The 71,816-nt window shown below is 44.9% G+C and overlaps 1 protein-coding gene across 9 annotated transcripts; it reads right to left on the bottom strand.

Moving 5' to 3' along the window:
- Positions 1–18,983: 18,983 nt before the first annotated feature.
- ONECUT1 (one cut homeobox 1) lies at positions 18,984–66,613 on the bottom strand. Of its 9 annotated transcripts, none has more exons than XR_008699368.1 (4): positions 66,434–66,613; positions 65,116–65,436; positions 64,813–64,901; positions 19,193–19,312 (listed from the first exon to the last, which is right to left on the bottom strand). XR_008699368.1 is itself a non-coding variant. In XM_055537916.1 (2 exons), exons 1-2 carry the CDS (start codon positions 50,743–50,745, stop codon positions 19,020–19,022), a joined length of 1,398 nt encoding a protein of 465 aa, XP_055393891.1. In that variant the 3' UTR covers positions 18,984–19,019. The 9 variants fall into 9 exon arrangements, 1 of the variants encoding a protein (XP_055393891.1); XR_008699366.1 differs by lacking the exon at positions 19,193–19,312 and adding an exon at positions 60,759–61,523; XR_008699370.1 differs by lacking the exon at positions 19,193–19,312 and adding an exon at positions 60,759–61,519.
- Between the last annotated feature and the right edge of the window lie 5,203 nt (positions 66,614–71,816).

Raw genomic sequence — 71,816 nt, 5'->3', positions numbered from 1 at the left:
GAAAGTGAAGAGGAACTAAAGAGCCTCTTGATGAAAATGAAAGAGGAGAGTGAAAAAGTTGGCTTAAAGCTCAACATTAAGAAAACAAAGATCATGGCATCTGGTCCCATCAGTTCATGGGAAATAGATGGGGAAACAGTGGAAACAGTGTCAAACTACTTTTGGGGGCTCCAAAATCACTGCAGATGGTGATTGCAGCCATAAAATTAAAAGATGCTTACTCCTAGGAAGAAAAGTTATGACCAACCTAGACAGCGTATTCAAAAGCAGAGACATTACTTTGCCAACAAAGGTCCGTCTAGTCAAGGCTATGGTTTTTCCAGTGGTCATGTATGGATGTGAGAGTTGGACTGTGAAGAAAGCTGAGTGCCGAAGAATTGATGCTTTTGAACTGTGGTGTTGGAGAAGACTCTTGAAAGTCTGTTGGACTGCAAGGAGATTCAACCAGTCCATTCTAAAGGAGATCAGTCCTGGGATTTCTTTGGAAGGAATGATGCTAAAGCTGAAACTCCAGTACTTTGGCCACCTCATGCGAAGAGTTGACTCATTGGAAAGGACTCTGATGCTGGGAGGGATTGGGGGCAGGAGGAGAAGGGGACGACAGAGGAAGAGACGGCTGGATGGCATCACCGACTCGATGGATGTGAGTCTGAGTGAACTCCGGGAGTTGGTGATGGACAGGGAGGCCTGGCGTGCTGCAATTCATGGGGTCGCAAAGAGTTAGACACGACTGAGCGACTGAACTGAACTGAACTGAACCAGGACATCTCACTGCTTCACCTACCTCCTTAAGCTCATCTCTCCTCTTGGGTTTCACTGATGAGAAACTAATCAAGTGCTGCCACCTGCTGGCGAAATGGTATATAACCATTGGTATATAAGGAGTTGTAGCCTGGGAAATGTTAAAACCTTGGATTCTCAACCACCAGGCCATTCAGGCATGACCTAAATCAAATCCCTTATGATTATACAGTGGTAGTGAGAAATAGATTCAAGGGATTAGGTCTGATAGGTTCATAACATTGTACAAGAGGCAGTGATCAAAACCATCTCCAAGAAAAAGAAATTAAAAAAAGGCAAAATGGTTGTCTGAGGACGCCTTAAAAATAGCTGAGAAAAGAAGTGAAAGGCAAAGGAGAAAAGGAAAGATATACTTACCTGAATGAAGAGTTCCAAAGAATAGCAAGGAGAGATAAGAAAGCCTTCCTCAGTGATCAATGCAAAGAAATAGAGGAAAACAACAGAATGGGAAAGACTAGAGATCTCTTCAAGAAAATTAGAGATACTAAGGGAACATTTCATGCAAAGATGGGCTCGATAAAGGACAGAAATGGTATGGACCTAACAGAAGCAGAAGATATTAAGAAGAGGTGGCAAGAATACACAGAAGAACTGTACAAAAAAGATCTTCACGACCAAGATAATCACGATGGTGTGATCACTGACCTAGAGCCAGACATCCTGGAATGTGAAGTCAAGTGGGCCTTAGGAAGCATTATTACAAATAAAGCTAGTGGAGGTGATGGAATTCCAGCTGAGCAATTTCAAATTCTAAAAGATGATACTGAAAGTGCTGCACTGAATATGCCAGTAAATTTGGAAAACTTAGCAGTGGCCACAGGACTGGGAAAGGTCAGTGTTCATTCCAATCTCAGAGGGAAATGCCAAAGAATGTTCAAACTACTGCACAGTTGCACTCATTTCACATACTAGTAATGTAATGCTCAAAATCCTTCAAGTTAGGCTTCAAAAGTAGGTTGAATGAGAATTTCCAAATGTACAAGCTGGATTTCGAAAAGGCAGCGAAACCAGAGATCGAATTGCCAGAATCTGTTGGATCAAAGAAAAAGCAAGGGAATTCCAGGAAAACATCTACTTCTGCTTCATTGAGTAAACTAAAGCCTTTGACTGTGTGGATCACAACAAATTGTGCAAATTCTTAAAGAGATGGAAATACCAGACCACCTTACCTGCCTCCTGAGAAACCTATATGCAGGTCAGGAAGCAACAGTTAGAACTGGACATTGAACAACAGACTGGTTCCAAATTGGGAAAGGAGTACATCAAGGCTGTATATTGTCACCCTGCTTATTTAACTTATATGAAGAGTACATCATGAGAAATGCTGGGCTGGAAGAAGCACAAGCTGGAATCAAGATTGCCAGGAGAAATATCAGCAACCTCATATATGCAGATGACACCACACTAATGGCAGAAAGTGAAGAGGAACTAAAGAGCCTCTTGATAAAGGTGAAAGAAGAGAGTGAAAAAGCTGGCTTAAAATTCAACATTCAAAAAAACTAAGATCATAGCATCTGGTCCCATCGTTGCATGGCAAATAGATGGGGAAAAAATGGAAGCAGTGACAAACTTTATTTTCTTGGGTTTCAAAATCACTGTAGATGGTGACAACAGCCATGAAATTAAGAGACACTTGCTCCTTGGAAGAAAAGCTATGACAAACCTAGACAGTGTATTCAAAAGCAGGAGACATCACGTTGCCAACAAAGGTCCCTCTAGTCAAAGCTGTGGTTTTTCCAGTAGTCGTATGAGAGTTGAACCATTAAAAAGGCTGAGCACTGAAGAATTGATGCTTTTAAATTGTGGTGCTGTAGAAGACTTTTGAGAGTCCCTTGAACAGTAAGGAGATCAAATCAGTCAATGCTAAAGGAAATCAACTCTGATTACTCTTTGGAAGGACTGATGTTGAAGCGGAAGCTCCAATACTCTGGCCACCTGATAAGAAGAGCTGACTCATTGGAAAAGACCTTGATGCCGGCAAAGATTGAAGGCAGGAGGAAAAGGGGGAAAAAGAGGATGAAATTGTTGGATGGCATCATCAACTCAATGGATATGAGTTTGAGCAGACTCTGGGAGATAGTGAAGGACCGTGAAGCCTGGTGTGCTATAGTCCATGAGGTCACAAAGTGTCAGACACAACTGAGTGATTGAATAAAACAACAAAGCTTCCAAGTCAAGGTGCTTCGCTGTAAGTGACTGGGCTGCTGCTTTTCACACTATTCTGTTAGCAACCTATAAAGCAAAGAAGGAACGCACAACTGGACTTTAAGAGAAAAATGAATTTGGACATAGTTGTTTAAATCAAATAGTTTAAACTTTTTACATTGAAATAATTTTAGACACATAGAAAAGTTGCACAAATAGTACAGGGAGTCCTGTTTACCCTTTATCCAGCTATGCCTAATATTCACATTTTACATAACCATAGTGCAATTATTGAATCCAGGAAATTAATGTAGACACAATACTTTTAGCTACTCTAAAGACTTAATTTGAACTTTGACTGTTTTCCTACTAATATCCTTTTTCTTGTCCAGAATTCAGTGCAAGAGCTCACATTGTCATGTCTCCTAGTCTCCTCCAATAGTGACAATTCTTCAGTCTTTCTTGACCTTAACACTTTTGAAGAGTACTAGTCAGTTAATTTTCTATAATGCTCCTCAGTTTGTCTGATACTTTCTCATGGTTAAATTGAAGAAATTTATTTTGGATAGTATACTGATGTTGATATGTGTTATTTATAGGTGACTCAGATGGTAAAGAATCTATCGGAAATGCAGGAGACCTGGGTTCAATCCCTACGTCAGGAAGATCCCCTGGAGAAGGAAATGACAACACATTCCAGTTTTCTTGCCTGGAGATTTTCATGGACAGAGGAACCTTGTGGGGTCCATGGGGTCGCAAAACAGTCTGACACGATTGAGCAACTAATGTTTCCATTTTTTCACTTTTCACTAATGCTAACTTTGATCTCTTGGTTAAGGAGCTATCAGGTTTCGCTGCACTAAAGTTACTATCTTTCCCCTCTGTAATTAGTAAGCATCTTCTATGGAGATACTTTGAGATTTTGCACATATCCGATTTCTTATCTTTTACCGATTTTAGCTTTCATCAATAGTTGTTACTCTTGCCTGGAGAATCCCAGGGACAGGGGAGCCTGGTGGGCTGCCGTCTGTGGGGTCACACAGAGTTGGACACAACTGAAGCGACTTAGCAGCAGCAGCAGCAGCACTTATTATGGTGATGTTTGCTTAGTGGTGATTAACTAATTCAGTCTCTCCTTTTACATTTTTTAAATTGAAATTTATTCACTTATATATTTATGTTAGTATGAACTGGTAAATATTTATTTTATTGTATGGGTTATAATCCAATACTCATTATTTTATTTTGCAGTTCAAATTGTTCAAACTGAAGCCTTTGGGAGTTCTTTTAAAGTCTTCTCCTATATCCTTCAACAGGTCTTATTGTTTAATAAGTAATAGCATAATTAATGGCAACCCACTCCAGTGTTCTTACCTGGAGAATCCCAGGGACGGGGGAGCCTCATGGGCTGCTGTCTATGGGGTCGCACAGAGTCGGACACGACTAAAGTGACTTAGCAGCAGCAGCAGCAGCATAATTAAGATATAATTCACATAAAATTTATCCTTTTATACTGTACAGTTCAGTGGCTTTTCGCATTTTAGCAAGATTGTGAAGCTATCACCACTGTCTAAGTCTAGAACATTTTAATCACCCCCCCCCCAAAAGAAAGCCCACAGCCATCATCAGTCATTTCACATTTGTCCGTTCCCTCAGGCCCTGGCAACCACTGATCCACTTTTTTCTTCTGTGGACTTGTCTATTCTGGACATTTCGTGTAAATGGGATCGTACAGTATTTGGCCTTTTATGTCTGTTTTCTTTCACTTAGCGAAGCATTTTTGAAATCCGTCCATGTCGTAGCATGCATCAGTTCTTTTTATAGCTGAATAACAGCTCAATATATGAACATAATACAAGCTGTTCATTCACTTAGCCAGGTAATGAACATTTGGGTTGCTTCCACTTTTTCGCTGTTATGATTAATGATGTTATGAGCATTTGTGTACAGCCTTTTGGGTGAACATATGTTTTCAGTTCTTCTGGTTATATACCTACTAGTAGAATTTCTGGATCAAATGGTAACTCTGTGACTTAACAGTTTGTAGAACTGCCAATTTGTTTTCTGAAGTAGCTGTACCGTAAATCCCCTCTGGTAATGTATGACCATTTCAATTTCTCTACATCCTTGCCAACACTTGGTATTATCTTTTTTAGTATAGCCACTCGAGTGGGCAGGAAGTAATAGTTCCTTGGTGGGTTGGATTTGCACTTCCTCAGTGATTAATGATGTAGCATGTGGGATCAGGTTCTCTAACTGAACCTGGGCCCCCTGCATTGGGAGCATGTAGTCCTACCCACTGGACTACTAGGGAAGTCCCTAGTTATTTCTAATACTTTTGTTTTTTAACCTCTATCCTAGAGGTAACTGGTTAACCTGCCACCATATTATATATTATAGTATTCTAAACTTGAATATATACTTACCTTTACTGGTGTGTTGTATTTTCATATGTTTTCACATTAACTAGCATTATGCAAACCGAGAACTGCTAGATGTCCAAGTTGGGTTTGGAAAAGGAAGAGGAATCAGAGATCAAATTGTCAACATCTGCTGAATCATAGAGAAAGGTAGAGAATTCCAGAAAAACATCTACCTTTTTTCATCGAATATGTCAAAGCCTCTGTGTTGATCATAATAAACTATGGAAAGAACTATGGAAAGAGACGGAAATACCAGACCATCTTACCTGTCTCCGGAGAAACCTGTATGCAGGTCAAGAAACAGCAGTTAGAACCCTGTATGGAACAACTGATTGGTTTAAGATAGAGCAAGGAGTTCAACAGAGCTGTCTGCTGTCACCCTGTTGGTTTAATCTGTACGCGGAGCACATCATGAGAGATGCCGGGCTGGATAAGTTACAAGCTAGAATCAAGATAGGAGGAAGAAACATCAACAACCTCAGATATGTGGATGATATCACTCTAATGGCAGAGAGCGAAAAGAGCCTCTTGATGAGGGTGAAGGAGGAGGGTGAAAGAGCCAGTTTAAAACTAAATATCAAAAAAACTAAGATCATGGCATCTGGTGCTATTATTTCATGGAAAATAGAGGGGGAAAAGGTGGAAGTAGTGACCGATTTCCTCTTAGGGCTCTAAAATCACTGTGGATGGTGGCTGCAGCCATGAAATCAGATGTTTTCTTCTTGGCAGAAAAGCTATGACAAACCTAGATAGTGTGTTGAAAAGCAGAGACATTACTCTGCCGACAAAGGTCCATATGGTCAAGACTATAGTCTTCCCAGTGGTCATGTACGATTTTGAGAGCTGGACCATAAAGAAGGCAGAGAGTGGAAGAATCGATGCCTTTGAACTGTGGTGCTGGAGAAGACTCCTGAGAGTCCCTTGGACACCAAGGAGATGAAACCAATCAATCTTAAAGGAAATCAACCCTGAATACTTGTTGGAAGTACTGATGCTGAAGCTGAAATTCCAGTATTTTGGTCATCTGATATGAACAGCTAACTCATTGGAAAAATCCCTGATGCTGGGAAAGATTGAGGGCAGAAGAAGAAGAGGGTGTCAGAGAATGAGATGGCTGGATGGTATCACCAATGCAATGGACATGAACTTGGGCAAACTTCAGGAGACAGTGAGGGACAGAGAGACATGCTGCAGTCCATGAGGTCACAAAGAGTTGGGCATGACTGGGTGACTGAACAACAACAGCATCTTTTCATTTCAGCTTAAAAAATGCCTTTCAGGATTTCTTATAAGGCAGGTGTAGAGGTAATGAACTCCTTTAGCTTTTGTATGTCTGGGAAAGTCTCTTTATCTCTCTACTTATGAAGGAATGTTTTTGCTGGATAATATGTTTTTGATTGACATTTTTTCTTTCAGCACTTTGGACTATATCACCCTATTCTCTCCTGATCTGTGAGGTTTCTGTGGAAAAATCTGCTGATAGCCTTATGAAGTCTCCCTTGTAAGTTACAAGCTTTTTTCTTCCTATTTTAAGATGTTCTCTTTGTCTTTGATTTTTGACAGTTTTATTATAGTGTGTCTAGAGAAAATAGATCTCTTTGAGTTTTTGAGGGTACCTAGGAGAAGGCAATGGCGCCCCACTCCAGTACTCTTGCTTGGAAAATCCCATGGACAGAGGAGCCTGGTGGGCTGCAGTCCATGGGGTCACTGAGGAGTCGGACATGACTGAGCAACTTCACTTTCACTTTTCACTTTCATGCATTGGAGAAGGAAATGGCAACCCACTCCAGTGTTCTTGCCTGGAGAAGCCCAGTGACGGGGTAGCCTGCTGGGCTGCCGTCTATGGGGTCGCACAGAGTCGGACACGACTGAAGCGACTTTGCAGCAGCAGCAGCATGAGCTTCATGAACTTGGATATCTAAACAGCTGGGAAAAGAGCAAGGTGCATTCTCTCCCATCACCTCCTTTGTGCCCATGCATACATACTGAGGGCATCATACTCTGCACAAGTGTAATCACTGGAAGTGAGGACCTGCCCAGGAGGGGAGAAATAGGAAAAACTGCTTTAGAAGGAATTGAAACCAATTAAAATTTATAAATTATGTTTGCCATCAGTGAGGAGTATGTACACACATTGTTTTCAGCACTTTAATGAAATAGAAGAGAAATACTGACCCCATCTGGAGGCTTCCATATTTCTTCTGGCTTCCTTCCCCTGGGCTTTATTTGTAACCCTTCCTCATGAGTGCATGCTCAGTTGCTCAGTCGTGTCTGACTCAGCGACCTCATGGACTGTAGCTTGCAAGGCTCCTCTGTCCATGGAATTCCCTAGGTAAGAATACTGGATTGGGTTGCCATTTCCTCCTCCAAGGGATCTTCCCAACCCAGGGATCAAATCCATGTCTCTTGCATCTCCTGCATTGTAGGTGGATTCTTTACCACTAACCATCCGGGAAGCCCCAAGGGGATCTTAATCCTCCCAGGTCCTCTCTGTGGAGCTTTCCAAGTCTCCCCAAATTAACTCCAGTCTCTTACAGAATCTACAGTTGAAGCCTTTAGGGAATGGTGTTTGAGATGCTTCCAGGAGTCTCCCCATCCTCTGTAAGGCTCAAAGTCAACTCACACCTCAAAAACTGCTACCCAGTGGATAATTCTTCTTTCCTTTCTGGTATCTTGGTAGTTAGATATTAAGATAGAGACCTATTTTCTTGGGGATGGTCTTGATCCCTGCTTCCTGTATGATGTCATGAACCTTCGTCCATAGTTCTTCAGTTACTCTATCAGATCTAATCCCTTGAATTTATTTCTCACTTCTACTGTATAATCATAAGGGATATGATTTAGGTCATACCTGAATGGTCTAGTGGTTTTTCCTACTTTCTTCAATTTAAGTCTGAATTTGGCAATAAGGAGTTCAGGATCTGAGCCATACAGTCAGCTCCTGGTCTTTTTTTTTCCTGACTGTATAGAGTTTCTTCATCTTTCGTTGCAAAGACGATAACCAATCTGATTTCGGTGTTGGCCATCTGGTGATGTCCATGTGTAATCTTCTCTTGTGTTGTTGGAAGAGGGTGTTTGCTGTGACCAGTGTGTTCTCTTGGCAAAACTCTGTTAGACTTTGCCCTTCTCCATTCTGTATTCCAAGGCCAAATTTGCCTGTTACTCCAGGCGTTTCTTGACTTTCTACCTTTGCATTCCAGTCCCCTGTAATGAAAAGGACATCTTTTTTTTGGTGTTAGTTCTAGAAGATCTTGTAGGTCTTCATAGAACCGTTCAACTTCAGCTTCTTCAGCATTACTGGTCAGGGCATAGACTTGGATTACTGGGATATTGAATGGTTTGCCTTGGAAATGAACAGAGATCATTCTGTCATTTTTGAGATTGCATCCATGTACTGCCATTTCGGACTTTTTCATTAACTATGATGGCTACTCCATTTCTTCTAAGGGATTCTTGCCCACAGTAGTAGATATAATGGTCATCTGAGTTAAATTCACCCATTCCAGTCCATTTTAGTTCGCTGATTCCTAAAATGTCGATGTTCACTCTTGCCATCTCCTGTTTGACCACTTCCAATTTGCCTTGACTCATGGACCTAACATTCCAGGTTCCTATGCAATATTGTTCTTTACAGCATCAGACCTTGCTTCCGTCCCCAGTCACATCCACAACTGGGTGGTGGTGTTGTTTTGGCTCCATCTCTTCATTCTTTCTGAAATTATTTCTCCACTGATCTCCAGTAGCATATTGGGCACCTACTGACCTGGGGAGTTCATATTTCAGTGTCCTATCTTTCTGCCTTTTTATACTGTTCATGGGGTTCTTAAGGCCGGGAGAAATACCAATAACTTCAGATATGCAGATGACACCACCTTTATGGCAGAAAGTGAAGAACTAAAGAGCCTCTTGATGAAAGTGCAAGAGGAAAGTGAAAAAGTTGGTTTAAAACTCAACATTCAGAAAACTAAGATCAGGACATCTGGTCCCATCACTTCATGGCAAATAGAAGGGAAAACAGTGGAAACAGTGAGAGACTTTATTTTGGGGGGCTCCAAAATCACTGAAGATGGTGACTGCAGCCATGAAATTAAAAGATGCTTGCTCTTTGGAAGAAAATTTATGACCAGCCTAGACAGCATATTAAAAAGCAGAGACATTACTTTGCCAGCAAAGGTCCGTCTAGTCAAAGCCATGGTTTTTCCCAGTAGTCATGTATGGATGTGAGAGTTGGACCATAAAGAAAGCTGAGCACCAAAGAATTGATGCTTTTTTTTTTTTTATATGAAACTTTTAGTATTTTATTCATTTTCATAGTTTTACAGTATTAGTAAAAATAATGACCATTATAAATAAGTATAAAATGGAAGTTGATGAAAAAATAATCCCAAGTCTTCCTTGACTCCCACCCTCCCACCAAAAAACTAGCTAGTATATGGCAAATATCCTTTTCACATATTATCTTTAGGCATATATTCACTTTGTAGTGGTGGATGGTTTAGTTGCTAAGTCGTGTCTGACTCTTGTGATCCCACGGACTGTAGCCTGCCAGGCTCCTCTGTCCATGGTGTTTTCCAGGCAAGATTACTGGAGTGGGTTGCCATTTCCTTCTCCAGAATTGATGCTTTTGAACTGTGGTGTTGGAGAAGACTTTTGAGAGTCCCTTGGTCTGCAAGGAGATCCAACCAGTCCATCTTAAAGGAAATCAGTACTATATATTCATTGGAAGGATTGATACTGAAGCTGAAACTCCACTACTTTGGCCACTTGATGCAAAGAACTGACTCATCTGAAAAGACCCTGATGCTGGAAAAGATTGAAGGCAGGAGGAGAAGGGGATGACAGAGGATGAGATGGTTGGTTGGCATTACTGACTCAATGGACATACGTTTGAGTAAACTCTGGGAGTTAGTAATGGACAGGGAGGCCTGGCGTGCTGCAATCCATGGGATCGCAAAGAGTCGGACACGACTGAGCGACTTCACTTACTCCTTGGAAAGAAAGTTATGACCAACCTAGATAGCATATTAAAAAGCAGAGACATTACTTTGTCAACAAAGGTCCGTCTAGTCAAGGCTATGGTTTTTCCAGTGGTCATGTATGGAGTGAGAGTTGGACTGTGAAGAAAGCTGAGCGCCGAAGAATTGACGCTTTTGAACTGTGGTGTTGGAGAAGACTCTTGAGAGTCCCTTGGACTGCAAAGAAATCCAACCAGTCCATCCTAAAGGAGATCAGTCCTGGGTGTTCATTGGAAGGTCTGATGTTGAGGCTGAAACTCCAATTCTTTGGCCACCTGATATGAAGAGCTGACTCATTGGAAAAGACCCTGATGCTGGGAAAGATTGAGGGCGGGAGGAGAAGGGGACAACAGAGGATGAGATGGTTGGATGGCATCATCGACTTGATGTACTATGCTAAGCTTTACTTACTTCAAATTTCTAGTCCTCACAGCAACATTGTAATATAGATATTTATTCCCATTTTACAGATGAGGAAGCTGAGATTTAGGGAAGTTAAATAATTAAATTATCTGCTCAAAGTCACATATCTAGTAATCAGTATAGCAGGAATTCACATTCAGTTTCTGTTTTTCCAGAGCCAGGCCTCTTAATCGATCAGCATATTCTATGATTCTATCATATCAGTATATTCTATCATATATCAGTATATTCTATCTTAAAATATAAGGATCTTAATTTCTCAGCCCTCCCCTAGCTCCACACATATATGACACACGCACATACACACACACACACACGTTATTTTATCGTGGAGGACTTTTAAAGGCCATGCTCTCTAATAATAATTTTCATTTCTTCTGAGGGTGAATTAGGTTAATATAAATGGCTAACATCTACAAATAAATTGTCCAGCTTCCATTTAAAAAATTCTTCTGCTCCAGTACAGAACACCTCTTTCTTTCTTTCTTTTTTTTCCCTTAATTTTTCTTTAGGTCATGGCACTGGCTTGAGTTTTCAAGCATGTTGTCCCCTTAAATTCACCCTTCCTCCAAAGAAAATCCGCAAGCTACTCACTGAGGATTGCAGAGAGAATAAAAACAAAAGAAGGCAAGAATTGTCTAAATTTAAAGTGCTGGAAAATCCAACATTTTATTTACTACATTTTGGTGACTACATAAATGCTGAAACATTTTAACACTGAAAAGCATGATGGCATCATCACTTGCTTTTTTTTCTTTTTTTCTTTTTTGCTTAGCAAACACAGCAGATGATATTGCACGGCATAAAGTGAGAACAGTAGCGAAGCTTAAAAAAAAAAATGAAAGAAACCTTAATGCAGTACAGGAGATACTCATAAACAAACCAGGAAATGCCTAATGCATTACACTTTTTGTTGCTACACACAAAAATACAGAAGAAGCATTGGACAGAGAGAAAGAGAGAGAGACAAAATATTAGCAAACAACCATAACTGGGTACAATAATCATTTAGTCTGAAATGTAGATGCAACGTAGAAACTACCACTGCTTTCTAATTGACAAAGAAAATGACAGCAACATTTGTCTTTTATCAAAAATCTTCTAAGCCCCTCATGGTTAGGTTTTATAATTAATTAATTATGTATTTACCTTTTTTTTTTTTTTCATTACTAAGGAAGAACTCCCTCTGCTCTTGGAAGATATTCTACTCTACTAATCTTTTTTTTTTTTTTTAATTTAATTTTTTTTTTTTTTTTTACCTGATGATTGTCTTAGGCACCCTCCTTACATAATAAACCATCAAGCTAACTTGAACAGGGAAACTGAGTCACACTCAAACATGAGCTAAGGTCAAAGTTACTGAAAATAGAAGAGGGAGAAGGGACAAGTCTACATGAGTGACAGATGGGCTGACTTTAGAAGGGACGAGAAACTCAGGGAGATATGAAGACAACTACCGAAGCAAGTGGAAGACAATGTTTTAAAGTTTATTTTGTTAAAAAATACTTGTCACTTGGTTCAGACGGCAAATGTCAAATGAGCCCACAATGATTATGTAATAAATGCAGAACATACCACAAAAAATTGAGACTAACACAGAAACAGAAAATACGACCTTATGAATACAACTCTGTTCAGTGTTTCATTGGTGATGGTGAAAGTCAACTCCCTCAACCATTTTCCTGGGCTTTCTGTAACTCACTACACAGCATTTGTATTAAAAACAAGTAATTAATCAATGCTTACCAATAGAGCACTGAATGATCCTGCAACTCAGAGCAGATTTATTGCCCTATTAAAATACATAACAAGTATAAAATGTTTCTAAGAAAATGTAACATTTGACCAAAAGTCTAAACCCTCCCTTTCCTTCCCCCTCCCCCAAACACCCCTGCAAAATAAAATTAGGTAAAATTCTTGTATTAGGAGAAAAAGTATTTACATCTATGGATTTATGTCATGTAGTTGAAGCAACTTACTTAGCAAAATTAAACAAAATAGTGGGCACCGGGTCTTCTGAGGACGCTCTGGTCAGCTGAGAATTCTGTGTGTGTGCTGATCTGAAGCAGGGCCAAGGGTCTGAACAGCCTTGATTAAGGGGGTTTGGGGCAGGGACCATCTTTAGTGTGGGCAAGAAAACTAGTGGGAATATGACCAGTGAGAAGAGACAAACAAGTCTGAAGTTCATTCTCCCCTGGGACTGTGGCATTTGAGAATTCTTCTAATTTTTGTTGGGGGTGATGGTTTGGGGAGGGAAAAGGGTAATTGTGGGTAGTAGATGCCAAGAATTAAAAAAAAAAAAAAAAACATGAGGTGGAATCTGTATCTTTGAAACTTTTTTCTTAAATTTGATTTCTGACTGGGATTCAGCAATTGTGTTTTGCTTCTTCTGCAGGTTGGCTGGACAGGCAGGGGCCAGGTCTGCTGCTACCTAGCCTGACTTTCTCTCTAAGGTCACAGACCTGTGATGATCTCTTAGGTCTGCGAAAGGAACTGTCTCCAAGCCCTGCCCGCTGCCTTGAAGCACTTCAGAAACTTGGTGACACTTAAGAGGATTTCCAAATTCAAGTTAGCTTGTCTCTTCGAGTTTTTACACTTTTTACTTCTCATACCTGGGCAAATGTTTTTCTTTTTTTTTAAAAAAGTGGCAAAATATCTCACAAATGCCGGTGCTTTGAAACATTAAATAAGTCTTAAATTCTTCGGAATTTCAGGTCTAACCTGCAAAGCAACCTTTTCTTAAAGAAAAAAAATAAAATATTGATAAATTAAAGGAAGAACATAAACAATGCCTTTCTTCTAAGTGACAGAAAAGACTACCTTGAAACACCCATTTTGGCATGTACAGATTTTTTGAGGGGGGAGCCTGGCAGTGTTCACAACACACATTGAAGTGCCTGCTAAGAAAAGCTGAAGATACACCCTGCAGTTAAGAGAAGTTCTTGCCTTCAGCTAATCTTAGCATAGAGAACAAAAAGATTGTAACATAAAGCTTTGGCCGTTTCCATTCTACTATATACATTTTAAAAACTACACAGTCATAAATTAACACAGTGATTAAATAAGCTCATATAAAATGTAATTTAAATTAAAAAAAAATCACAGCACATTATAGAGAAAAATAGGAACCAGTTTCACAAAAAAAGATTATATATACTTCTTTACCCTGTGGAAACAAATTTACTACGAAAACACAAAAACTTCATAAGTAACCGTCAGAATGAAAATCATTTCTTATTCCATTCTTGCATTTTTACACAACCCTTAACCCACCTGGGGAACATTTCCAGAAATTAAGTCTTCCTTGAGCAACAGAGCAGTTCTTCTGAGAAAATAAACCCCAAACCAAAGTGGGGGTGGGGTGGGGGACATCCCAAACATACAAACTACAAAATAAATAAGAATTATAAAGTTTTTTTTTTAAAAGTAACCTTAACAGTTATCAAACTAGTAAGTTCTGCCTTATCACATAGACTCTCTATACAACATAACCCTAAAACTTTATTACTATGAGGTATTTGGAGGAATTGGTAAAAGTGATGCACGGCCTGCCTGGGAAAGGGACTCGGTGAAGTTGGGGGGAGCTTTGAGAGGGAACCAGGAGGAGGAGCTTTGGTTTATCAGCAAGAAATTGGGGGGAAAAAGTCATCCTTTGGTATCAAAGAAAGTTTCATTGCATGGTTGCACGGAAAAAGCACCACGGTGATTAATTATTCCTTTTTTTTTTTTTTTTTTCATTAGTGGCCTTTCTAAGAGGCTGAGGTATTCAAAGAGTATAAGGTGAGAGAGGTCAACAGCGGTTTAACACTTTGGTTCAAGCAAGGCACTCGTCCTAGGAGTTTACAAAGTTTGCAACATGTTTGCCTAGAGATTTACAAGTAGAACTAGCAGTAGTAAGAGTAGTATTTCCTAATGTTGTTGTTGTCATTATCGTATCATTATTATTAAGAATGAAGACAAGTTTACACACTGAGTGAAGAGTGAGGCGGGGAGAGGAGGTGGGGGAGGGGGGAGGGGCGGAGTTCCCTCTGCAGACCAAGGCCGTGCAAGAAAATATCTTTGGTATTCTTTGGTATCATCAATGTGATTAAAATCACCAATGGAAATCGAGTGAGGTAGCGTCTTTGGTTCACACTATAAATAGTAGATCTTTACACATTTTTTTTTTTTTAAACACGTGGAAGTAGCTATTTCTTACCTTCTGCTTCTTTGTCCTTACTATTTAGTAAATAGTTACCAAATGTACTGTAAAGCTAACCACACCACAAGAATAATCCAGAAGGCCAATCGAGTCTCAAAACGGCCTCTGGTGTTTGAATGCACCCTAAACTAGATAGGAAAGGGAGAAGTGCTTTCTCTTTGTTTGCTAAATGCATAGTTTTCATCCTTTATGTACAAAGAAGGGAGGCCCTTTCTTAGGGAAAATGTCTTTATAGCTCGTGTGAAAATGTTCTAGGACTCTTTGGTATAGCAAAGTCTGCATTTAACCTGCAAAGACCGGTTGTTCACCTGGGGTAGCAATAGGAGTGGCATGAATCTGAAAGTAATATAGAGCTTTACCTTTTTTTTTTCCTGGAAAATTAATTATGCTTTTGGGGGGTAGAGTGAGTGACATGTTCAGTTGAAACTTCTAAATTTCCCCACACATTTTCTTTGGTTTTTTCTTTTGGGGTGTGGGGGGTCGTCTATTCCAGCTGTATCCAGGAACTAGAATACTCAGTGCTTGACAAAAAGAATTCTTTAACCTGAACATTTACTGATGTCTGGGCTCTTGGGGTGTCCAGACATCGTAATTCCCACTCTTTCTCTTGGCCCTTTTTCAGGGAAGCTTCTAGTCATGAGAAGACCCGAATGATTTATGGCCAAAAACAGTCTAACTTCCATTCCATCAAAAAAAAAAAAAAAAAAAAACACAACAACCCAAAACATGCTATTTGAAATACAGTTTTGGAATAAACATGCATACAAAGAAAAGAGTGTGGTACCTTTTTAGGTGATTTCACTAAAGGACTGAGAAACGATGGGTAAACAAACAGCACTGTTGAGTGTGGTAGGTGAAGACATTTGAGACATAAATTAACGCCAGACTAAACAGGAATGGAAGCATTTTCTATGTGCCAAGTCAGAAGCAAGAAGGAATCAGTCATACATGATGTAATACATGTATTGCTTGTGAGAAGCTGAGTTTGTCCATTAAGATTTCTAAAAAGCAAAGGTTGTGATTATGCCTAAATAGTCAAGTAAAAAAACTGCTTTTCAGGCTCTGATTTGTGCATCTGTTTATGAGAAAATATATCTCTAGGCCCTGAAATTGCATAATGGGTGCAAATTCAATGCTGGTATGAAAATTATCTTTGGTGTTAGCAAATAGGATCACTGGTTATTTAAAAAAAAAAAAAAAAAAACAAACTATGGGGAAATCCATGGCCATCCAGTGGTTAGTACTTCATGCTTTCACTGCTGGGGGCGTGGGCTCGATCCCTAGCTGAGGAACTAAGATCCCGAATGCCACAAGGCTTGGCCAAACAAAACAAAATATTGTGGTGGGAATATTGAAAGTGTAGCAATATTCCTTGAGACTGTGTCTACACAGTACCAAAATAATTGGTTGAAAATGTAAATCGCGTTGGTCAAAAATATAACCAACTAATCTGAGTGGGTAACATAGGGAAAATAAAGCAAAAGACACAGTTGTCTGAATTCAACTTTCGTTTTTCCTGGGGTACTGAATTTGGTAAGGTTGTGTGTAGACACAGCTTGAATTTCCCTGCATTTAAAATTCTCATGTTTTAAATAAAAAAGGCTTTCTTCCCTCCTAAGTGATAAATATATTGTATTGTATTATATTGCCCCCCTCTTTTTCTGGAGAGAGAAAAAAATGTTCATCAGTTTTTTTCTTTTTCACTTATGTCATTGACAAGATTATATTTTTAGCAAATCTGAGAAGATGGCCATTTAAATTGTTTCTTTTAATAGCTGAACTATAATTGTGCCATATTTAGAAGGGGAAATTTAAAGATGGAATTTGGGGTGAGATTGAAAAAAAGTCAAAGACAAAATGTGTCAAGGCAAATGCACAGTTTCATCCAAGGAAGAGTATGTCTTGGTTTCCTTTTCTCATCCCACAGCAGACATGAAGGAGACACAGATGGCTTGTGGGTTCATCTCTCCAGGTGCCTGCCTCTTCTAGACCTGGACAAGATGCTCATATTTGATCCTAAGGAGTTAGGTTTTGTGTCAAAATGGTTCAATTTTTAATTTAGCATTTAAATGAGTCTCAATAAATAGCTTATTATTGAGATATTTAATTTTATATTTCTAGTTAGGTGTGGTGATTAAGAGTACCCAATTCTTTAACCTACTAGTACAAAAGGTATCCACTTACATGGTTACAGTTCAACTGATCCCAAGAGAATTTTTCTGGGAACCAAGTGATTCACTTGGGTACTACTAGAACAACTGTATTACCTTGGGTGGTTTTTTTTTTTTTTTTTTTTTTTGCCTTGATTTCTATAGCCCTGGTTTAAGTGATTTGGAAAAATAGAAATTTAAAATTTTGTATCTGGAAAATTTTCAGGTCTAGTTTTTAACCTGTCCCTGTTAAGAGAGTGGAATCTATGTTATAAACTTTCCAGCTTAATGCGGTAGCAAGAAAGAATGTAGTATGTTTTGGAGGCTATGCTTAGTGAAATAGATAGCTTAATACCTATGGAACCCAAGGTCTTACCTTCCACTAGAATTCTTGCTTTCTCTATGCAGTTCCACAATTTCTTGGTTGCACATGTTATTTTTATTGGTGTCCAAGTCTGGGATTGGCAATCAAATCAGCTCGATTATATTCTCAGGATATAATGAACTAGATAGTTCATTTTAATAATAATGTTAGTCTGCTTATTTTGTGTGTTTGTAAAGTATTTTAAATAGGTATTTTGTGTAAAATGCATAAGGAAAATTTTAGTCAAATTTACCTACGTATGGGGTGCTTCATTCAGTGGCATTTTACCAAAAAGAATGACTTTGAACAAATTTTCTAGTTTAGCTACCTGTCCTGTTAAACTTAGTTTTCTAAGTTTACAAATGGGTCCTACTTTGGAAGAATCACCAGGTTTTCTCAGCTGTGAACAGAGCATGGAGTCATGTCTATATGTTTACTTAAGTGACATTTATAGATCCCGAAAGGGAATGTGCCATATGGATGTTCGTGTACACTGCACTGACCTCTCTGTTATGATATAAATTGCTTCCCTGAAGCTACATTCTTTCTTGCCAGTTCTGAAAACTAATATTTCAAATGCTTCAAGAGTCATAAATAATAGTCATGATTCTACGTGGTATGTGTATTACAGCTAGATCAGTTCATACGTATAACTTTACATAGTATCTTGTGTAAAAATAGCTTTGGTTATTAAAATCATTGCAATAAAATACCTGCACTATAATATTAAGTGTGTTCTTTGGTACCTAGGTGATTTTCTTTCTTTAATGGATGGACTCTTGTTTCATTTCTTAAAAAATATCTGAACATTCCTTAACAAACAAAGAGAATGCACTGGTTTAGGTGTCATTCAAATTTCTTTGCTGGGTTTGAATCTGCATTTAGGTTGTGGGCCTGGCAGGTTCAAACGCTAGGCTAGTTGAGCAAAATCAAGCTCCTAATCCCATGAACTCAGACAACCCCACACTATGTCGGTTGCACTCCTATAGCACAACCCTTCCTGAAGACCAGCCCTGCCTAAGTCCCTAACCACTGGTGGTGGTAGTGGTGGTGGTGGTGTGCATGTGTACGTGTGGGTGTATTCACGCACACACCCACACACAGTACTGAGACACCATACACCTTCATGGCGCGGTGGAGTGGATGAGGAAGTCTGATCTTAAAGGTGTCCACTCGATGGCTCAAAATCACTATGCTCCAAACCACAGGACAGCCAAGCACAGCGAGGATGATCACGGACTGAAGCTGTGAGATCCAGTGGTGCCTTCCCGCTCATAATTTTTCTTGCCAAGTTGTCACCCGGCTGAAGTATGTGTCTCCGAACAAAGTCAGAATGCAGGTGAGCTATGTCTTTGGTTTCTTTGGACTATAAATAACACTTTTTTTTTCTTCAAATATTTCTAAGTATAAACCTGCTATCTTGAGGTCCTGGTCTTTAAAAATTTTTTCTTTTTATTTAAAGCTTTTCCACCGAGGTTTCAGTTCGTGGTTATTCCTTCATGCTTTGGTACAAGTGCTTGATGAAGAAGATGAGTTGCCTGAATTGGAGCCGCCCTCGTCCTGCCACTTGTCCAGACTCCTCCTCCTCGCATTCATGAAGAAGTTGCTGACGGTGCTCAGCTCCAACCCCAGCTGCTGGGAAATGGTGATTTGCAATTCTTTGGATGGACGCTTATTTTCCTTGAATATTGCGTGTAGAGTTCGACGCTGGACATCTGTGAAGACCAACCTGGGCTTTTTGGGTGTGTTGCCTCTATCCTTCCCATGTTCTTGCTCTTTCCTTTTGCATGCTGCAAAGAGACACAGAGGCTGTTAGAACAGACCGGCTGGGAGACTTGAGAGTAGAAAGGCCCAGCCCATTCAATCTGTTAGGCATTCCTCACGGCCACTTTCTATCTGCTGACCTCTAGTTTTAGCACCATCGTGGGCTGGGAGGGAAGTGTAACAAAGGCATAGGGAATGAGGAGATAGAGTTTTGTGAGTAGTGGGCATGAGTCCTGGCTTTGACGAGTATCTGTGTTTTGTTGGTGGTAAATCAATTAACAGAGTGTGGACCTTGATTACTCATCTGTGGAATGTTGGGTTTTAGATAAATGAACTTACTATTGGAACCTTTTTTTTAATCACTATCTGTAAAGTAGATGTAAGAACATCTACCTTACTGGGTTGTGGTAAGAATATATGAAATAGTATGTAAAAGTTAACGTTAACTAGTGAAGTGAGTGAAGTCGCTCAGTTGTGTCTGACTCTTTGCGACCCCATGGACTGTAGCCTGCCAGGCTCCTCCATCCATGGGATTCTCCAGGCAAGAATACTGGAATGGGTTGCCATTTCCTTCTCCAGGAGATCTTCCCGACCCAGGGATTGAACCCGAGTCTCCTGCATTGTAGGCAGATGTTTTACCATCTGATCCACCAGGAAAGTCAGTAACATTAACTAAAGGGCTTCACAAACACAAAGTCTTTTCCCCTAGAAGTGGGTGTTGCCCTCAAAGGATTTATGGTCTGCTGCTAGTGGAACACTAAGAACCTAATTGAGGGTCTAAAAGCCAAATAAAAAAGGAATTGCATTTGTTCCCCTTCTGATTGTTTTTGTTTCCTAGGAAACAAACTAGGAAAGAGTTAGTATGTAAGAAAACTCCGTAAAGAGTGTCCTACCATGCCCATCAAACAGTTTTCCACTGATTCTTTGGTGGAATCAGGACTTGGGGAGCAGGGATGAAGTGTACTTCGTCACCACTGGGGCTAGACTGTGACATTAGCCATGTTCACCTTTGGGGTGTCCCTGTGCCTCCTTTTTGTTCTTCACGTGAGTCTTGCTGTTGGAGTTGCCCTCTTCCCTCGCCTCATCTCCCACTGAGAAGGCCCATTTCCTGCCCATGCCCACACAGGCAGTTCCTGTATCATGAAGCTGCCTCATGGCTGCTAAAGCTATTCTGGTGCATCATCCCAATGTGGTCCTCAGGTCCCCAGGGTTTGGTGGTGGATCAGGGTCTCCTCACCTCAGATGCCATACTCCTGTTTCTCAACTAACTTGGCTCAGTGGCTTCCACCTGCCAAAGGGGCACTGAATTGCTAACGATGCCCTCCCCTCCCTCTCCCGCCCACCTCCCCCATCAATGAATCCCCCGCAGCCATCCCCACATAACCATGCAACTGAAGTAAAAACAGTGCTTTCTGGCTATGCAAATTCACCTTTAAGATAAGGCTCCGGTGCTGTAATTCCAGTCAGTTTCCGGCCCCTTGCTGCACCTCCTCCCCCTTTCTGCCACCTCCCCCACCCCCACCCCCCAACCCCATGCTGCCCACCCAGTGTAGAGGTTCCGGAGCAGCCTCGGTTATCTTCACAGCTGGCTAGTACACACTAAGGTGTACACTCCCACCACAGCAAAAGGCAGACAGGGCATCTTCCCAGTGGAGATGGGGCCTGCCTCTCTTTCATGTCGCTGTAGCCGGCTGCCCTACCTACTGCTGTCTCTTGCTCCCTCTCCCGTCTTTCTGTATTCCAGGTTCCTAATCCCCTACTAGCTGGTTCACCACTTCTGGCTACGTGCAGCCTCTGTGCTCTCCCCAGTTAGCCCTGCCCTTCAGCTTGCCCCTACCTTTTGTACCCTGCTGTTCCACAAGGTGGATACCCCTAAAGCTTTAGGTGTCCATTTAGCACAAATCAGTTGAGCAATCAGAGCAGCTAAAAAGCTATTGGGTACAGGTTGAAAAAGCCTCCAGTCTTCAGAGTGCAATCTAGGAGTCTCCAAGTTTTTTTTTGTAATTATGTGCTGTTTAGTAAAGAATGCTTTGAGTATTACATTCCCTTGTATTATTTTTTTATACATGATATGCATGTGTTACTATACAATTGTGTTACAGACATTATAAAGCAAACACAAAATATAGAAAATTTTAAAAGGGTAAAATAACATAAATAGATATAGAAATTCTTTTCTACAGTTGCATCAGCTTACTCAGGCCCCAGAGTGCATTTGCCTCACTCCAGGGATCACAGGTCCATTATATTAGGAAATATAAGAACAAGAATTTCAGAATGGACATGAGGGATTGTTGTTTAGTTGCTAAGTCATGTCTGACTCTTTTGCGACCCCATGGACTGTAGCCCACCAAGCTCCTCTGTCCATGGGATTTCCCAGGCAAGAATACTAGGGCGGGTTGCCATTTCTTACTCCAGGGGATCTTCCATACCCAGGGACTGAACCCATGCCTCCTGCATTGGCAGGCAGAATCTTTACCACTGAGCCACCTGGGAAGCCTGGACATGATGGGAGGCCTCTCTTTTATGTCCTCGGTTATGAAAGAGAGATTTTAGAGCAGTCAGGTCTTCTGGTACCTTTTATAACACATTCCATAGATCACTGGCTATGTCCTTTGCCCACCATGACAGGAAGCATCTACATAATGGGAAAGATTTATTAAATATCCAACTCCCTCAGAGCATTGAGCTGTATATCCTGAACTAAGTGAGAGAGTCCCTGCCCCCACGGAACCCACAGCCTTCACTGGACAACCAGATTAAGTCCCTGAAAAAAATAAGCTGACTAGACTAAAGTCAAGTCTAGTTAGTTTGTGTCAACACAAGTAGACACAGCTTTACATAATACTGATGCATGGCTGGTTGATTCATTCACTTACATTCAAAAACGAATATAACACAAGCCTTTCTCTTAAGGAAGTCAATCTAATGGTTATGTAACTTAATAACTGCAGGAGTATGACAAGAGCCTACAGGATATTATCTCTGCTTGAGGATATTAAAGAAGGCATCATACAAGAAGGATACTTATGCTAGGCCCTAAAGGATGAATAGGAGTTTGCTAGTGAGAAAAGTGGGAAAAACTCATTCCCAACAGGGGTAGCAGCACTCGTGAAGGACTGATAAATGTTAGTAGATTGGTGGCGGAGCAAGAGTGCATGCAAGGAAGAAAGCTGTGGGGGACAAGGCTTCACAGGTAGACCGAGATCAGATATAAATTATCTTGTAGGTAAGGTTTTGAGTAAGGGTGCTGTGTGATTGAATTTTAGTTTAGAAAAACCCCTCTGGCAGTGTTGTGGCGGGTGAGGTGGAAAGCAGCAATTCAGGACATGTATGCTGACATGTGCTACTTTGACCTCCTTTAGGACACTCATTCTTGCACCTGTTGGAAGAAGCTGGTGACTCTCAGCTGAGATCCATGCTGGGAACTGCCCTTGGCCAAAGGTTATGCCATCCCAGAGAGAAGCTGGGGGGCTAGACATATCCAGCGGGGGATTGGGGGAGTAGGGGATGGGAGTATGAGGGTAGAGGTTGAAGACAGTGGAATGAATTGGTTTAAGGCTCACCCACACCAAACCCTTGCATCTAGTAGGGACAACTTTGAAGCATTATCCAGCTCCAGAGTACCCTGTAGGATGGGTTGAGGCTATTTTTGCAACTTTGTTAAAGTTCAACTCCATCTGCCTGGTCTTACTTCCTCCACGCCCTTCCCCACTTGAAAAGGGTTAATCTCCATAGCCCTCTTTCTGCATGCAAGTCTCAGAGTTTGTTTCTCAGAAAACCTGGCCTAAGACAGAAGCCAATTAGAAAACCAGCGTAATGAGGACCCCAAGATAGACAATGGCAGTTGAAGATGGAAAAGAGGAAGCAAATTTAAGAGCTTCTTGGAAGGGAGAACCAAGAGGAATTAGTAACAGCAACCCTGCTGGGAGGATGGAGTTCAGAACATCTCCCAGGCTTCTGATTGGATGGTAGTACGGGGGCCATGCGGAATGCAGATGGAGGAATGAGTTTTATGAGAGCAGTTGCCACTTCTATGAGGGACAAAGCCATCTGAAGTGCATGTTGGACATCCTGTTAAAGAGCTCCAATAGGTGGGTGTCCAGCAGATGGCAGAACACATGGGGCCTGGAGCTCAGGGGGAGAGATCTGTGTTAGGAATATAGACTGGGAGTCGTAAAGGCTCTAGACACTTCCCTGTGCAGAAGCTGGAGTGGCTGAGTAAGAAAGGAGAGAGCTCTGTAGAGTGAAGAGTGGACTAAATTACACAGAACACATACCTATGTAAAAATAAATAACTGAGCATTAGGTGGAGACTCTACTTATTTATCATTCAAAAGGCAGAACTAAGGGAAATCACAAAGAGATATCTATTTTCAACCTAACTAGGGTAACTGAGGGCTTTCCAGGTGGTGCTAGTGGTAGAGAACACACCTGCCAATGCAGGAGACATAAGAGACCTGGGTTTGATCCCTGGGTCTGGAAGATCCCCTGCAGGAGGGCATGGTAACCCACTCCAGAATTTTTGCCTGCAGAATTCCCATGGGCAGAGGAGCCTGGCGGGCTAGGTCCATAGGGTCACACAGAGTCGGACACGACTAAAGCGACTTAGCATGCACATACACAGGGTAACTGAATGACTTCACTGTGGTCCTTAGCACTTGCAGGACTTGGCTGAAGCTACTCCAGAGCACCCTTTCCCAAATGGCATCAGAGGCATGATATTGTCTCAAACACGAGTTACTTGAAAAGATGGTTTGCAGGCCAAGTACTTTCAGAAAAACCTACTATACATAGCCTCTTCCTCAAAATGCATTGTATGTGTTTAGCACATATAATTATGTTTCTCAAATTTATTTAATTCCAGAACTCTGTTTGGTAGAAACTGTCTATGTCTTATACAATACTAATTCTGGGGAAATGCAGTTTGGAAGTCCCTGCAATGAGCTTTCAAGCATTGCAAATGTCACTATGCCAGAACCTGGGAAGTGGGATTCTCCTGGGGCAAGGAGCCTGGCCAACTCATTCTGTCTCTCCAGGGCAGGCTGCCATAGTGCTTGGATATAAGGGGAGCCCAGTACTCATATGGGTACTGGATGGGGTGACTGTGATTAAATGTGTGTGGTTATATCTGGAAAGAGCTTTGTACAGAAGTTGGAGTGGCCGAATAAGAAAGTAGACATGTCTATAGAGTGAAGAGTGGACTAAAGCTTATTGAAGGTCAGTGTGTACCTTCAATGAGGTGCCCACAGAAACAAAATCATGCTTCTAGAAGCGTGTATAGAATTATAGTTGTGAGACCTGTTAAGAGAATATAAATGAGAGCAATGTTCTGGCATTTCCATGGAACTCATGTCAGGGTACATGTTGTTGTTTAGCAGCTCAGTTGTGTCTGACTCTTTTGCGACCCTATGGACTGTAGCCTGCCTGGCTCCTTTGTCTATGGGATTTCCTAGGCAAGAATACTGGAGTGGGTTGCGATTTTCTTCTCTAGGGTATCTTTCTGACCCAGGGATCAAACCCTCATCTCCTGCATTGGCAGTTGGATTCTTTACCACTGAGCCAGTGGGGAAGCCCCAGAGATCACCTAATATAAGGTTGAAAACCAGCAACTGGTCTATAAAAGTGTGCAGTGGACAAAGAGAGAGAATAAGAAAGTGGGAATAAAGTCTGACAACAGGAACCACTGCTTAGGGAACAGTATTGCATGTGTTTTATGGGAAAATTATATTTTTGTGTGGGTGTATAGTTTTCACTAAAAATAGAGTAGTTATCACAGAACTGGACTAAAGGGAAGAAGATTTCTATTACATGCAAAAGGCAATACTAAAGAGGAAGAAGACTCATCCCAAGTCACCTCCATGAAGGTGGGCAAGTAGATATGTTTGCAGGATGCAGTGGCCAAGTGTAATGGGGCTGTCTCAGGTGACTTTGATCTCTGGGAGCCAGGTCACCTACAGTCAGTACTGTATGGGAGAAAGAACCAGGTGTGGAAGATAGCAAAAGGCAGAGAATGATTTTGTGTATCACAAGAATAAAAGATGATAAAGAATTGTTTTTCTAAAAGGCAATGCATGACAACGTGGGCAAAGGACAAGCTTTCATCTCAGGCATGCCTGGGGCCTATGCTTTGCCCAGAGTGGCAGGAGAGAACCAAGGGTATTTCAAGAAATATGAATTCTGAAAGGTGTTGAAAGGCATTCCATGAACAGTGAGTTTTGAAGTCAGGCAGTTTGGGAAATGCTGAGTTAATGATTAAGCAAGCTTCTTTAATGCAGGACTTCTCAGAGCCTTTAACATGCTAATATGCACCGATGCTTTCTGGCTTATGGGGTCTCTCAAACTTATTTGATTAAGCAACTCTTTACTCAGAGATTCTCTCAGGAATGGTGTTGCTTAGAACCATGTCTCTCAAAATCTGGTTGCCAGACCCATGCTGGTCTGTAAACTGTTACTGACCTGTAGCAAGATCAGAAATTTGAGAATAAGCAATTAGAAAGTTTTATGGCAGTTTGACATTGCTCCAGCATTCTGTGATTATTGTTCTAGTAATACATTTTTTATTGTATTATCAAAACTATTGGTCCAGAACATATGGAAATCAGAGACAAACTTCACTACACAGAGTTGAAGAAGCCTTGTCTTAGAATATACTTTATAAAACATGGTATACAGTAACATCCTAGAATCAGCTGTCACCCAAGCATTTGTGTGTCAACATATCCATTTTCCTGATATAACGACACAAAGGACTTTACAATATCTAAACTGCTGACTGAGCTGTGCAAAAGTCTGCCAAGAATTTGTTTGGGAATAAGTAGGCAAATTGCTGTACACCTGAAAATAACACAACATTGTAAATCAACTATAGTTTAATTTAACAATTATAACAAAAAAAGATCTGCTGTGCCATATTCAAAAAAATACATAGGTACAGACATGTGGGCTTGAGAGACATTTATAAAGCCAGACAGAATTATAATACAACTTCTTAAATGAACCTGAGCTCACAGGACACAAGCTGAAGTCCCAGCTCTGTGGCCACTGATAGATGTGTGATCTTGGGCAAGTTACTTGTCTTCTAGAGCCTTAGTATACCCAGCTGCAAGGTAGAGAACAATGGCTTTCTTTCCTCTCAGGATTAGAATAAGCATGAGATAAGATAAGCTATGGGCTTCCCAGGCAGCACTAGTGGTAAAGAACCCACCTGCCAATGCATGAGACGTAAGACATGTGGGTCAAGGGTTTGATCCCTGGGTCAGGAAGATCCCTTGGAGGAGGGCATGTCAACTTGCTCCAGTATTCTTGCCTGGAGAATCCCATGGACAGAGGAGCCTAACAGGCTACAGTCTATGAGGCTTCAGAGAGTAGGACCTGACTGAAGCAACTTAGCATGCACACAAGATCTGATGGTTGAAATGACTGTTAAAATGACAAGTGCTTAGGAGATATTCACAAATTAATTCTCTGATCTTTTCTTCTCCGATCAAGATGCAGGTATAAACACTGAATTTACACAGCAGGTTTGGGTCTTCGCTCTGTCTCTAGCCTATGGTATAAACTTGGGCACATAACTTGATCTCTTTTTCTGCATCCTTTCAATGAGTAGGCAGTGTTCTAAGGCCCCTGCAGGCTTTAGAGCCCTGTGAGTCAATGAATAAACCCATGCAGTATCTCTTCTGGTGTCCAAAGTCTTATATTATCTGTAAAAAATTTCCAAAGTAACCTTACTCTGTCTCTTAGAATATATAGCCACTATGGTGACTCTTCCATTTTATCTTCTCCATCCTTTTGGCTTCTCAAAAAGAGAAGGTAATGGCTCTGCAGGGACACCATCCAGTTTTGCAAATAGTCTGGATCCATGTTTATTTGAATGAAGGTGATCTAATACAAACTCATATTCTTCACAGTGGCTTCAGACTTATGAGCTTTAGAGATGAAAACGATAACAACAGCAACAACCACAGACCCTGTGAACAGTTAAGCATTCTGAGCCCTTGAACAATAGGTACTTTATATTTTTGCCACTTTCTATTTTTCATTAAAATTATAGGAAAATTGTCTGAACTTGCTTCTTGAGGTTCTTGGTATATCTGTCCCAGAGTTGGCTGCTTCACATCGCACAGAATTGTGGATTAAAGAGGACCACCACTTCCTTGGTGGTCCAATGGCTAAGACTCTGGGCTCCCAAGGCAAGTGGCCCAGGTTCGATTGTGGTCAGGGAACTGGATCCTGCATGCCACAACTAAGAGTTCATACGCTGCCACTAAGACCCGGTGCAGCCAAATACATATTTATTTATTTAATAAATTCATTTATTTATCAATAGATAGAAGAGGCTGTCTTCTTGGGGGCACTAGCGGGTGTTTCAGTGTGAACTTATGGAAAGTACACCAAGGATCCAAGTAGACTGAGGGTGTCCATTATATTCTCAGTCTATAAGGGAGGAAGGTTCTGAAAGGAGCACCGCTCTAGCAGTTGAAAGTTTTAGGTTCTGGCTCTGTCATTAATTAGTTGAATGGCTGGGTTAAATCCCTTAACGAGGCTAGTCCACGTTCCTTAACTGTATAATAATGAAAGAATTTGACTAAAAACTTTACAGTTCCTCCTGGGTGCAGCCCTATGACTTGACATGTGTAAAGAGCTTTCAATATCACTCCAGGGAGAAGACATACAGTTCAGATTTCCATGTCCCAAGTGGGCACTTGGAGAAGTGAGAGGGTCGAACTGTTCACTCTAGCTGCCCCCCTCCCTGCCCCCTCCCCTCTATTCTCAGAATATCCCCGTGCCAGCACCATCTTCTCCCTCCTGGCAGGCGGTGGGGAGGGAAGACCTCTGGGCAGAGCACCTGCAGATGGAGTAGAAAATGGACTGAGATGTGTGTGCCCAGTGAACAGTATCACTAGGTGGGACCAGAAAGCTGAACTACGTAAGTTGTAACGACAATTTGAAAAGGTCTTCTAGAAAATTTTCACTTATCTTAGCTACCCTAAGGAGGAATATAGAGAACTGTGTGTGTTTGGTGGGGGTTGTAGATGTACAAACGGACAAGTGACCAAGAAGCCACAGTATCTGCTAGAATAAGATGAGGATGGAGTCAGATGAAGGATAAGCTGTGTGTCTCTCACTTTAGAGACATTATTTAATTTTAGCAATAGCTTGGTGAGGTATGACATTTAATAGGAAATTTGGGACTCAACTTGAGGAGAGAACAGTTTTGGCCTCAATGTTTGGATGGAGACCTCTAGAGAGACAGGATGAAAGGACTTGAGGGGTGCCAAGACAGAACCAGGCTTGGCTGATTCAAATCAGACTTATTTGGTGATCTGACTCCATGGGACTGAGGACGGAGACTGTATGCCTACAGCTTCCCCAGTCACACCTGGGTTTTACCCTGAGCATCCTTATACTATAGCCATGTACTTTCCGCCTCCATACAACTGCTCAAGAGTCTGCTGTCCTATCGTGATTGAGGGGAGGTGGGCCAGGGAGCAGAAAGGGGAAGGCCTGGAATTCCAGGGCACCATGAAAATGCACTGTCATCTCAAGACAGTGTGGTGCACTTTATCAGGGGCCTGTTAGAAACACAGTGTCTTCCCCCTGAAGGCTGCTGACAGAGCTGAAAACAGCAACCTGCAGAGCCAAGTGCTCTTGAACAGGTGAGCCTGCCATGTCCCACATCACTCAGGGAAGGCCTGGCCTGGAGCTGGAGGAGGGTCCGGGCAGCTGCTCCTCTCCTGCTCCAGGGTCTCCAGGACCAGTAGGGTACACGGGGAGGGCAAAAACACACACTGAAATTCCACCCAGATTCCTGACCGAGTCAGCAGGGATTTCCTTGCACATCCTGCTCAGGGGACTTCATGGGTAGGAAAAGGGATAAAAAAGCAGTGGGACCAGAATAGGCAAATCCATAGGGACTGAAGTAGTGGGTGGTTGCCTGTGGCTGAGTAGGTAGTGAGGGGTGTGGAATGCAAGGGTCTGCTAATGGGTACAGGCTTTCTTTTTGGGGAGGAGATAAAAAGGTTCTAAAATTGTGGTGAAGGTTGCACAGCTCTGTGAATATACTAAAAACCACTGACTTACACCCTTTAAATGGGTAAATTGTATAGCATGTAAATTATTTTTTAGTGCGTGCATGCTAAGTCACTTCAGTCGTGCCTGATTCTCTGCAACCCTGTGGACTGCAGTCCTCCAGGCTCCTCTGTCCATGGATTCTCCAGGCAAGAATACTGGAGTGGGTTTCCAGACCCTCCTCCAGGGGATCTTCCTGACCCAGGGATCGAACCCACGTCTTTTATGTCTCCTGCATTGGCAGGTGGGTTCTTTACCACTAGCGCCACCTGGGAAGCCCTTATTTCTTAGAAAAACTATTTAAGAAAGAAGTAGCTGGGCACACATACAGAGTGAGCCCTCTGCTCTCACTGCCCAGGAAACCTCTCCTGGACTAACAGGGATGGTGGCATTGCTGTTCATGTCTACTGAGCCCCCAAACACTGTCTCTTGACAGCTGAAGCTGCTTTTCAAAGTAAACTCTATAAGACAATACATGTTCGAGGAGGAAGCATGCAAATAGAACAAATTTCAGTAAGACAAGAATGGGTAACACACATGGTAAATCAACTATATTCCAATAAACATTCTTCAAAAAGACAAGAATGGGGGAACTATGGAGGTGAATATGGGAGGTTCTTGAGCTCATTTAACAGGCCGGCGTCTACCTTGTGGAGATCAGAGAGTCAGTGGGTGGGCCACACAACTTTAGGATTAGAGCTCAGATTGCAGGAGTGCTGGGTCATCATGTTATCTGCTTTGCTTTGTGTTATGTTACTGTCCTGTGCATATTTTTTATAAGCCAGGCCCCTTGCTGTTCTGGGGATGGGACAGCTCTTAAGCAGCAAATTTGCCCTTCCCACAGTACAAAGTACAATTTGAAAAGCAACTCCAGTGAGTTCTAACTGATACAGCCAAAGACAGCCGTTACACGGGAAGGGAACACCTGCATGGACTATTTGGTAACGATGATGCCCAGGAGAGGGAGGTGGGGCCAGTACAACCTGCTGGACACAGGTGAGCTTTGCTGGCGTCTATGACTTTGTGGGTAGCTCAAGCACCTATGGAAACTCTTCTGGGCATGTGTATGAAACACCTAATACAAACATGGAAAGAGCAGATGTTCCTGGTCAAGGATGATCGCTGTATCTTACCCTTGTACCATGCTTTACAGTGCTTAAAACACCTCCATTAAACCTTCCCATGTGATCCCACAAAACTCAGGGGAGGTAGAAATGGATAGTATGTCTTTTTCTGTAAGTGAAGAAACGCTGTTAAAGAGGTGAGGTAACTTACCTATGGGCACACAGCTGGTTAACCTGGGGACCTCCAACTCCACTGTGCCCCGGAAGCAGATGCAACACAGTGGATACATCATGAAATCTTTCCCCAGGATGGTTAAATAGGGAAGGAGCAGCTGGTGAGGGGAGCCTAGGGAACCCAGAGTCATGGTGAGTGGAGCAGAAGCAGGTGGCTAGCCAGGCAGCAGGCCTGTATTCAGCCAGACTGGTCTGGCGGAAAGGACTGCATTGGCCCACCCAAGAAAATGGGTTGCATTCAAATTGAGATGGAGGAAGCCCAGGCAGCGAAGGGGATGCAAGACCCACGCTGGCTTGGGAGAGGGGCCAGAGTGAGTTTAGTCTCAGTAAGGGCACAGAAGAACACTAGAGGCTGTCTCTGTGTGGATATCGGCTCTGAGAGGAAGCAGAAGAAACCTGAGCTGATCCAAAGCAAAGGAAAGATGGATAGCAGCTAAAGTCAAGAGAGGTCTGCTGCACCAAACTCAGGTTGGAAAAGTTGCTCAACCCTCTCACCTCTCCACCCTGTTTGCTTCTATAACTGAGCTTTTCAGGACACAGACCTGCCTTCCCACCCATATGCTGCCTGGAGTCCTCCAAAATACTTCCATCAATTTCTCTTCTCTAAAGAAGGCTCCAGAGCTGTAGCCCAAGAGGTTGGACTTTATGACCAAAGGAGGGCAGAGGCTGGCTGAGCCTGGGAGGGATGGAACAGAATCTACTGAAATGTACAGCTGCTGACAGTAACTGGTGGAGCCCCTCAACAGTTTGGGCCCCGATAATTGGAAATATGTGATATCAATGCCCTAGTTATGATGTTGATTCTGCAAAACAGTCACAACAAATGGCAGACCTGATGAATTACATGCTTATTATGCATTATTATCTCATGCAGGCCCATTGTGAATTGTAAGTCTTAGCTTATTGATCCCATTTCTTTAATTAATAGCCATATATAACACTTCACAATATTCACAGCAATTGAAAATTATAAAATGGAACTCCTTCAAAAATAGCCTACAATTTGACTTTTCACTTGGTCATCAGACATTTCTTAATTTTAAATTAGTGGTTTTCCTTGTTTTCATTTCTGGAAAGTCATCTGCAGAGTCAGTTGAAAATGCTATTCTTCCAATGACAGATGTATCATACAACTGGCCTCACAAGGGTCTCCAGAAAGCCTGAGAGAAAGCCCTTGGTGGCTGCTTCATCATGAGATTCAAGGACCTTGACGTTCTGATCCCAACCACTGTTCCCAGCTCACTTCCCACAGCTGCCCACCCACCATCCATACTAAGTCACATTACTCAGAAGTCAGTCCTAAATCTTCTATGAATGTTCACACTTCTATTCCTTTGCTCAAGCTGTTTCCTCACCCAGAATCTCCTTCTCTTTCTTTTCCCTAACTCAAAGCTTAGCTCAAGCATCTCACTTTCTATCAAGGCTTCTCCATCCCCTGTCTCATATAGGGAGAACTGTGGTCTCCTGTGCCCACAGAGCTCCCCAGAAAATTACTTTACCTACCCATCTCTCTCACTAGGAAACAATGAGTTCTGTCCGAGTAGACTTCAGATTATTAATTTGGCATACTCAGCATCCTTGTTGGATAAATAAGTTGGATGTGGCCCCATAGAAAATGGGGAGCCATGCAAGACACAATCCTTTTAAAGTCCCCAGGTGATTCTAACACGTAGCCAAGGCTGAGAACCACTATTCTAAATCAGTGCTTCTCAAACTTGAGTGCATAAACCTGAGTTGTTTGGACATCTTATTAAGATGAAAATTCTGATCTGGCTGGTCAGGGCAGAGTCTGAGATTCTGCACATTTAAAAGTTCCCAGTTGCTCACTACTCAGTCACTGGTCCAGGATGGTCCTCTGAGTGACCAGGGTCTAGAGTCCAGAGCAGAAATTGTAAGGTGTGGGTCAAATATATCAACATCACCTGGGACCATGAAGGGGAGGCTTGTTCAAAATGCACATTCCAGAACCCTATCCTAACCCTACTGAATTAGACTCTCTGAGAGAATGGGATTCACAAACATACATCTTCCCAGGTTTCCCAGGTATTTTGGAATAAAGTTAGAGGAGATTCTGTCATTAACTGATAGAACTTATTAATGCTGAAGGGCAGCAGGGCGGCAACTGTGGAGCTGAAGAGCACCCCCTCTGGAAAATGAGGGTACTTTACACCCATACTTTCCTCTTTCTCCTGATTATACACCAGGCTGGCAAAGGAGCAGAAACAAAGAACTGGGGGCTTATCTTCTTTTATATCACACTTCCACACACACGCTGACAAAAGGACCCTGATGAATCTTCACTGGACCTGTTTGTTACGTTTAGGGTATTTTTAAAGTATTATTGTACACAATAACATGTTGGTACAAAGGTACATAAACATATTATCAACCTGTTCCACATATTTCAGGCAGGGCTTCTCAGACTTTAACATGCTTTAGAATCACTTGGAGAGCTTGTAAGAGTTCAGATTACTGAGCTCTTTCCCAGTAGGATTTCTAACAAGTTCCCAGTGATGTTGGGGCATATGTATGGGAGAAGAACTGCAAATGAATACTACAGAAAAAAATTTTAGCGGGTTTATTTATTTTATGGGTATGGGTGAAGCAAGTGTGAAATGATTTTGGATGTATTACCGGATTGAGCAAATGAGTAACTGTGCATGTGGGTTGGTGGGGTGGATAAGTTATTGGGTAACAGGGTTCTCACTGTAGAGGAAGGGACATACAATTATGGAATGTGGGTAGGCAAGAAAAAACCCTATGGGGATATATTACAGTTAGATGGGGAGGTACTTGTGCAAATTCATGATTTTAAAAATATGTATGTAAGCATGTTTATGCGTATGCTTTCATGCTCAGTCACTCAGTTGTGTCTGACTCTGTGAGACCCAAGGACTGTAGCCTGCCAGGCTCCTCTGACCATGGGATTCCCCAGGCAAGAATACTGGAGTTGGTTGCCATTTCCTCATCCAAGGGATCTTCCTGACCCAGGGATCGAACCCACGTCTCTCGCATCTCCTGTACTAGCAGGTGGATTCTTTACCACTGTGCCATTTGAGTTTAGGTGCACATGTATATTATATATGTATGAGTGCATATGTATGTTTGTGTGGTGTGTGTGCATAAATATACATACATTTTTTTCCCTGGATTTTTCTGTGAGGGCTGGAAAACAAAATCACCCTGGTAGCCATGAGCACACTTAGTACCCAGGCCTTCTTGGTCTCTAACACCATTCCTCACCACAATAAACCATGGCTCACCAAAGAAGAGGTGGACTCTAGGACTTGGAACATCTTATAAGGAATGCCATAAAGTTTAAAGGGAAAAAAAAAAAAGATAGGGAGACGGAGGACGAGAAGGAGAAGGAAAAGACAGAAGCATGTCACAAGAACACATGAACCAAATTAAAGGGGTTCTCACTCTAGTGTTCTTGCCTGGAGAATCCCAGGGACGATGGGGGCTGGTGGGCTGCCGTCTATGGGGTCGCAGAGTCGGACACGACTGAAGTGACTTAGCAGCAGCAGCAGCACTGTCAAACCTGAGAAAGCCTGAGAGTACCAAAACAGGTATGTACAGAACTGAATTAGAAGCCACTGGGGAAGAAGGAATGTGTGAATCCACACCAATAACAAATGTGTAAGTAAATGAGAGAGAAGGGGCTCTTGCTCACAGAAGAAAGCCGAGAGCTGACTGTCAAACAAGGCAGGAAACCGGAGATGGAAAATCATTTTGAAGCTGTAGCGATGAAGAGTAGGTCAGGCAAGAATCAATAATTGCTAAATCTGGGGGGAATTTTGATGAGTAGTAGGATATTTGCATAATCTTATTAATGGACAAAAAAGTGAACTGTGGCTACAGAGGAAAGATCTGTACTCTTGGAAATACATTCCTAAGTACATAGGAGTGAGGGGCCATGATGTATGTAATATACTCTGGAATGGCTCATGAAAACATTGCTGTGTATATGAGAGAGTAAGAGAAAGAGAGACTGAGAGAAATTGGCAGAGAGAGAGCATAGGTGCACAAATGATAAAGCAAATGGGATAAAATGTTAACAATTAGTCAACTGGTGGGTAAATGGTATATGCTCTTTGTACTATTCTATTTTTGTATCGTTTGAAAAATTGGAAATGTTCAAATAAAATCTTAAATCATGCTTTTGATTAATATTTACATTGAGATAAGTTTTATTGTTAACTCTTTATGAGCTTAATTTTGTGAAAAATTAAAGTTTAAAATGTATTTAATTTATGTACTTTTAAAACCTAGAAGAAAACAAACCAAGACATAGACGGGTATCATTTCTGGGTTACAGAATTATGGATGACTTGATTCTGTTGTATTGTTTATAGTGTTTCATATTTTTCAAAGTTATTAGAGAAAAATTTTTTTTGAAAAAGGAAAATATTCACAAAATATTATATATAATATTGCTGACTGTTACGTCATTGATTTCTAATAGCACACACAAAATAAAATAAAAAACCTGAAATCATTGAAATGTCCAATGACAGGAAAGGTTGTTGGAGAGGTTGTATAAATTATGATACTTCTAAAATATTAGACATAAAATTTATGTTTGCCCAATCAATTTATGGAACCACCTAAGTATCCACAAATAGGGGGTTGGTTAAATTATAGCATAGCCATAAAACACAATGTGCAGAATGTTTTCTGACCCAAACTGCTCCAGGAGTAGGGGGAGGGCTTTGACTCTTTGCCGTCTTGCAAACTGTAAACATCCTAGCTATACAAATCTGCTAAATGAGTAAGTGCTCAGTTCAGTTCAGTTCAGTTGCTCAGTCGTGTCCAACTCTTTGCGACCCCATGAATTGCAGCACGCCAGGCATGAGGTATTTGGGAGAGGGCAGGGATGGCGGAATTACCAGGGTTTTTTTCTTGTCTCCATTATTCTTCCATGTATTTTCAAATGTTCTATCATAAATTTGGTAACAAGGGATTTTAATTAAAAAAATTGTAACATAGTATGTATGGATCATCCCACTGAGAAAAGATTGGAAGGATATTCACAAAAATGAGGATTACCTATGCTTATGGATGATTCTTGTCACCTTTTTTTCTTGATTAGTAGTAATACTTGTACAAAGAAGTTATGTTTTAAAAGCATTAGATGATCATTAAGAAGTCTATAAATACTATTGCTGGAGAGGGTGTGCAGGAAAAGGAATCCTCCTATACTGTTGGTTGGAATGTAAGTGGGTGCAGCCACTATAGAGAACAGTATGGGAGTTCCTTAAAAAACTAAAAATACAGTTACCATGTAATCCTGCAGTCCCACTCCTAGGCATATATGCAGAGGAAACTCTGTTTTGAAAAGATACTTGCACCCCTATGTTCATTGCAGTACTATTTACCAGAGCTAAGACACAGAAGCTGCCTAAGTGTCTAAAAACATGTAGTACATATATACAATGGAACATTACTCAGCCATAAAGAAGGAAATAATGCCATTCAGATGGACCTAGAGATATCATATTAAGTGAAATAAGTCAGAGAAAGACAAATATATAATATTGCTTATATGTAGAATCTAAAAAAAATGATACAAATGAACTTGTTTACAAAACAGAAATCGACTCACAGACATGGCAAATAAATTTATGGTTACCAAAGGGAATAACAGTATGGGGGGGAAAAATTAGGAGTTTGGGGTTAGTAGATACACAATACTATATATAAAATAGATAAACAGTAAAGACATGCTGTATAACATGGGGATCTATATTCAATGTCTTATAGTAACCTATAATGGAAAAAAACCTGAAAAGAAACATATATTTTCTCTTCCTCTGCTGACACCGGCATACAATCTGACCATCATCATCTATTGCCACCCCTCCTAGTTAGTCCCCTGCTGCTGCTGCTTCTCCTATTGGTTCACACTAGGATGGCTTTCAAAGCACAAGCCTGACAACTTCACACCAATAGAGGCCACAACTTCCTTCAGCTCCTGCTGTCACAAAGTCCAGTCCCTTGGACTGTACAGACATCCAACTATGTACTCCCTTTCCAGTCTTCTTTCCAGTGTCCTCCCTGCTCCCACATAACTGTACTCCTACCTATCCCAGCAATCATCAGGGACACTGTAAGTAATTCTTTACCCATACTCATCTTCCTGTGAGCTCCTATAGGATATGACTTTTGGGCCCCTGCACTTAGCCCAGCATCTTGCACATAGGAAAAGACCCTGATGCTGGGAAAGATTGAAGGCAGGGGGAGAAGGGGACGACAGACGATGAGATGGCTGGATGGCATCACCGACTCAATGGATGCAAGTTGGAGCAACCTCCGGGGAGTTGGTGATGGACAGGGAAGACTGCTGCAGTCCACGGGGTTGCAAAGAGTCGGACGTGACTGAGCAACTGAACTGAACTTGCACATAGGAGGCGCTCCAATAGCATGAGGGCTAATGAAGGAGAATGGACCTTCTGAATGATGTGATGTGACCCTTGGTGACTTGAATGTGCACATGAATCTTCTGGGGATCTTGTCAAGATGCAGGTTTAGATTCAGTAGGTCCGGGGGGAACCTGAGAGTCTGCATTTCTTACAAGTTCTGCTGTTGTGCCAAGAACCACACTGAGTAGTAAGGACCCAGTGAACAGTAAGAGTTTTTCAGATAGAGGAAAGTATGGACACAGCATTCCAATAGGAATATTGAATTTTTGAGTGAACTTTTGATCTCAAAAGAGATAAAATATCATAAAATGATATTAATATAATACACATTATATAATATTATGTCATTAAAATATATATAACTATAGAATTATATAGGTCATTCCAGAAAAAGGGTAAAATAAATAATAAAGGGGCAAAAATAAAGTCATTTACTCTTAAAGTCTCAATATCAATACTCTTTTTTTAAACTATAGTTGATTTACAATGTTGTGTTAGTTTCTGATGTACACCAAAGTGAATCAGTTAAATATATATATACACACACATACATACATATATATATATATTCTTTTTCAGATTCTTTTCCACTATAGGCTATTAGAAGATATTGAATATAGTTCCCTGTGCTATATACGTTAGATCCTTGTTTATTTTATATATAGTAATGCTCAATATCAATGTTCTAATGCTCAACTTGGAGTTATATTAGAATCACCTGAAAAACTTTTTAATCGGCATGTATTTTCTTCCCACTTCTCTGCCAAATGCCAACCTGATTTGAGGAATATGAAACCCTCCATCCACCCCTCCCCACTACAAAAAACTACAGCCTTGGAGAACACTTTTGTTATTGATAGAAAGGTACTGTGTCTCTCAGTTGTGCTGGGGGAGAAACAAGTCTCCAGTTATATAATAACTCACATCCGCTAAATCTTCTGCAAAAGGGTTCCAGCCAGGCTGTGCACAGATGTTGTTCCCTCTGCCTGAAAAACTCTTTCTCTATTTCTGATCAAGTCCAATTTTTCTTTTTCCTAGCTCTTCAAAACTATCCTTTCATCACATTCCAAACCTTTTGTTTTGGCACAAAAATGCAACCAGGAAACAGCTATTTGTCTTTCTTCCCCACTCGACTATGAATTTCAAAAATGTCTGCTGTACACACCATCCCCAGTATTGAGCACAGTGTTGTTATGCTGGTGCTCAAACGAATAAAGAAAGAATCACTCTCTCCAGATCTAGTGAAGCTTCCTCTTCCACATCTTATGCCCTGTCCATAACTGGCCAAACCTAATTCCTAAGAGGGCTGACATTTAGTACAGGGCTAAGAACTGTGTAAATAACAACTCAAATGTCCTGGGGTTGGTTTGGTCCAAGTTGTTTGGGTTGGGGAACCAGACAGAAATAATATTTTTCCTCCTAAAAGTTAAAATTACATAATATTTACCTCTTACAAATCATATATATTTAAGATAGGAAGCCCAGGAACAAAATGAACACAGGTGAAGGCAGACATGACAAAAGAACCAGAACAACTAGTGTTTGGGAAGCTACAACGGTGTTCTCTCCTTCCATCTTTGACCTTCTCCTATTGGAGGTAACCACTCAGGAACTTGAATTTATTATTAGTTTTTACCACATACTTATATATCTCTAAACAGTAAGTTGTTTAGCATTGCTTGCTTTTGAGCCTTGTAAAAACAGTATTGTTCTGGTGTGAACTTTTGTAGCTTTTTCTTTTTTTTTAATTTACATTGTTCCTAAGACTCAACTATGCTGTGGTGTATACCTGTGGCTCATTCATTTTCATCACAATATACTCCTGCATTAATATGAATATATCACAATTTATTCCTGCTTTCCTCATCAGTGGACTTTTGGGATGTTTCTGGTTGTTTGCTCTTAGAGATAGTGCTGTTACAAACCATCCTTGTACTCATCTTCAAGAGTATCTGTCAGCTTATCTAGGGTATACACCAAGGAGTAGACCTGGTCCAGGTATGGGTTCAGGTTTATAATCCAAATGATGTTTTGAAGCAATGGTGCCAGTTTACATCCCCACCAGCAGGGCATGAATTCCTGGTGATCTGTATCCTCACCAACCACTTGTATTGTTAGGACCCAGGAATTGTATCCTTAAGTGGCAGCATTTTTGCACCAGAATGCAGTGCCCTGACTGGACAGGTGTTTCCTCTTGGCCCTCTAATAGAAGAGCCTGATCTGAGACTCTGCCCAAGAGATGGGCGCCAGGGACTTACACCTTGTTGAATCCTGACTTTGGGACACAGCACTACATTGAGATAAGAGACACAGTCATCACAGAAGTCAATCAATCATAGAACATGGATCTTGAAGGACCCTAAGGCCAAATACTTCATTCTACATTTAAGGAGACTGAGGCCCAGAAAGGTTAAATGACTTGACAAGCTCTCAGAGCTAATTAGTATAAGAACCTGTCTCTGGGGCTCTCAATTCTTAATTTAGGCCTATTTTTTTTTTGTTGTTTTTAAATGTGTTTGGTTTAGTAATTTAAAATGGTGTAGAAATCTATTAAATTAAAAATGACTGTAAATACTTAAATAACTGCCAATTTACTTTTAAAAGGTAGTTTTTTGACGTAAGTGACTGATGAATTTGATATCTTCAGGTCCTTTCCTTGTGAACTAAACAGAAATAATACTGAATTTCAATGGGATAAATAGGGGAAAGATGCAATCTCCATAATAATGGTTTTCAATAGACAAATTTAACAGTTTTTAAAGACACCAATCAGAGAAGGCAATGGCACCCCACTCCAGTACTCTTGCCTGGAAAATCCCATGGATAGAGGAGCCTGGTAGGCTGCAGTCCATGGGGTCGCAAAGAGTCAGACACGACTGAGTGGCTTCACTTTCACTTTTCACTTTCATGCATTGGAGAAGGAAATGGCAACCCACTCCAGTGTTCTTGCCTGGAGAATCCCAGGGATGGGGGAGCCTGATGGGCTGCCATCTATGGGGTCGCACAGAGTCAGACACAATTGAAGTGACTTAGCATAGCATAAAGACACCAATCTCCCAGGGAAATTAATCTCCAATTTTGTGACTTGTCACTCTCATCCTTGGATCATCCCCCAGGCAAAATATAGGTTTGGGCTTAAGAAGCCATTTTGTGAGGAAGTGAAAAAGAGTGAAAAAGTGTTAGTTGCTCAGTCATGTCTGACTCTTCATGACCTCATGGACTGTAGCCCACCAGGATCCTCTGTTGATGGAAGTCTCCAGGCAAGAATACCGGAGTGGGTAGCCATTCCCTTCTCCAGGCAATCTTCCTGACCCAAGGATAGAACCCAGGTCTCCTGAATTGTAGGCAGATTGTTTATCATCTGAGCCACCAGGGAAGCCCCAGACAAACTTCAAATGCTGTGAAATTTCAATTCATCCTCCTCTTCTGAGTACTCAGAATTAAGCTGTTGTAGGAGGCTAGGACCTATTTATGGATATTACACATATCCATACAATGTAGTCCCAGTAAGCTGATGGTATATAATAATCTTAGATGCCTTTACATGCGAATGTAGAAAAACTGAAAAGAGATTAATTTGCAGCTGAAGCTGTTATGCAGCTGTTATGCTCTTCAGAGTGTGCATAACAAGCATGGTGTGTGTAAAGGAATCTGTCCTCACATAAGAGGTAGTCAAAAGCAACTGGGGAGGGGAGAAGGACTACTTGGTAGGAAAGGTGCTTGTGTAGTGGCTTCGAAAACCTGAAGTGGAAATTTTCATTCTGGAGTTGTTTACTTCAGAGATCCCCCCTCCCCCACCTCCCTTGCCTTGATCTTCTCTACCCCAAGAATCCATTTACCATTTGAAAATATCTTTTGGTTTAACAGTGTCTGCAGGCTGGCAATAAAAGCTTTCCAAGAAGCATCCCTCTTTTAATGTCAGGATAAAACTCAGGAGCTGCTTATTACTTTGGAGGGGGGGGAGGCTTGAAGGGAGAGGCCTTCAAGTAATTTTGCTAAGAATGCTGACCAAAGGGTACTTTGGTACTCCTGGACCAGGTTTTCCTCCCAGCAATCATTTTAATCAGCACTTCCCCTGTTTAATGAGCTTGTAGTGCCATTACATAATCACCCAGCTCACTGGATTAATGATGAAAAGAGGAACTGATTTTTCCAGTTGCATCATTTGAAGTAAATGTTAACTTTCTTTCTGAGTCCTTAGTTAACCGCATTAGTGTGACAAATATGTCTTTGTCTAGCATAAGTAATTAGAATTTAATCACTTTAACTGCATCTTAATTACCCCAAATGAATTGAAAGGACATTTAATAGCAAAGATTAAATTGCCTTAATGAACGATTTTTGTGACTCCATCAATACTTGAATCGCGCTAGCCACTCCTCTCACGCACTTCACCTGCAGTGAGCACAGGAGTCACTAGGTGGCGCGTTTCGCTCATTTATTTATTTAATTTCCCCATTGATCTGTTTTAGAAGACAACAGGAAAGAAAGTGAAAAGAATAGAGTTTATTATGTTCCTTTGATAACCTCTCTTTGGGACTATGAGGTCATCACCAGATGCAAAAACGAAAGCAGCGATTTCAGAAACTGTCGATTCTGAGGACTCTATGGCGAATGCAAAGGGAGATGAGAAACCCACGGATAACTGGAAGCTTGCAGTGGTTGAGGGAAACTGTAAGTTACCCTCTGGACGACTGCCAACACATATACAGAGTTTAAGTCAATTTATTATTTTTTAGTGCAGAGTCCTAAAACATGAGTAACAGGCAAGCTTTGGAACAGCAAGACAGGAACTGATGTGAAGCCAAGAAATATAATTGTTGTGCAAGTGCGGATCAGAACACCAATGCCAGAAAGTATGGGAGGTTTGGGCCTTTGGGCCCTCCTCCAGGCTGGGTCCCAGTGGACCAGTCCTACCCACAGAACACATCTAATGAGATGGGTCTTGCCCATCAATAATTGTTTAAGTGAACAAATGGATAAGAAGACTTGAGTTCCATGGCTAGCTCTGTTACTGCCTCACATTTCCTCTTTCTTCAAAGGAGCAATAAAAGATCTCTCTTATAAGTCTTAATAAAAAAAAGAAAGAAGTTTCCACAAGTATCTCTCTTTGAGCATCCCAGAGGGAAGACACACATTCTCTACTTTCAAGACCTTTATAATGCAGAGACTTTCCAGGTTGGTGTTTATGACAGGGGATCAGACATTTCCACATTCTTGGTCCACTGATCTGGTGAACTTGAGCCTGTAATTGAGGCACAGGGTGGAGGGTAAGGGGGTTCTGGGCTTTGAGCTGAGAAAGTTGAGCACAGGGTCTCAGTGATTTCCAGCTTTGTTACCACAGTTAAGTAATTCAACCTCATTGAACAGAGAAGCCGGAAAATAATGGTAACTACCCCATAAACTAGTGGCTCCTAAACTTTGCCGCACATTAAAATCACATCAGAGCTCTTAAAAATCACAGTGCCCAGATCATGCCTTAATACTACTAATGCCCAGAATATTTGAGATTTTAGCCAGGAATAATTTTTAAAAAGATCCCTAAATAAGTTCAAAGTATAGCAAGATTTGGGAGCACTGGTACAGGGAGAATTAAATGGTGGCTCAGACGGTAAAGAATCTGTCTACAATGCAGGAGAACTGGGTTTGATCCCTGGGCTGGGAAGATCCCCTGGAGATCCCCATGGCAACCCCCTCCAGTATTCTTGCCTGGAGAATCCCCATGGACAGAAGAGCCTGGCAGGCTACAGTCCATGGGGGTCACAAAGAGTCAGACATGACTGAGCAACTAAGCACAACACATATGTGCCCAGTAGAGTTCCTGACCAATAATAGGTACACAATGGACACAAGCTCCTTCCTTATCAATTGACTTCCTTATCACTTGCTAAGACAAATCTGTGGGTTGAACTTCAGGGTCTTGTTCTGTTCAGCTATTATCTTATCAAATTATCTCACCTAAAGGAGAGGAAAATTTCTGGAAGTTAATTTGTTTCACCTTTATGATCATGTTACATCTTTGGGGAGGAACACAATGTGGATGTTTCTATAGCCAGACCCTGTGGTAAAACAAATTTATATGTTTGTATCAAAATAATCAGATTGTCCTGTGATTGGCCTGGTCATCTAAGCCAATTCTACAATTTCAGAATAAAATTAAGCTTCATTCATATTAGCATACTTGTGTTAAAATAAAAATCTATGCAAATCTATTGATAGAAGACAGGAAAGTATGATTATGCATTAAATTAATTCACATTAGAAATCAGGTTTTTCCTTTTTACTAAACTCTATAAGGCTGACACTTTTCAGGAAATGACTTCTCTCAAAGGTGCTTAGCCATCTTATTTAAATACAAACAAAATGAAAACAGTATTTAATTAATACTTGTTGAATCCTTTATCCCAAGTTATAGGAAATCTCTACTTTTACTATTATGACTTCAATAAGACCCTCCTTCTGTTGGTATCTTAGATTGAGGACCATTCAAATTTGCCAAGAGTGTGGAAACTTCTGTTTTTATGGGGACTGAAATGAAATTAGAAATTTCTCATCTTGTCCATCTAAGATCCTCGGTTGACTTAAAATATTAAACTGGTGTTCAACTATTCCAATATATGAAGTTTACAAAGAGCACTGAGCACTGTTACTTGAAGGGCAAGGCTTCTAACTATGTATTTTGAGGAGCAAGACACCCGAGAACCTCCTTTTTAATTACCCACTTTCACTTGACTTGAGGATTTTCTTTCTTATAAGGAAATAAAGAATAAATTTTACCGATATACTCTGCAAGAACTCTTTCTTCTGAGAACTTTGGGTAGCAGCATCTGTTTGATTAGCTGAATTTGCCATGAATGTGGAAATGATGACATCAAAACAGCTCATGTAACAACCTCCTTAAAGACCTCATAGATTAGAGATGACTATAGATTTTCCCCAGCACGGATCAAAGGGACTGAATTGAACGTTTTAGCTTAATGATCCAACCCCTGTCACACCCATAGGGACTCAAATTCCGATTGTACAAGCAGGTGTGCATGTGCACTCAGATGCACGCAGAAAGCTGCTGGGGAGGGAAGAAAAGATCAACCACCTGATTGACAAGGATAGGTTTGATCTTTTCCATTATTACTTGATTGTGCTCATGGATACTACTGTCAGGGCCTCATGACTTCTCATAAACTTTGAAATATTAGCTGTTAATTTTTGTTTCCTCACCACAACTCTTCAAAGCCCTCTTAGCCACTTTTCAAGGGCAAGAGAAACCCAGAGGACAGGACTGACTGGGCCCTGTCCAGGGTCCTGACGCCACACTGGGGCTTCAAGCCTGCCAGGCCTCCAAGCGTTCCTTCACGCACCCCACCAGACAGCAAACAAAGAGCTTCAAGCTCAAAGCCTCAGGGCAGCCTTCCAACTCCGGTCAGTTAGCTGGAAGGTGAAACAACAAAACAAAGGGACCGCTAATCCACCCTCCCTTCACTACATCCTGAGCCCCAATCTCTGATTTCAGACTGCCAGGGTCACCTTCTCTACTGTGACCCTGATATTCTCAACATGCCAGCAAAAGTATAATTTGGATATAAATTCCAAACATGCTATCTTGTTTGGAGAGGTTAGAGTTGGGGTATAATTTGGGGGAATGGCGATTTTGTCTCACCAGTGGGGTCATACCCAGGAAGTGGGTAGGACCAAGACAGATCCACTAAGCATCCTTTCCTCCCTCCACTACACTCTACCAATCAAAACAGTTATCCGTTGAAAATCACTAGGACAGCAGTGTTCTAAAACAAAGCCTCTTCTCTTCGCATTGGATTGAGGCACCGAGGTTTACTGGGTGCCTGGCCCTGCGGCCCGCAGGGGGCGCGCGCAGTTTCTGGAGCACAGTAGGATCCCCTAAGCTACTGGGGGAAGGTGAGTCCAGATAGAGGGCATCAGCGAGGGCAGGAGTTTAGCTCCCCACCTGGCACTGAGCGCTGGAAGCTTGAAGATAAAGATGCAGCCTGGGATTTGAGTCGCTCTGCTGCTACAACACAACCTTGCTGTTCTTGGCACAGACTGTCCCAAGTGTCAGGTACAAAACAGCTATGGCAGGATTGCGTTTCTATTGACCCTGATCGCCCTCTGACTTGGGGCTGCGCCTGCTGGTGGGAGAGCCAACCGCCCTAGGAACAAGCTGCAGGGTTTATTGTCTCTGGTGGCCGTGCTCAATGCCCCGACACCAGGTCACCACACAACGACCAGCAGGTCTCCTCTACTCTAGTCAAACTATCTGCTGTGATCTTCACCACATGCACACTTAACTCCATGCATTCCCTGCTCTCCTCCCTGGAGTTTGTGCTCCCTAGTGGGGACCGCAAGGGAGAACTATTATCACAAGGCCTCTAAGACTCAGACATGCGCTGGGAGAAAGGTGCACGAAAAGCCGTCTGGTGATTGGACTCCAGAGTCAGACCTGTTCGGCTGGTGTGTCGGGGTCCCAAACCAACTCCCCGGGAGCAAGGTGATCATTGGGCCTGAGTTGGTGAAGGGACTCTGCCTCTGCCTGACAACTGGCTGCCCCCCAGGCCACGCTGGGAGGAGGCTATAAGAAAGCTTCGGAAGAGGCCCTCCTCCCCGGCAGCCAGCCCCCCTCGCCCCCAGGCTGCGAGGCTGACTCGGTCCGCCGCGCCCCACGGGCCCTTTGTTCGCGCCACAGCCGGCTGGGAGCAGCTGCACTGCCGGAGACCCGCGGCGCAGAGACGCCGGCCCCGGCGTGGGGGGGAACTAGTCCATTTGGCACTTTCTCCTCCTACTCTTGAGCCCAGGAACCCTTCTGTTCTTGCATTCCGCAGCCCCAGTCCTGGCTTTTCTCCTGGCCTTCGAGGATTCGGGAAGTGGGGTTCCCAGGGCCCAGCATCGCACTCCTTCTGCTTGGCTCCCTTGGTCCAGGGAAATGAGGGGACAGTTGAAGTGTCACCCGCTGGGATAAATATTAACAAAAAGCAAATGGACTTGTGCGGGGGCCAGTTATCAATCAACCAGACCGCAAGGCCACTTATGGCAAACATGGCCCAGGTTGGCCTACGGGAGACTTTTCTCATGGCCACCTTCTGGCCAGACTGCCACCCCCTCACCCCCACCCCTGCCCTTGTCCAGGTGGCCCTGAGGCAAGTGCCAGCCTGGAAATAGGAGCAGTCCTGGGTGCTGCAAACCCGTGTGGCTCCCCGGCGTTGCAGTTTGGAGGTTTCTTCACCTCCACCTTCACAGGTTCCTCAAGGCAGGAGTCGGGCACCAGACTCCCGGCCTTGCCCGCTGGTGGGTGTGCACTTGCAGCCACTTATTGCACTGGCAGCTCCCCTAATGTGGCCAGAGCCTTCTGGAATCTTTAATTGGAAACTAATCTCCTCGAGTCTTAATAGGCGACCACGTCAGAGGCGGGCGACCACCCACCCGCACAGCCCAGCCCCCTCTCCCCACCTGGGAGGAGACGCAACGTGAGCCTAGTTGCACTGCACTTAAATGGGGCAGCAGCAAGTACTACATTGAGGGAACATATATTGATTTTTTAAAGGTAGTTAATTTGGTGAAAATTTCCTCCTGTCTCTTGTCTTCCACCAGCCGATGTAATTTCGTGAAGAGAAAGCTTCTCTCCAAACAGGCTGCCACCTGCCCGGAACCTGGGGTACCAGGAAGGGCACGAAGAAGCGACCCTCCCGCCACCCAGCCAAGGAACCGACCTCGATGGGCCTTGCCTGGAATGGGGCAGAAACGAGTGTGAGTGGGGGAGGGGGGCGCGGTGTTGTCTTTGAATGAACGTAAAGGCGAGCAGAACTGCAAGGGGCACCTTCCTCTGTGCATCGGACGGAGCTGGGGGATGGAGGTCGGCGATGTCCCACAGCTGGGGCCAACATGCCCTGCAATCTGTTTTAAGTCACCTGCAGTCAGAACCTACAAGAGATCATTTGAACGGCCCAGGAATCTGCCCCCACCCCCCACGCCCTTTATTTTCCGTAAAAGAAATGTTAACAGGACGGCTCGCTGTTAGTTGGTGTCTTAAAAACAAGTCCTGGTTCTTCCTGCATAATGGGATTGATCCCGGCTGGCTCCGCAAGCACGCTCATCCCAGCCAGCCCCACCCCTTTAATGAAGTTAAAGAAAGGAAAATGGAAGAGACGACTCTCCATCCGGGTCTTAGGATGCAGAGTTCGCTGGGGGTTTGGCGCCAAACGCCTGTTCCGCCGAAGTCTCCGATTTGCCTTCACCACCCCCACCTCACCGAGGAAAAGGCCACGCGCCCCGGCGCAAGGGCTGAGCACGACTCTCTACTGGCTGCTGGGTGCCAGGCAGCGGCCCCTTTGATAACTCGGGTCCCCGAGAGCCCTGGTGGGTACGCCGCCCGCACCTCCCCAGGCCTGCCCACGCAAGGAGGTCAGAGGACGCTCCTGCAGGACAGAGCGCCAGGGCGGGTTGCCAGGGCTCCGGGGTCGTCTCTGAACCCAACTTCTCAGTCAGTCTTTCTAGGGGGAGATAGGAGGCCCTGGGGAAAGAGAGTCGTTGAAGTCCTGAAGAAGCGCCTTCACGAGGTAGGGGGTCTGGAGCGAGTTTTCCTGAGGGGACGGCTTTCCAGCTGCACCCCCTCCTTGCATTCCCCTAACCCCACTAACCGAGGCTTGTGTGTACACTACCTGGGTAAAAGGTCCTGAAGCCCGACTCGAGGGTGGCCTGGCGTGCGCGCGTGTGAAAAGGCACTACCTTGGGCGCCCGTGGAGGCGAAGCAGTCAGGGAGAGGAGTAGCCTTTTCGGCCGTTCCTTCTAGAACTTCAACTGTCCTGGGGTCTCGGTCAACCAATGAGATAGGGGGGCGATCTGGTGGCTGCACACACAACTACAGAATGGAATTGCGGGAGCCCAGAGGGTACCCGGTCAACCTTTTTTTTTTGCCCCTCCCGTCCCCTTACCCCAGCCTCTCCAAACTTCTGGGCGAAGGCTGCACGAGTCCTCCTGGGGACTTTGCTTGGAGCCTACGAGCGCGGGGTTGGGCTGGAAAACCTGGCGGGGGCAGAAGCTCAGGCGGCGAGGCGCTTTAGCCAGGTCACAAGAGCTCACACGCCAGGAGTGCTTTGAGTCCTCTCCGGCTCCAGTCGCAGGCTCGCGGGGACGCCGGCACCTGCTCCCCTCTAGCTTCTCATTGGCCCGCACGATGTGGGGGAGGGGGCCCTGGCCTCTCGCTTTGATTTTAGACTGTGAAACGGCTCAGTGCCCCCGGCTCTGAGCGGATTGACTGTCTCTCGTACTCCAGGGACAAATTAATGGAGAACGATCAGTTAATTAACAAACCCTCATTCCGGCTTTTACCTTTTTCTTCGCCAGGACTCAGGCGAGGGCGCCAGGCTAAGATGGGGTGGGGAGCGGCAGCATGTACCCAAGAGTCAATCAACTCAGCCCCGGTCTCATCAAACCGAGTCCACCCTCGGCTCCCCTTGGCTCTACCTCTCCGCTTGTCCTCCGCCCTAGGGGGTGGCTGAATCTGCTTGAAGTCCCCCGTGTGATTCAGGCTGGCGTCACTTGTCCCCTCCGCCAGTCGGCCGGCCAGAGCCTTCCCCGTATCCTTGGCCTAGAGAGGCTGGGGGAGCTGGGAGCTGTGTGTATGCAGTATCACCGAGACCTTCCCGCCCAACTCTGAAACACTAGTGCCTCGGGGTTTGGGGCCAGGAGACCTCTGCTCGAAGACTTGTTTTTTTTTTCCTCTCACACTCCCACCCCCTGCATGGGGATTCAGACGAAAATTCATGCGGAAGAATAAAACAAAATGAGAAGTACTAAGCGAATCGGCAACGAAAGCGGTCTCTGGGCTCAGCTAGAAGCTCCCTTGTTACTTGGCCGCCCTCACCTGGACCTTGGCACGGTCTGCCTCCGTCTCAACAGTCGGTCACCCGCGCAAAGTGCGTGCTAAATCTTAGGAAGCATCTGCGCCACACACCCACCGCCGCGGTTCCATAACCTTTTGCTGAAACTCCCAGAGTGCGCTCCCCACTCCTCAGACCCCTGCCCTTCTCAGTGCCACTAGAGTGAGTGCCGGAGGGGGGAGTCAACGCAGCGAGTTCAGATAAACATTGGCAGGCAGCTCCTGCACGCTCCAGCGCAGCGCCCAGGTATGTGCCAGGGATACTGGTTGGCAGCATCTGCGCGCAGTTTCACGTACGCTTCGTCTCTCTTTTCCCAAACCCGAGTGCGAAACCCAGAAGCGACGCAAAAATCGTATCCATCCAGGTGGGGGGATTTCTCTCCTCCTATGGTTGTGCGAGCTTCCTGCGCTGTCTCCCAGCACAAATGCGCCCCCGCGATCACCCAGGCCGCGCCGCTCAGCTCCCGGAACCTTCCACAGACCAAGCACTGAATCCTGGAAGAGGCTGTCTGCTCCCGAGAGCCACGCTCTGGCTCTTCCAGGCCTAGGAACCCCCCTCTCGGTGAAAGAAGGACGGGATGAAGCGTGTACAGAAGGCTGTCCTTCCCTGCCTCCTTGGGTCCCTTTAGCTTCCCCAATACCTTAATCTGCTCTCGCGCCCAACAACTTGGCGGCTCACCTGCTAAGCGGAGCGCAGACATACGCTGGAACTCCGGCTCCTGCAGCCACTTCCACATTCTCCTGAAGGTCTCCCGGCCGGACTTGAGTTTGCTCCAGGGTTTGGGGTTGCGTAGCAGGTCCGAGAGGGTCCCTTGGGAACGGCAGAGCACCCTCTGCGCGAAGATGGCCTGTGGGATGCTGTAGCGCTTGAGCTCGGTGGTGATACGCTGCGCCACCTCTTTGGTATTGATCTCTTCCATCTGCCCTGAATTACTTCCATTGCTGACCTGCGCACCGGTTACCGAAGGGTTGGGCTCCCGGGCCGTGCCCAGGAGTTGCCCGTGGCCCTGGGCGTTCAGGTGGGCGTGGGGGTGGTGTGGAGGAAGGCCGTTGATGGGAACCATGCCTGCCGAAGTGGGCGTGAGGTGCTGCTCCCCGTGACGACCGAGCATGGCCGGGTGGTGGGCTTCGAAGCCGTTGGGGGTGAGCATTTTGTCGGTGGGCATGGCGGCACCCGGGTGGGCATAATGTGGGAGCCCTTGCTGGGAGTTGTGGATGCCGCCCAGACCGGAGCCGGAAAGGGGCGAGAGGCTCTGGCCCATGCCGGCCACGTCCTTGTGGTAGGGGGTATAGAGGTTATTCATCGAGGCCAGCCCGCGCTCGTCCCGCATGAGCGTGAAGCTACCGCTCACGTTGCCTGCCAGGCGCTGGTGGTGGTGCGGGTGGTGGTGGTGGTGGTGGTGATGGTGATGGTGGGGGAACTTGTCCGAGACGGTGGAGATGGGCGGCAGCGGCTGCAGAGGGGTTAAGGTGGTGTAGGTGGTGGGCATGCTCATACCTGGGGGAGTCTCGCAGGCCATGGTCATGGTGGGGTGCAGGGGGCCGGCCAGGCTGTGCTCGGGGGCCCGGTGGTGGTGGTGGTAATCGCCGCTCCCGCCGCCGCCGTCCAGCAAGGACGCCATGCCCATGGAGCGCGGGTGCGCCGGGGGCAGGTGGCTGCCGCGGTGCGCCACCGAGCTTCGCGCGTGGGGGCTGCCGCCCAGCAAGTCGGCAGGGGCCGGCACCGGCTCATGGCTCACCCCGTGCAGTTCCCCGATTGCCTCCATGGTCAGCTGCGCGTTCATCGTGATCTGGGCGAGCGGGCGGCGGACACAACATCGATGAGGCCGGGCAGAGGCGGCGAAGGGCGCATGCAGTCCGGTTTTCACATCGGCTGCTGGCGACTGTTGCCTTCCTTCCTTCCTCTCACTGTGGGGCTCTGTCTCCCTCTCAGTGTGTCTCGCCTTCCCTCTTGCCCCCACCTTTCCCTCTGCGTCCTCTTTTTTTTTTTTTTTTAATATTAATTTCCAAAAAGGATTCGCGCCGTAGGGCGAGCGCGGTTCCCCCAGCCCTCCCGCCCCTGGCCCCCTCTCGCCCCTCTCCTTCTTAGAATTGTGAGGCCCCCGGCTCCCCTGACGCAGCCCGCGCGCCTTCCGCGGCTGCTGCCTGTCCGTGCCGCTGGCCAGCTCCAGCCATGGCTCGGTTACTGTTGCAGACTCTGTGGCCGCTGTTCCGCCGCCGCCGCCGCCGCCGCGGCCCACCCTCCCGCTAGCCGGGCGCAGCGCGCAGGCGCGCCAATCGGCCCCGCCCCCTCGGTCCCCGCGCTCTCGGTCGGTGACGTCCCCGTACAAATGAAGGTGGGGGGCCTCCACGCCTTACCAGCAGCGCCGGGTGGCGGGGAAGCGGCGGGCCCGTGCGAGTGTCTAACGTAGAGCGCGACCTAGGGTTGCTAACGCTCGCCGGGAAACTTGCGTCCCCCTTGGCTCCCTGGCTTGGGTGGGCTCTCCTCCCAGCCCCCGGCCGCACTTGCTGGGCTCGCATCCCGAGTGGCGCACGATGCCTAGAGAGCCATCGCCCCTCTCTCCAGTTGCTGCCTCCCGGTGAAGGTTACCCAGGAGCCTCAGCTGGTGTCATCACTTCTTCCACCCTGGCCTGTTTCCCGGGAGGGCCTCTGAGAGTCCACACTCTCCCCAGCTTCAGGTGTTTGACCTTTTGCCGGGGAGGGGAACAAATATTTTAAAGGCCTTGGTCAACCCAGTGGCTGTTCAGCCGACAATCCCTGTGCTCCCTAATACTTTGCCCACCCTTCCTCTTCCATGCTCTGCGAAGAGGCGCGCTTAGTGCCAAGAGTCCCGGCCGGGCCATACCTCTCTATCCTCAGCCGCCTGGGTCCTTCTCCGGTTCAGCTGATAATTAAGCGGCGCGCCGCTTCGTGAATGACTCGGCGTGTGTGTGTGTGTGTTGTAAGTGCCCTGGGTGGGTTCCTATGTTAACTCGTGGGTTCTGATGGGGCCGCAGAGGTTCGTGCTGTTCTGCGGCTTCTTCATGGCCCTCCTGGTAAAGCACCCAGAGGCCGCTGCTTGCGGAAGGACTGACGCCCGCAGGGTGGACCAGGCGCGCCGGTCTCTGCTTGGCCCGTAGGGACGCCCTCTTCCCGGCGTCCCTGCGAGAAGCCTCCAGATTTGAAAATCAATTCAGCTTCGGGAGTAATTGTTCGCTTTCCACAATCACGCTCCAATCCGGAATCGAACCTGGTCCTTGGGCCTGGTTGGGGACGCGTGGGGAAGCCCCCAGTATGGGACGTATTCCCGGCTGCCACATGCCGGCTTTCTTTCATTTACAAAAGAAAGAAAAAAAAGTCCGTAACAAAAAGCAGAGCGTGTCCGCTTAGGTGCTTTCATCCCTCAGAGAAAGGACAGATGTGTCCATTGTCAGGCCCTTGGCAGTTACGACCCGGTCAGTGCCGAGCCTCAGCCCCGGGCGAGTGGTGGTCACAATGGGGGAACAACTCCTCAGAGCCTGGGTGTCTATCCGGGCTGGGATATGAAATAAAGTGTTGTGACCTGAGCAGAGCCGAACTCCAACTGTGTTTTCCGATCAGAGCCCACCACCGGTGTCTCTGCTGGGACTGTTCCCAGACCCTAGGAAAGCTCAGGTTGGTTTGGTGCTAGCAGTGGTGGTAGCTGAGTCCCTTAGGCAAAAGCTTGGGCTGGCCTATCCTTGGGCAGGGGGAGGAGGCGGGGACACTTCCCACCAGCGAAGGCATAAGCAGGCCAACCTCTTTGCCCAGGTCCCTACCACAGCCCAGGCAACATGAAGATCAAGGGAGGTCAAGACCAGTAGGTTCACTCCAGCTGACTTCTTTGAAAGCTATCCTGTTCAGAGATGGGTTAACCTGGTTGGTTTCATCACCACAGACACTCCTATTTTGTCCAAACAATGCCTATGGGGGTCCATCTCCGTGGACTTAGCATCAACTTGAACAATGAATATTTAGGATTTAAAACCTCCTGAGGGTAAAAGGTCTTAGGGAAACATAGACTGACAAAAAGGAACTCAGAAAACAAAAATCAATTTTAAAATTACTAGTATCTACATGTATCTACATCTGTCTATACATACATACATACAAGCATAAAACATATTTTCTGCCTAGTGGATCACAATATGTTGGTGGCAAGCTGAATTATTGGTTCCTTAATGTTTCTGATCTCGTTTCTTACAACACAGAGCATGTAGCTCTCGTATGAGACCAAACAATGGGTTAACATAGAAGGCAGACTTTGAGCTAAACCGTTTGCCTCCCCTTTGCCTCTCCCCCTTCATTCTAATCCTCCTGAAGTGATTGATTTGCCCTTATGACAACTCTGTTCCCAAAAGGCAGTTTGTTAAAAGAAAGAAGTAAATACCACCAAATGCACAAATTGTTCATGGTTTTCTCTTTGTGTAACTAATTAGGGACTTGATCCTAGAAACCTTTCCTCCTTTGAGGCTCCTGGTTGAACCTCTAGAGTCTACCTGAAGAGGGCTGGGATCAGGTGAGCTTAACTCTCCCTCCCCCCACCTTATGAAAGGGGGCCTGGTTCAGTGCTGGTCCCTAAAGGAGGAGCCAAAGTAAAAATCTGGATAAGTATTTATATGGTGGACTAAAGTGTGTACAGGACTTGCTTGGGGAGGAAATCTCTTTAATTTTTCTTGGTCATTTATGCCTTTTATTTAACCTTCCTAATTTTCCTGGAGTTGACTGAATTACAGTGATTTCTCAGAAACATTTTTATTCTTACTCAATGTCTTGGAAAACTTTCCTGTTACTAAGAATGTATGTTGGGTGGGATGGGTGCTCTTAGGCCTAGTTAGGGTGAATGCATATCTATGTGAGTGAGTGTACATGTGTGTGTATGGGGGGAACCAGAGGACTGGGATAGATTCTTGTCATTTTGTCTCTCTCTGCCCTTCCACCTCCCACTGCCTAGCCTGGCACCCATCTGGTGCACTATGGAGGATTAAAGAGCCCAAGGATGGGTCTCTTGAAATTACCTGATGGGTTTAATGTATGTGATTACAGGATGTGTACAGTTCTATATAATAGCCAAGAAGCTTGAGGGGAGGGCTCATTGTTAGCAGGTTAGATTTTGAGTAGCTGCAGGGAACTTAAAAAAAAAAAGTCAGTCACTACTCTGTTTCATACACATATATTTAAGAAAAAAGGAAACAAGACTATGGACTGGATGCTTGTTGCTGGCAATATTTTCAGTGTGGAAACAAGGATTTCAGACTACTTATTTAGTAGTTGGAGTGCTGCTTGGTAGTGATCAGGCAGGTCCAGTCCTTCCTATGCTAGGTGGGCTAGAGGTTGCCCGATTACCCCAGAAGGCTTAGAAGAGAGAATGAGAATAAAGTCTTTCCTCCAAATGCTAGCCACACAAGGTTCTTTGAGAACCTTCTATCAGTTTCAGAGTTGCTGCTTTAGTGTTCTTTGTAAGTAACAGAGATGTGGCATATGACTCAGTCCCAGTTTTTAGTACCTTTCCAAAGAACTGTTTCCAGCCCCTCTGAGTCATTAAATGTTTACTTCCTGTTTGTATACAGCACAAACAGCAAAGCTGAGTGTCAGGGTGGATTCCTTCATCCAGGGCTTCACGGCAAGGCTGGTAACTCACCAGCCTTTCTGATGCCTGTAGCAAGTCTAGAATTAAACTCTTGGTGAGGAACCATTTCTTTGGTGTCGGGTAGAGTTAGGCACTTGATAACTGTGGGTGAAGGATTTGATCCTGGGTGCTTCTAGCCAGGTTCTCCTGTCTTCCTCCCACCTCTGCAGATTTTTTTTTTTTTTTAATCCAGAAAACTGCTATTGTCTTAGAATAGGAAAAATTCAGAAGAGGGTGGCCTGTGATTCCCTATTGACAACCATTAAAAAAAATTAGTCAGTGGCTTCTCTCCATTTTATGAGGGCCAAGGAAATGCTAATCAATTATTCTAGCCCTCTTCATCAATCTTTGACCTTCATATACTTCTTATTCATCTGTTGTTAGTTTTTTCCTTTTTAATGTAAATTATGTTTTGCACACTATATATAGTGTGAGTTCACTCTCTCCTTTGTGACATTTCCTACCTACACTTTCCAAATCCGAAAGAGAAGATGCTCTGGTGTAGAGCTCTTTGACAGTTCCTGCTAGCTCAGCAGAGTCTGGGTTATAGGAGATGCCCAGGTGGTCCAACATTCCTCTCCCCATTCTTGGGCAATTGGGCCACCGGATAAGCTAGAGGCGGCTTTTCCTGGACTTAAATTCATCCCAATGGCTGCCTATTTTGGCTAGGGCGTTTCAAGATCTCTGGGGCTAAGAGCCCTAAAGGGAGAGGGGCTTCCTGATACCCTGGAGCTTGGGATGGGGTCCAAGGCTCCCAGGTGGAACATACTGTTTTCAATATCCCGCTATGGATGCAGCCAGCTAGATTCCAGGGCAGGTGACCTTCTCTGGCCAACCCTTCAGTGGATTTTCTTTCCTAGTCTTTGTATTGTTAAAGTATATTACAAAGGAGACCTATCTGGGCTGCAGGTGCAGTGGAGCAATGAATTTACCAGATTTGGGGCAGTGGTAAATGCTCTTCCAGTGCTTCCTTTGTGGGGCTCTATTCCAGGTTAGCCGGTGAGCCCCTGATGTAGAGAACGACAGGGCTGGAGACTGGGGAGGACAGGGAGAAGGGGTCCTTTCACTGGAGCAGATCAAAGCGACCCAAAGTGAGGACAACTCCGAGCAAAAGGGTTGGAGAGAGGGCAAAGTTGGCTCACAATGATCTCCAGGTACACCAAGCTTCGGACCTGGTGGACAGGAAGGATGGAAGTCGAGGGTGGCAGTCCAGCCCGGGATCTGAAGTGGATGGGTGTGGACTAGCCCCCAGAGCCCTGGGCTGATTGCAGTCTCTGCAGCCAGGAGCATGGCCCATTTGGTGAGCTCCTCCGCAGCCTTTCAGTATCACGCCGACCCACTGGAGAGCAGCTGCACTTGGGAAGGAAAACTCTTTAAACAAATCATTTTGGTGTCTAATCAATTAGTGTTTGCGAAGTCAAGTACCATAGATTTAACAGAATAATCGTTACTGCCCTTGTCTTTATTTGACCTGCAGACACCTAGAAGATTTAAAAATGAAACGCCGGTGTTGGTATTCTGGGCTCCCCATTCCTTGCCTGTGCCTCCCGCCCGGGGTTGCGCCTGGCCATGTGTTTTCTTGAGGCTGGGCCGCCTTTTCCCCTCCCAACCTTCATCTTTCCTTTTCCCTTTACACTTTCTACACATTCCCTTCTTTCTTTGCCCATCCGGCCCTGTTCATCTTGCAAGTCTTGGCCTTCTCATTCCTTCTTCCTTGCGGCTGACAAGAGAACCAGCCTTGGCTGTGTGACTCTTGGGCTCTGGGCAAGCTTCTGCCCCAGCACCATCTGGGCAATGGTGCCCAGAAGTCTTTCCCCCTACAATCCTTACCCTCTAACCCCTTTGCCCACTTCTGAACCATCCAAGGCCCAAGGGGTCCTGTGCAAGCCCTTTAACATGAGTGGAGCTTGTAAAAGACCTTCACCTTCACTTGCTGGGAACTTCATGTCGCAGGGTCTTGCTCCAAAAATGCAGTGACCCAGGGTGCAGGAGAGGGAATGAGAAAAAAAAGGCAGAGTGTGTGGTCTTAGAACCCCTCCCCCCCAACTGTGGGGGAGGGGGGGCAAGGCGCCAGGGCCTGTGGGGAGTGGGCCTGCGGTTGGGTTGGGGTGAGGGGATGACTGGGGACCGTTATGTGGGGGATGTCTGTTGTCTCAGAGGCACACTTCCCAGGGCTGGGCCAGCACCCAAGATCCAGAGCCAGGACTGGAAGGGTCTCCAGGTGTCTCTCTCCCCAGTTTGTATCTTTTTTTCAGGTCTAACTGGTGTGGATGCATGTGGATGTACTTGTGTAGGCACACCAATGTGCTCCCTGCCAGGCCTCAGGCTACCGACTGGGATGTGGGAGTTCCCAGCCTTAGGTCAGACCCAAGCGGGTTGTAGGGATGGTCACCAGGGCCAATAGACCCGGAAGCCAGGTAGGAGGGTGTGGGAAAATGCCTGGGGCCTGTGAAAAATTTTTGGTGTCAAGAATGCCTCCACCTCTCCAGATAACCCACTCTAATATTCTTGCCTGGAAAATCCCTTGGACAGAGGAACCTGGCAGTTCATGAGGTTGCAAAGAGTCAGACACAACTGAAGTGACTTAGCTTGTACATTTCTGTAGTCACCTATGCAGCTAGAGATTGAGCCTGACATACCTGGGTAGTAGATTGGTTAAATAAGTCTGTAATTCTATAAATAAGCCTGTAATTCTAAAAGGAGCAGGAGGAAGAGCAAGCTGGGGTTGAGGGTGCCTTCTTTCTGCACTGCCAGCCCCTGTGGGCTCCCAGATGCCCCTATCTGGACCTGGATGTTCTTGAGCCCCTGGAAGTGCTTTACAGTCCTGAGTCTCCAGCACTCACTTGAGAAAGGTTGCTCTCAACAATAGATGATTATAATGTACTTGACTAATGCCTATATTTCCCTGTTTAACATACATTAATCCAAGTAACAAAAAAAAAAAATCAATATTGCTAACAATATTGCAAACAAATTCTAGTCTCTCTCACACAAACCCTTGTCTGATTCTCAGTCACTTTGACCCGCTTAAATTTTGTTATCTTTCCTAGCCCACTGGTAGCCCCCATCTAGCCTCGAATCCAGAACTGGCTTTCAATAGTTTTCCTTTAAAAATTCTATTTCCCCCTCCTCCCAGGGGGAGTTGTAGGGGGGAGGACCTGGGACACTCCCTGAGTCCCCTTGAGAACTCTGAGTTTACCTACAACTTTGTTCCTTCCAGTACCAGTGAATGTCCCAAGTCACTGCCACTGACTTCAGATTTTTTTGTTTTCTCTAACCCCTCCGCCTCAAGCCCCCCACAGGGCAGCTCTCTGCTCCTCTGAAAACCCCATATGCCTCTCTTCCAGCCAATCTGCCCCCACCCTTACCACCTTTAAACTAATCATAGCCAGTGGTTCTTAGGAGTTTATTGTGATTCTTATTTTGATTACTATTTTTTTTAATTGGTGTTTTCCACCTGGAAGGAACAAACCCGAGGGGCTGGCTAATGAAGGAACTTAGGTTTGCAAAAACACTGTAAATAATTTAGTATTGTATTTCAAGGAAAAAAAAATAGCTTTCTTAAATCATCCCTGCAATATAAATTGCAGACTTACAGTATGGTCCTGGTAAGTCTAAATTTTTAAAGGAGCAATATTCAAAGAGACATAGATGTCTGTATTAATTATTTATTCGCCGGTGCCTTCCTTCGTTTCTAACTTATTATTAATTAGGCGCCTCTAGTCTTTCGCAGAGCGCTCCACCGAGCCGGTTGCAGCTTTAAATATGAATTAAAAGCAAATCCAGGCTACTGTAATGCGAAAATTATTCCGTGTCTTGCATGGCAGAGATGAATAGCCGCGTGGATCAATACCGTGAAACTCGGCTCCGAACGACAGGGTTATTGATAGCTTATATTAATGATGTTAATGATGGAAAAAGGAAAACAACGGCCCACCCGACTTAGAAACTTTTTAGCCGCTGAAACCCCGCAATAAAAACGGGAAGGGGGCAGGAATCGGGCTTAAGTGTAATAAGAAAATTATTTATGAAACCGGATAAATGACTTCAGAGCCTTGATGCATTTGAACCTAACGCTCTCGGCTCCTGGCGGCCCCGGCTCCAGCTGGGGAGACCGCGAAAACCCCAAGCAGCGGTGAGCTGGGGGCTGGGGGCGCTCCGCCAGCCTCGGCAGCCTCCGGTTTGCCGCCCACTTTCCCCTTCGTCCCCGCCGGGGGAGCCCTCTGGGGCGCCGGTCGCAGGCACTTTTGGAAGTGGGATGGGGCAGGCGCTAAGCTGGTTCTCATAGTCCTGGAGGGGACAGTGAGGAGGTCAGCTGGGCCCCGTAGCATGGACTTTGGCCCAATTTCTTCACTGGTTCTCTTGGCAGCTGCTCCCAGAGACTAGTCCAAGGTTTCGGGCTTGAGGAGGACACAAGGCTAACTCTACACTGCTCCCCCTCTCACCCAAGGCTCTTTGAATTCCCCAAATGCAAAAGGGTGGGTGGCTGGTGTCTGAAGGGTGTGTAACACTTAGAATGAAGATAAATTGCTCTAAACAGGGCAGGAAAACTGAGAAAGATGCCCACTCTCTTCCTACATGCCTTAGCGGGTTCTTTACCAGGCACGGGGTTAACTGGGCCTTGGCAGTGAGCGCCGGGCAAGCGAGGGATCTTTGAGGCTGGGTCTTCTGGGAGTGGGGAGCGGAATGAGCACGCAGGTTTGGGCTCCATCCTCCTGCAATCCTGCTTGGACGCCGCTCCCTCCCCCAGGCTGGCCCCAAATATTGACGCACTTTCCCTAGCCGGGGGCCGCTGAGTGACCGGGGCGGGAAGGGAAGAGGGGCGGGGAGCGATAGGTTAACTGCTGACCCCAGAGGACCGCGGCAAAGGTCAGAGCCCTAGGGTCACTCAAAGGCCCGAGGTTCCATCCCCCTCCGCAGGGCATAGAACCATCAAGTCCCCTTCCCTTAGCCAGGGTCCTAGGCCCTTGGAAATTGGTGGTGGGGGTGGAGTGGGGTGGTGGTGACCTCTGCCATTCACTGAGGGGGCGGGGGAGGGGAGGTGGCTGGGGGAGTTGGTGGATGGTACGGTTGCCAGTGGGTCCGTGGTCGGTGCTCCCTGAGTCCAGCCTTTTGGATTGGAGTGGGAGTTTCGGGGATTTTAATTTATGCTGGCGACTGTAATTTGTTCTGCATTTCAGGCGGGAGGAGAAACTACCCAGAGCTGTGGGAAAATTCCCACATAGTCCACAGAGCAAACAATTCCCTCCGAGGGATGGGGTAATTTTGTTTTTTTTTTATTAGGTCTTTTTAAATCTGTTTTTCCTTCTTTTCCTTTCTTCCTCTCCTTCACCATCCTTTTTACTTCTCTTTCCCCCTTTTATTTCTATCTTACCCTCTTCGTCCCGTTTCATTTTCTTCTCCACCTCTTTTCATTTTTTTTCCCTTTCTTCCTTCCTCTCTCCAACTCATTCCTTTCTTCTCTGAAGCTTTCTCCCCTCATCCCCTCCCTCTTTCTCTTCCTTCTATAGCTAGGTGGAGGCCAGGCCCACCTCCCTGCACCTCAAGACTTTCACATGAAAGGTGCCAACACCATTTGGCATCAGCATCAAATATCACTTTGTTTTTGATAAAGGAAAGAACACCAGAATTCAGAGAAATCATCCATGCCTCTGAGCCCATTAGCAGGAACTTACATCCCTTGCCACTTCTCTACTGGGCTTGTCCGAGGTCGGCCAGCTCAGGGTCATGTCCCTTTCCTAAACTTGGGGCTGCTTCGAGAGTGCGCTTTCCTTGCTAATGCTTCTCACAATGCTGTCTGGGACCAATAACATCAAGATTTTGGGATTGTTGGTTTTATTTTTATTTATTTGATTTTATTTTGAAAAAAATTGCAGTGAAACTCTGAGGCCATAACTTCTAAAAGCACCAGCTGAGTCTTAAATCTATCCTAGTGCACCAGAGGTTGAAACCATTATCTTGATAACTAGACAAAAACCAAACTTCCTGCCACCCAGGCAGAACCCCATTTTAGCTATCTCGCTTCAAAGTCCACAATCAGCTACATGTTTCAGATAAGCACCTGCCCACTGGAGTGCAGTCTTAGAGCCACACCATCTACCAACAAACAGCTCTTCCTCAGAAAGGAAATAAAACAGACACTGCACAAAAATCACTTGATTCTGGAAAAATCAATATCAAGATTAGGTTTATTGTCTGCTTATATGATTAAAAATGACAAAGTGTTGCCTTTTATTTTCATAAAAAGACAGAAGACTGAACAAAATAATTTACTATTGAGTTCTTGTTTCATTTGCCTGGCAAAACCTGGAGGAGGCCGAAAAAGCAGTTAGGAGGTGCAGTGGCCCTTGCTGGGCATGGTGAACTTGCCATCGGAGGATGTGTGCTGCTGTGTGTGCAAGGAGAGTAGTTCCCTAATGTCCAGTTTGCCCTAACGCCAGGCCAGCTGGGTAGTTCTCAGTTCTTCCTCATTTCAAAGAAATGCTTGATCATCTGTCACTTGCCCTTACTTTCTTTAGCTCAAACCTGGGTTCCAGGTGTTTTTCCCCCCCAAATAACTATCAGGATCAGGCTGCTTCAGTGGCTGCACGACTCTGGCAGGGGCAGCACCAGGGCCTTGCTGGCTCCTTCAGCCTTGGCCTCCCAGATCCCTTTCCAGCCACTCTGGATCTTAGATCCTATGAAGCACTGCTCTGCCTCTGTGTGCATATGCGTGCGTGCGTGCATGTGTGTCCCCGACCCACTACTTGGCCCGATTCACGCTCCCTCTTTGGGGAGGCTCTCGGGGTTCCAGAGTCTGAGCTGCAATCAGGAAAATGGGGTTTTCGAAACCACTGTGGGCTGGATTCTCCAAGTGTTGCCGGCGGTGAGCGCATTCGAGGGACAAGACGGCTTTGGGCGCGCGCGCTGGTTACACCACTGCCGGGGTTATCTATCTACGTTAAAAACAAAAAGGAAAACAAAGAAAAAAAAATCCACTGTATGAATCCCAGCTTAAATTCCCCTCCCCTATCTCGAAACCCCTAAAAACCCACTTAGAATCTACTCTCATCTCTAGGCTGCTGCTCTTGGGCAAGAGTCCCGCGTGCTCAGAGCATGCTCCCAACCCGTTACTACCTTGTTCTAGAACAAGAGTGGCTCCCAGACGCACAAGGTTCATGGAGCGCGGTGCCTGACAGAACAGTTTCACGCTCATTTAGCACCATTAGGAAAATACCTAGACGGTCCCTAAGAGCCCCAAATCCGCTTTCGGATTTGGAGTTGGAGCCGTTTGGCGGACCGCAAGCGCCGACTCATTTCTTAAATGCATTAATTTGCTCTCCGTTTGTTCTGGAACCTAGTGGAAAACCTGGTGGTTGTGGAAATGAAACCTAACCAAACCATCTCCTCTACCGAGTCCCCACGGGCATAGCTTCTCCAAGACCGTCCTGGCCTTCTCTTGGGGTGGAGGGCTTACGGTGTAGCGGCCGTGGATTACATGCTACTGGGAAATGTGACAAGCCCGGCTGGGCGCCGACGGCGGGCTAGCGATGGTCGGGCTCCGCTCGCTGTCAGGCTTGACGTCTCTCTCTTCACTGCCGGGGTCCCAGTTCAGCGCACCCTCGAATCGGAGCACTTTTCACGGAGACGCCCGAAGGGAGACCGAAAGGGCGCCTGGGTCCGGACAGGCTTATCTGAGGAAGCCACCTTGGGACGGGGGAAGGCAGCCTGAGGGTTGAGAACTCGCCTGGCGCCTGCTTGGGGCAGCTCTGGACTCCTTTCCGCTTGAAGGCAAATTCAGCCACTAGCTTCTCGAGAAACAAGTCTGGTCTCTCCTTTCCTCTCCCGGACCCTCTCTCCAGCCTCTTTTCTCTACCTTCCTCTCTCTTTAGCCATGAGTACTCCGAAGCTGCTAGCCCTAGGGTCAAAGGTCAGGCCTTCACTGGGGGATTGGGGGCGCAGGCGGCAGGGTTCGCCTTCTTCGTGCACTGGCGGGAAGCACGGGAGTAGCCTGGCCTGTCATTCGGGGCTGGACACCCATTGCCAACCAAAGAGAAAACAGACATTGAACTCAGAGTTCCCTCTTCCAGTACTTAGACCTCTTTGATGACAAGGAGAGTTGAAGGGGATGGTAGTTTAATTTAGAAAGTTGTATCCAGACCATAAAGTCACTCATCTGGATATTTTAGGAGTCATTTTTTTGGGGGAGGGAGTGGGTAATGATTTCGATAGGTGTCTACATTGGGGTGGTTTTGAGCACAGGACTGACCTTTTAAGAGCAGGCTTTTGTTGCATCATTTCCCTTGCCCTAACCCTGGTCAGAGTTGGAAAGAAGTTGCCAGAAGGGCTCTAGGAGAGGTTAACGAATGCCCAGCTCTCCAAGTAGACAGATCTGTTCCAAAGGGACCGACCTTTCGCATGAGTGGGGGCAAGGCAGGCAGAGTAAAAAGCAGATCTCTATGCACATTCACGTGGCTTCATGTAATGAACACATCTCCATCAATTTCTGGAGGCAGAAGGCTCAATTTACTTGGGTTTTAGCCGAGGAATGTTCTTAGCCTCAGCTCTGACTACAGAGGAGCCCAGTAGTTAGAATTCTCTCTCCAACGAAAGCGATGGTCAATAGAGTTCTCGGTATCAAATGAGCAATAATTTGCTGTGGCTACATGCTGGATAATGAAAGATGTTAGTGGGATCAATAAAAAATGAAAACACTTTTACTTACATCTTGAGTTACTGTTTTAAGCAAGCAAGAGGGATGCAACAAACCCAAAGCTAGGCTCAGATCCTCTGTAGACCCCCTCAGACTCACAAAGCTCTGTTACCACCGGAGTCTTTTTGCTGCCAGGACCTCTAACTTCCACCTTCTGTGCTCACAGGCAAGTGGGTTATTTATATCAAATTAACCCCTTGGAACCTGGTAATAGTTTAACTGTCAGGATTTTACATTTTTTTCCTTTTTTCTGCACCCCGAATTAATTTTAAATTGTTTTCCATCAGAACTAAACTGTTTGTGGTTTACGGAAAAAGTAGGAAAACATCCCAAATCTGATTTGTCCATTGAAATGCTTATAAATGTGCACTCGACAGACAAACCCAGGGGGGCCTGTGTTCTTCCATTGTGTATGAAGAAAACACAGGTAAAAGGATAGACTAAATTCCTTTCAATTTGTTATTTGTGGCCATGAAATCTGGAAAATTCAGACATTAAAATCGTTTTTGTCCAGACTAGTTAATGCCCTCATCTTAATTCATAATCATTTCTTCTGTTCAATGTGTTTTTAATTTGCATTGGGTTTATTTATACCTTCCAGGCAGCTTCTCTCACCATTCAATCCCAAACACTTAGGAACATATCTGTTCCTTAAGAAACCTATTGCAAAACCATCCATAAAGCATTTAATATATATATATTTAAGATACAAGACTGAAAAATATCCCAAGTGCTCTGCATAAAACAGGCTCAACGAAAAAGCTCGTTGTCAGACAGCTTCCAGCATCCGAACCGATATAAACAAAGAACATTGGGAAATGTGTGTTTGGTTGCTTCTGTGGATTTGAGAAGCCTATATTTTCTCACCATTAAAGGGTGCGGTGGGTGGGTGGGGAAAGACACGAATTTAGCCGCCGCTTTATGCTCTCTGACCAGAGGAGCTCGTTCTTCCATCGAGATAATGGTCAGTGCTGCAAGGACAGTGGCCTGAGATAATCCTGAGCAGGTTTGTGTTGGATTTGCAGAGACAACAAGCCACCTGGGAGATTTAGAAAGCGGGAACCAGCCTAGGGAAGTGTAGCCAAGTTCTAACTCGGGGTTTTCCCCAGGTCAGTGACCCTGGCTATCTCCATTTCTACGACTCGCATGGATGCAGGTGCAGTTCTGCCGCCGCATGCGGCTTCGCTGGAGAACCGCTCATAGACCGCAGACGCGCGCTCGCGTACCCTCCGCCACGCTTGGCACGCCCGGATATTTACACCCTATTTGGGAGGCCTCCTTCCCGCCCTCATTTGCTACTTTAAATTTGCCAGGAGGACCTGTTAGCGCCGAAGCTGGGTGGGCAAGGTGGGAGGGGGGCGCCCTCGCTCGGCTCCCTGACCGTGACGCGGCTTCTGCCCTCCGCCCTCGGTTCCCACCCTGTCTGCGTGGCTACAGGCTCAGCAGTGGACCAGCGACGCCGGGCCCCTGGAGCCCCTGCCCCGGCCTGTCCCCCACCCCCACCTCCGCACGCGCCTGTGAGAGAGGCTTACCCGGGTGGGCGAGTCGCGGCGCATTAGCGGATTTCATGGCAAGTTGCTTCTGTGACAAGTGATCAGGTTCACGTTTGAGGATTTGCCCCCTAGGAGGGAGGAAACGAGAGTCAATCTGCATAATTTCAAATGAGAAAGAAACCGGGAAACTGGGGAGCCTAACTTCTAGCCTCCTAATTCCCCCCTCCCCGGGATCCTATAAGCCCCCCACCCCCCACCCTGGAAACTCTAAGTACCCTCCGCTCCCGCCCCCGCACCAGTGCACAGTAAGAAAAAGTGATCCGCACAAGTCGCAGGTGATACCTTTTATTGCGCTCATTTTAAAGACAGGGACGGGATGGCTCCCTCCATGAAGCCTTTCTCGGTAGCTCGGCCCCGGGGAGGTGGGTCAGCCAGGCCGCTTCAGGACCCCTCAGATTCCTGAAAGGTCGCGAGGTGAGGGGTGCGGAAAAGAGCGACCTCGGGCTTCGTGCCAAACGGCCCCCTTCAGCGCCCCGGTCTGAGCTAGGCGCACAAACCCAAATTCCCTCCAGCGCCTTCGGCTCCATCTTAAGTCCAGGCAAAGATCAATTCTCCCTCTCTCTCGCACGCACACATTTGCAGCCATAAATAAACAGCTCCCAGCTAAATCAGGAACCCGAGAAGAGAAAGAGAGAAAAAAGAAGAGAAGGATGAGATCCAAAGCTCGGGTCTCGCTTCTCCAGAGCGCTTTTTGGTTCGGCTAGCCTTGCATTTGGGGTTGCAACTTGCATTTGAATAGCTGCCTGGGCTTGTTATGGACCCGGGAAAGCTCTGAAAGGGAATCACTATGCAAATTGTCCCAGTTACAATCGAAAGGTTCGATCTCCAGGAGCTGCCTGACGGAAGTTGATGTCAGCTATCTGTGCATTAGGGTTGCATTACCGCCTTCGCCGGCCTCCTCAACACCCCCGCTCGCGCCTGCCGGGGAGGCTTTTTTTTTTTTTTTTGCTTATGCGTATATTTTCCCTCAGTAATTAAAAATAAAAAAAGAAAGGGAAAAAAAGGGGGGAGGGGGCTTAAGGTGGCGATGTAGTTGGCTCGGGCCTGGGAGGCCCACGGGCAGAGGGGAAGAGGTGAGGTGCAGGGGGGGAGGGGGGCGGTGGAGGTAGTACTTTTGCAGCAGGTGTTGATGGTGCGTTTGAAATCAAACATTTAGAAACGGTTTTTTAGCGTTTTGCAGGCCTAGGCGGCGGCAAGGAGGTGGGAACGGCTATGTCTGTCTCCGCCCGCCTGCTTGATCCTACAATGCCGGCTGCAGATCAATACCTGCTCACTGTAATCCCAGTAATTGTAGGGCTCGCAGCTTTTATTTTAAAGAAATAGGACACTAGGGCGCGGACGAGCGGCTGAGGCAGCGCTGCTGGACGCTGGTGCCTCCAGGCGCCTTTTGGGGCTCCCATCTATTACCCTAGAGCCCTGACAGCTCCTTGCAATGGGGTAGTTTTGGGGCATCAGCGCTAGGACATCAGCGTGGCTCGCGTGGCCTCCGGCCGAGAATGGCGCTCGCCCGAAGGCACTCTTGGTGACTCAGGGCAGGCCGCGTGCGGTATGGGATCGGTATTTTCCGGGCCTTTTCGTCGGCTCAGGAGGGTGGACCCACCTGGGGATGGGCATCTTGGGCTTGGACGCTGGCCTGTTTGCCTTAGGCCGCACGGGCTCCAGACCTCGACGCTTGGGGCCCGCGGTTGTTGGAATACGGGCCTTCGACACTGAGGCGAGACGTTTTGTCCCTTCTCGGCTGCCTTCCGGGGCCCGAGGCCTAGATAGGGCCTGCACTGTTTGGGTCGCTCGGCCTGGGAGGCTGGTTAGGGCGCTAGGAACCGGCTATTTGCCCGTGCGACCACTTAGGCGCTTGTTTCCTCAGGGGGCGCGGGGCCACGCCTTTGGCCGAGACCCACCAAGCCCGCCGCTCCCGCGGGCCTCCTGCTGCCTCTGCTGCCCGCCCCTTGTTGGCAGGGCCGGGGCAGGACCGCTGGGGCCTGGGGCCGCAGCCCCTGCGCGGCTGGCAGCCCGCAGCTTCTGGCGCCCCCGAAGATGACCATCTGTCATTCAATTAAGGTTTCAGGGCAGCTGATGGGGGAGCCAGGGTCAGCGACCTCAGGACAAAACGGCCTGCTGCCTCGGATAGGAGAAGTTCAAATGTTAAATGCAGAACATTGTGCCCACTCCTAGGCCCGGCCCCTACCCGGCCTCAGGTCCGGCCGGTGGACAGCAGCGGGGTGAAGGGCAGCGGTCATTAGCACTTAGATTTCAGCTCTGGGCAGGGCTCCTTCTGTTGGGTCATTTTGACCAGAGAACCTTTAACCCTTTCACGCCAGCCCACCCTCTAGGGAAGGCCAGCTTGTCTGATGGAGGAAAGAAAGAGGGTGATCAGATACACCCATATAAAGAGGGGTCACATTATATTTCGGGTCACTTCTTAATTGGAGAAGAAAACCTACAAGACAGAAGGAAAACAGTTCATTATAACCAAAACAAACTATGAGGTCTTAATAGTTTCATTTTCTAATTTTTAGTTTTGGGGGAGAAGTGCATTCATCAGGTATGATCAGGGAACTAACTACTGGGTCAGTATGGGGAGAATGGATTTGTTAAAAAAAAGTTCCAAACTTTCCACCCATATTTAACTGTATTTACCCAAACGTGTGTGAGTGGTGATGAGCTTAAGCCAGCCACACACAACTTCATTTAAATGTTGGTGATGAAGTCTCCACTGCAGCCAGCCTCATCTTCAGTTGAAAATAGATTGGACAGTTGGTCTTTCCCTTTGGGGACTTTCTCATAATAAAAGGAGATTAAAAATAATTTTAATTGAATGGAATTCATAAAAGACATTAATTAGGCATTCACAGGCTATGGGCATTTAGGTGTTAATATTCCTGGCTTCCCTACACAGACAGAAGGAGAAGCAGCCACATACTTAGCAGTTTTCAATGGAAGATCCAACTATTCCTCTCAATTATTAACCATGAAGCCTGAAAACTATTCTATTAGCAAGATATCATTTAAAGGCTTGGAAAACTAGGTCTTTCAGCAGGCTAGTTGGTAATAAAGGAAGGAATTGGGGCTTCTGGCTTCCAGCCCCACTTCTCAATATCAAACTTAGCCTTTACTTTTTGGAAGTAACTATCAAGAAATCAATGAATCAATCAGACATTCAGCATGGAAGCACCTTAGCAAATTTTTCATTGGATAACAATGAATAATACATGGCCCTCCAGTATATTGACTGTGGTAAATGGTCTTTAAGATAAGGTGCTGCAACAAGTACCTTTAAATAAAATCAAAATAAAAAGTTTACCACAATCATAATAAATTGTTCAGTCATCCTCCTATTGACTCACATAGCATCTTTCTTCAGGGGCATTTGGAGTTATTTTTTCCCCCTTACAAACAGACCAGAACAAATTGATGAATTGAGCTTTCACTATGCTAATTTAGACATTATAAATATTTAATTAACATCCCTAATAGCCAGTCATAGAGGGCCCGGCTCTACTTTACACTATTCTTAATCTAAAGTAAATGCTTTTCCCATTAATAGCCTGATGCCATATTAGCAGCTTCCTCGGTAAAAGGGCCCCACTTAGACTAAAAGGAGGCAGCATTGAGTAGTCTGCATTAGATAGGGGTTTATTCTTGTTTGTAAAGAATCCAGGGAATGGTATCAACTCTCTACAAATTCCACCTTTCCCAGTTCTTGCTTAGACTATTCTAATAGGGACAACCTTGCAATTTTACTTTTCTAGACAAGGTAATATTTTGAGTTTTTACTAGAATAAAAATTTATTTTAGTAAGATTTATATTAAAAAGTGAATCATAGGTAGTGGATGACAAATTGCCAACTGTAGAATTACTAGTCTTTTCAATAGAGTGGGGCAGGGAAAAGAATTCTGTACTAGCAGTCTTGTAACGCTCACTAGTGATGGGACCCTTGGGCAAGGCATTTAACCACTCTGAGCCTTAGTTTTCCCTTTTAATAAGTCACATAGTGTCTATGCCACAAGGTTACTTTAATGATTAAATGGGAGAATATATGTGAAATTACTTGGCATATAGTTCAGTTCAGTTCAGTTGCTCAGTCATGTCTGACTCTTTGCGACCCCATGAATCGCAGCACACCAGGCCTCCCTGTCCATCACCAACTCCCGGAGTTCACTCAGACTCACATCCATCGAGTCAGTGATGCCATCCAGCCATCTCATCCTCTGTCATCCCCTTCTCCTCCTGCCCCCAATCTTTCCCAGCATCAGGGTCTTTTCCAATGAGTCAACTCTTCGCATGAGGTGGCCAAAGTACTGGAGTTTCAGCTTTAGCATCATTCCTTCCAAAGAACACCCAGGGCTGATCTCCTTCAGAATGGACTGGTTGGATCTCCTTGCAGTCCAAGGGACTCTCAAGAGTTTTCTCCAACACCACAGTTCAAAAGCATCAATAGATACTCAATATTGGGTTAATTCCTAAATGACTCCCAAATATTCATTAACCTTTCTCTCCCCTTATGTTTATTCTTGTCTTCTGTAAACTATTTTCTTATCATAATCTAACATTATCTTTGCAAATGTAGTTTGTCTCATCAATTCTTGGATCTAGTTTCTGTAACGTGAAGTGGGGGAAAACTGGGAGGCTTAAACTCTGACCAGGACACAATTTAAGAACAGATACTAGAATTTAGACTTTTTAAAGCTCTGAGTCATAAACTCTGATCACTGAAATGTCCTTACACAATAGTCCTTGTGTGGTTTAGATAGATTCTAGAAGTAGCATTATATTTCCCAGGGGGTAGGAATCAGGCCAGAACTGAGAGTTCAAGAAATTAGAAACTCTCCAGGCTGATCTAACTCTGGGACTAAAATCTGCAGGTGCCAAATATTAGAGTAAAGAGCTAAAGAAAGAAAGTTTCACGACCCAGAGGGATGGAATGGGGAGGGAGGAGGGAGGAGGGTTCAGGATGGGGAACACATGTATACCTGTGGCGGATTCATTTTGATATTTGGCAAAACTAATACAATTATGTAAAGTTTAAAAATAAAATTAAATTAAAAAAAATAAAAAAAAGAAAGTTTCAGACACAATTTAAATTTAAAACATTAAAAAGATAAGCCATCTTATTCTAAGAGTATTTCTCAAAGAATGTGAAGAAAAACCAAAGTGACCTGTTGGACATTGCTGGTTACAGAGACAATATAAACCCTGAATTATTCTTATTTCCTAGAACAAAATAAATACTGCTGAATGTAATATAGGCATTTATATTGATAAAATAGATATTTAGTCTGCTAAGTTGCGTCAGTCGTGTCCGACTCTGTGCAACCCCATAGACGGCAGCCCACCAGGCTCCCCCGTCCCTGGGATTCTCCAGGCAAGAACACTGGAATGGGTTGCTATTTCCTTCTCCAATGCATGAAAGTAAAAAGTGAAAGTGAAGTCGCTCAGTCGTGTCCGACTCCTAGCAACCCCATGGACTGCAGCCTACAAGGCTCCTCCGTCCATGGGATTTTCCAGGCAAGAGTACTGGAGTGGGGTGCCATTGCCTTCTCCCATATTTAGTCTAGATAGAGTAAATATCCTAGTAAAATCACATCATTTGGATTTTTGGTATAACTCAGATTTTCCTTTTTATTTTTGGTTAGCAGTGGAAAATCCCAGATAGAAAGCTCAATGGGAAAGGGGCAAGGCATTGGCTGGGATGACTTCTCAAGGAAAAGACAGTAGTCAGGAGGTATAGGTAGGTAGACAGCAGAGTCTGAAATTGGAGAGCTTTTTTCTCTTCCTTTTGCTGCTCTTTCTCCTCTCTCTAGAGGTCTTTCCTACTGCTGCCCACCCAACCTCACTTTCTCTTTCTGCTCTGTGATAATCCATTAAATAGAAGGGGAAATACTTTTTATTGTCCCTTCCACTAGACGTTTTGTCGGGCTTCCCTGGTGGCTCAGTAATAAAGAATCTGCCTGCCAATGCAGGAAATGTAGGTTCCATTCTTGGGTTGGGAACATCCCCTGAATAACCTGTGGCAGCATGAGAAGATGGGGGTTAGGAAGGCCAGTATAAAAATGACAAAACAGAAAAGCAAACCAAAACTAGTACTCATACTCTTGGTATACATAAAGCCCTAATTCATTAAATGATTTTCCAAATCTCCATTTTTCTGACTTAACCAGAGAGAAATCGCAGTATAAAATTTTATCTGAGGAGAATGTATAATTTTTTTTCTGTTTACTATTACTTTTGGTTAATTTCCCCTTCTATTACAATAAGTACCCCTTAGCCTTGCCTTTGAATCTTTTTGCTCTCGACTGAATTTGATTCGTATGTTTTGGGCAGACAACCATTGCCCCACAACAGGAAGCTTGTCTTTAGGGCAGTGTGAACTGGTCATATTAAAATGAAGCACAAAGCAATTCAAAAAGCTTTGAAACATAAAGTGGATCTTTACTATCTGTCTTCTTGAAAGTGTCTTAAAATTTGAACCACCCTTTTTTACTTAGCTCTTAATAGGCAAAACTTCCTAAATTTCATATCTTTAGATATCTCTTTATTTTTCCCCAGAATTTCCCCCTTTTTTTCCTCAGCAGTAAATCTCCTAGATTGTTGGGTGTAGCAATGTGCCCAAATGTGCAGCTGAATCTCCCCCTCTCTCTTGCAGTCAAGGAGAGTGGTCCATGAGTGGTAAGCGTGTATCACATGGTGAGACTTCCAGGAAATCAGCTGGAATCTGTGACCGTGACCTTGGTCCTTGCCCTTCTCTTTTTCCTGATGCCTGGATCATAGACTTGATGGTTGGACCTGCAGTGATCATCTTGCAATAATGAGGCAAGTTTGAGGATAAAAGTTATATGTTAAAGGTGGCATGGCAGAAATATAGAAGCCTGGTTCCTGATGATCATTCTAACTTTAGGTTTTCCTTTTGAGAGAGGCCTTTATCATATTTAAGTCAAGGTTATTTCAGAGATGTTACTGGCAGCTGAATGTATTTCTATGTGAT

This window comes from Bubalus kerabau, chromosome 10, assembly GCF_029407905.1.
Source record: "Bubalus kerabau isolate K-KA32 ecotype Philippines breed swamp buffalo chromosome 10, PCC_UOA_SB_1v2, whole genome shotgun sequence".
NCBI lineage: Eukaryota > Metazoa > Chordata > Mammalia > Artiodactyla > Bovidae > Bubalus > Bubalus kerabau.
The sequence above is the reverse complement of the archived record's forward strand: the minus strand, read 5'-3'. Positions and strand labels throughout refer to the sequence as shown.

Excerpts from the sequence above, each read along its gene's own strand:
- ONECUT1 (XM_055537916.1), bottom strand. The coding sequence starts at position 50,745 with ATGAACGCGCAGCTGACCATGGAGGCAATCGGGGAACTGCACGGGGTG. Across the intron at positions 19,313-49,640 it reads GTCTGCGCTCCGCTTAGCAG|CATGCAAAAGGAAAGAGCAA; the intron begins GTGAGCCGCCAA and ends GTCTCTTTGCAG.